The sequence below is a fragment of the Nerophis ophidion genome, linkage group LG21, assembly GCF_033978795.1.
Source record: "Nerophis ophidion isolate RoL-2023_Sa linkage group LG21, RoL_Noph_v1.0, whole genome shotgun sequence".
Classification (NCBI taxonomy): domain Eukaryota; kingdom Metazoa; phylum Chordata; class Actinopteri; order Syngnathiformes; family Syngnathidae; genus Nerophis; species Nerophis ophidion.
In genome coordinates this window covers 15,395,653-15,459,812 of record NC_084631.1, presented here as the reverse complement: position 1 = coordinate 15,459,812, position 64,160 = coordinate 15,395,653, and the positions used below count along the sequence as shown (strand labels likewise).

Below are 64,160 nucleotides of genomic sequence, written 5' to 3'. Positions count from 1 at the left end.
CAGGGGAGGGAGCCCGTCAGCACAGCCAGGGAGGAGGGGCTCCATCCCCCCCAGAAGCAGACGACGACTCGCCTTCTTCTAGTCTCGCTTTCTGGCAACCGGAGGAGCCCAGCGGCACAGCCAGGGGAAAGGGGCTCAGTCCCCCCCTCAGAAGTAGACGACAGCAGTGTGCCACCAATGGCGGTGGGCTGGACACGGTGGGGCCCCAAAGGAGGGGGCTCCTGCCTCGTTGCTGTCTCTGTCCAGGGGGTGCCTACCGTGGGCCTGGTGAACACAGGGTAATCAGTAACGCTGGTAAGACCAGATGTTCTGCCCAGCAGTACACCACTTGGGCCTACAGCAGTACAGCTCCGCACAGTCACTGGCCAGCTTACTCCTATGGTGGGGAAGGGGTTCCTGTGGTTGTGCGTGGGGGAAAAAGTCCGCCATCTAGTTTGGGTGGCAGACGTGCAAGACTGCTGCATCTTAGGGCTGGACTTCCTCCAAGTCACTGGGTGCCTGCTAGACATGGGGAGGGGTACACTTAACTTCCCGTTGGGCCCAACAGTTGCCATGGGTCCCCTAGTTCCCAGGCCCCTTCCCGTTTCACCGCATGCCTCTGCATTCTGGTTGCCTCACACCGCACCAAGTTACTACTCCTGTCCTCACCCTGTCTCCCTTCAGCCAATGAGGGGGGAGACAGAGCTGTTTACTAACTGGGGATGCCATCCCCGGGCAGCACCAACCACATCCCCTCGCCCACAGCCGGACCCCCCGGTCATAGGGGAAGGGGTGTGGAGAGAGGAGTACGGAGACCTGGAAAAACAGCAACAGGAACAGCTGAAACAGCTGCTGATGGAATTTCAGGGCAGCTTTGCAACGAATGAGAGTGAAGTGGGAAGAACCCACTTGGCAGAGCATGTAATAGACACTGGCTTGGCGCGGCCCATCAAGTGTCACGCGCGCCGCATCCCCCTCGCTCGACAGCAGGTATGCGACAAGGCCGTGGATGACCTGCTGCGGGCCGACTTTATTGAGCCGTCTGAGAGCCCCTGGGCGGCGCCTGTGGTCATGGTCGCGAAGAAGAAGGCTGATGATTGGCGATTCTGTGTGGATTACAGACGGCTGAACGAAGTGACCACAAAGGACTCTTACCCCCTTCCCCGTATTGATGAGTCCCTGGACCTAGTTTCCGGCTCTTCGTGGTTCACCACTCTGGAACTTAAGAGCGGATATTACCAAGTACCCTTTCTCCCGAATCTCGCCCTAAATCCATGCACCTGCCACTTTTGCCCGGGTTATTGACAAAGTGCTGGCTGGTATTCCACGCCAAGAGTGCCTGGTAAACCTGGACGACATCCTGGTACACGGGCGCTCTTTCGAAGCAGCTCTGGGGTCCCTGAGGAGAGTCCTGGAGAGGATTCGAGCAGCGGGCCTTAAACTGCACCCTGAGAAATGCAGTTTCATGCAACGAGAAGTAACCTTCTTGGGACATGAGCTGGGTGCCGATGGCATTGGCACCATGGGCAAGAAAGTGCGGGCCGTGAGAGACTGGCCCGCCCCTCGAGACCAAGGACAGCTGAAGAGTTTCATTGGGCTTGCCTCTTACTATTGGAGGCACGTGCGGGATTTTGCTACAATCGCCGTGCCCCTATACCGTTTGCTGGAAAAAGGCAAAGACTCTGTGTGGTCCGAAGGGTGCCAGGAGGCATTCTGGGGGTTGAAACGGGCCCTGTGTGAGGCCCCGGTACTCTCCCCACCTGACCTCGCCCTACCCTTCTTACTGGACACTGATGTCAGCGGAGTGGGGGTGGGGGGTGTACTTGCACAGCCGTGGCAGGAAGGGGAGAGGGTTGTGGTATACTTCAGCCAGAAACTCACAAAGTCGGAACGTAATTACTGTGTCACCCGCCGAGAACTGCTGGCCATGGTGCTCTCTATCAGACACTTTAAATACTACCTGTGTGGCCTCCCCTTTGTGATTAGGAATGACCACTCTGCCCTCCAGTGGCTAATGACTTTCCGGGAGCCGGAGGGGCAGGTCGCCAGGTGGTTGGAAGAGCTACAAGGATAAGACTTTAAAATAGAACATCGGCCGGGCGCTCGCCACTCCAACGCGGACGCGCTCTTTCGCCGGCCGTGTGCAGTAGACGGATGTCGTTACTGCGAGCGCAGGGAAGCTCGGGAACAAGAGCGGCGGGCAGAAGGCGCCGAGGGTGTGGCCGTCAGTCAGGCTGATAACGTTGTCTGTAGGGAACTACAGACTGTGACGAACACTGATTGGAGGCACGCACAGGAGGATGACACAGACCTTCATTCTGTCTTGCAGTGGGTAGAGGCTGGGCAGCGCCCGCCTTGGGAGGCGGTGGCACCATTCTCCAAGGCTACCAAGGGACTGTGGGCCATGTTTGACTTACTGCGAGTGTCCCAAGGCGTGCTGCAGCGGGCATTTAAGGCCGCGGCCACGGGTGAAGAACAGTGGCAGGTGGTGGTGCCAAAGGGACTGCAAGGGGCAGTGCTTAAGGCAGTGCATGGGGGAGGTGGGTCTGGACATTTTGGGGTGGCCAAAACACTTAAGCGGCTGTGACAGGGGTTCTATTGGGGTCGGCAAAAGAGAGATGTGGAAGATTTCTGCGGCCGCTGCGACCCCTGCGTTGCCCGCAAAGGCCCCACTGGGTGCTCACAGGCGCCGTTCCAACAGTTCCCAGTGGGGTGCCCCATGGACAGGGTGGGGATTGACATTACGGGGCCGTACCCACGGTCGGACAAGGGGAACCGCTGTGTCCTTTCCGCCATTGACTATTTTACAAAGTGGCCAGAGGCATACGCCTTTCCCAACCAGGAGGCAGAGACCATTGCTGATGCCCTGGTGGGGGGCATGATAAGTCGGTTTGGCGTCATGGCGTCTCAGCACAGTGACCGGGGCACAAACTTTGAGTCCCGGGTGTTTTCCGCCTTGTGCGAGCGCCTGGGTATCCACAAAATCCGCACTACCCCTTTGCACCCTCAGAGTAATGGGTTGGTGGAGCGATTCCACCGCAACCTGGGAGTCCAGCTCGCCATTGTCACCTCCCGCCACCAGCATGACTGGGACGAACACCTACCGCTGGTGCTGATGACGTGTCGCTCTGCTGTCCAGGAATCCACGGAGTACACACCGGCGCTTCTCATGCTAGGGAAAGAGATGCGCACACCAGCAGAGCTGGCCTTTGGCCGCCCTCCTGATGCCCCGGCCTTCGCTGCAGGACCAGAGTACGCCAGGAAATTACAGGACCGGCTGGACTCAGGCCACAGTTTCGCTCGGGAGCAGCTGCAGGAAGCTGGTGTGAAACAAAAGCGCTACTATGACGTGACGACCCGAGGGAGGGACTTCGTGCCAGGCGAGTTGGTCTGGCTTTACAACCCGATTCGGAAGAAGGGCCGCAGTCCCAAGCTGGACAGCAAATGGACAGGGCCCTGTAGGATACTCCAGAAGCTGGTAGATGTTGTGTATCGTGTCCCGGGGAAGGAAAGTGGCCCTCCACAGAGACAGACTAGCCCCCTACCGGGGGGATCCCCCTTCCCCTGCCTCGGATACACAGGTGACCTCTCCCTTGCCCACCCAGCCCTTTCCCAATACCCCGCTTACGCCCCAGGGAGAACCAATTTCCCCACCCCTTGTGTCCCCGCCCCCTCCAGCTCCCTCCCGAGGACTGACAAACCTGACCCAGTTGTCCCATTCCTGGGGACTGGAAGGGAGCGGCCGAGGCGGGAAAAGAGGCCTCCGGACAGCTTGCAAGACTTTGTGGTGTCCTTAGACTAGGGAAAAAGGGGGAGTGGGGGGGGGGGGCTTGTGTTGTAAACCTGTTTTGTGTGATGTAAAGGTTACATTGTCTACATTGTTGTGTTTGCACTAATGTGTTGCTCTGATTTACATGCTGTTATGATGTCACCAAATGTTGCCTTATGGGTCAGTCCTCGAGGGCGAGGACTTTTTGTAAGGGGGGGGGGGGTGATGTAGCGGCTGGCTACGGGGTGTTAGCCAATGACTGTGGCTGGGAACGGGACTTCTGGGAAGTTTTAGGGAAGCGACGTTGTTGATAGCGAGTGAGTGTTCGAGTTGCCCGGGAAGAGCGTTGGAGAAACACATGAGAGCCGTTGTATGGTTGTTTTGCATCTTGTGCAATAAAGATAAGATAAAACGGAGAAGTTGTATGAGCCTGCATTCCTGGGATTATTACAATATATATATATATATATCCATCCATCCATCCATTTTCTACCGCTTATTCCCTTCCGGGGTCGCGGGGGGCGCTGGCGCCTATCTCAGCTACAATCGGGCGGAAGGCGGGGTACACCCTGGACAAGTCGCCACCTCATCGCAGGGCCAACACAGATAGACAGACAAAATTCACACTCACATTCACACACTAGGGCCAATTTAGTGTTGCCAATCAACCTATCCCCAGGTGCATGTCTTTGTAGGTGGGAGGAAGCCGGAGTACCCAGAGGGAACCCACGCATTCACGGGGAGAACATGCAAACTCCACACAGAAAGATCCCGAGCCTGGATTTGAACCCAGGACTGCAGGAACTTCGTATTGTGAGGCAGACGCACTAACCCCTCTGCCACCGTATATATATATATATATATATATATATATATATATATATATATATATATATATATATATATATATATATATATATATATATATCAATCAATCAATGTTTACTTATATATATATATACATATATATACATATATACATACATATATATACATACATACAAATATATACATATATACATACATACATATATATACATACATACATATATACATACATACATATATACATACATACATACATACATACATACATACATACATATATATATACATACATATATATATATACATACATATATATATATATACATACATATATATACATACATATATATATATATACATATATATATATATACATATATATATATATACATACATATATATATATATATATATATACATATATATATATATACATACATATATATATATATATATATACATATATATATATATACATACATATATATATATATATACATATATATATATATGTATATATACATATATATATATGTATATATATATATATATATATATATATATATATATATATATATGTATATATATATATATATATATATGTATATATGTATATATACATATATATATATATATATATATATATATATATATATATATATATATATATATATATACACATATAGGGGGAGACCGAAAGCAATTGACGTCGAGTGGGTCTACATAGTATTGTGAAAGTCCAGTCCATAGCGGATCTAACATAATAGTGAGAGTCCAGTCCATAGTGGGGCCAGCAGGAGACCATCCCAAGCGGAGACGGGTCAGCAGCACAGAGATGTCCCCAACCGATGCACAGGCGAGCGGTCCACCCCGTGTCCCGACTCTGGACAGCCAGCACTTCATCCATGGCCACCGGACCTGTACCCCCCCAACACTAACGCACACACACACAAGGGAGAGGGGGGCAGAGGAGAAAAGAAAAGAAACGGCAGATCAACTAGTCTAAAAAAGGGGTCTATTTAAAGGCTCGAGTGTACAAATGAGTTTTAGGATGAGACTTAAATACTTCGACTGAGGTAGCATCTCTAGGGTTCCATCCATCCATCCATTTTCTACAGCTTATCCCTATCGGGGTGCAAGGGGGTGCTGGAGCCTATCTCAGCTGCACTCGGGCGGTGGGTGGGGACAAGTCGCCATCTAATCGCAGGGGTCTGGGGTTTAATTCCTGAAAAAGCTCAAATTAAACATTTGTGTTAATAAAAGTGCGGTTACATATTGTCTCACCAAATGAAATACCAACTTTTTTGAAAATTTGGTTATGCACAACTCTGGGCTACTTAGTCTAGTAGTATGATTCTCGCTTTGGGTGCGAGAGGTCTCGTAATCCATTCCAGGACAATCCTTCAATAGTGATTTCAAACTCTAAGCTCAATTTTCCAAACTGCATACTGGACTCTGAATCCAGTGATCCAAGTTCAAATCTTCGTGCGACCTCCATTTGACTTCCTTTTTGCAAGCCCTGGAGTTTGTAATTATTCTATTCAATCACGACTTTTTACCTGACTGTTTTAAAGTCATTCCATTTGTAACGTGAGACTTGGTCTTAACGTTTACCTCAATTTTCCAAACAATAGACACCCAAGGGATCAATGAAAATGTATAAAATCAGGTACAGTTGTACCTATACTCTAATTGTTTTAGGACAGAGCTTGTAACCCTTATGTAACCTATACGTGCTACAAAGCAATGCACTAAATATATTTATGGGATGTTATGGGCTAGGAACAGAAGACTAGTTTCAACTCGTAGAGAGAGGCAGAGCTTGAATTGTGGTTTGGTTGACACCGTGTATTAGAGAATTAGTGATGGACAGCAGATATATACACACACAATGAGTTGAATGGCCATTCAACATGAAAGTAATTTAAAGAGAAAAACACAAGTACTATATACATATATACAATTCCATTTAACTATTCAGTGTCTCTGGATCTTGTTTAAATCTCAGTTCAGATAGTTGCTCTTGGGGGAAAAAGGATGGCAGTACAGTCCATGTGCTGCAGGTAAAGTGACAATTGTAAAGGGTCGGCTCGAGAGCCTCCTACCAGCCCAGACAGAGCAGGTGGTGAGGTTCCTGGCTGGAATCTTCCAAACTTGATCCTTGGACTAGGTGATTATTTTCCTTAGCTCAACATCAAAAAGAGAAGCCTGGCCAATTCATCTTCTACAGTTAAACACAGCTTAATGACAGAGAATCTTGCGCTGGAAGTCGGCTCTCGAGCAGAAATGTAATCGAACTCATGTCCTGTCTCCTGGCTACTTCCTGCTACCGGCTTATAAACACCACCAATTGGACCGCGGCGGTCACGTGACAAGGGAGGAGTGCGCCGAGTTGCCAAAGATTAAGTACAGCAAGAGCATACCAGTTACTTCCGGCTACCGGTATATGCCTAAAGCTGATTGGACTGTGGCGGTCACGTGACTAGGAAGTGCACAAAGAGTAATAGCAAGACAAGAGCTTAATAGTCTCCGCAAATGTATTTGACACCTGCGTTACACTTAGTTCTTTTTTGCAAGAAAACAGCCATACTTTTAAATTAGTGGTATAAGTAAATTATACTAACCTAGTTTTAGATTGTGTTCCCTGTTAAAATCTCATAGTTAATGAGCATTTATGTTTTAAACGCAATTTTTGGGGCTTGTTGGTCTACTCATAAGATTCTCATTTTGGGTGAGAGACTCCCTGGTTCAATTCTCGAGTATACCTTTTTGTTTATCATGCATGAATTTTTCCATTTGTCAACAGTAAAAAAAAAATTTCATTAATGACTTTTGATTTAATTTTAAACTTTAACCTGTATTTTTCTTACGGCACACACTTAATGAATCAAATAAAATATCAGATGTTTTTCACACATATATGCAGGTTCCATGGTGTAATGGTTAACACACTGGACTCTGAATCCAGTGATCCAAGATCAAATCTTGGTGGAACCTCCTTATGAGACCTGTTTGACTTACTTTTTGCAAGCTTTGGTGTTTGTAATTCGTTTATTCAATCATGACTTTTTACCTCACACAGACAGTTGTAAAGTTGTTTCATTTGTGACGTGAGACTTGATCTTAAAGTTTACTTAAATGTTCCAAAATGCACACACTCAAGGGATCAATGAAAATCCATAAAGTCAAGTAGAGTGGTACCTCAATTTACGAGCTCTATTTGTTTTAGGACAGAGCTTGTAACCCTTAGTTCCGTTTTGCATGAAAATAGCGATACCTTTAAATTAGTGGTAAAAGTGCTATTTACTAACCCAGTTTGAGATTGTGTTCCCTGTTGAAACCTCACAATTCATGAGATTGTTTGTTGAAACATAATTATTTGGGGCTTGGTGGTCTGGTCGTATGATTCTCGCTTAGGTTGCAAGACAAGCTCTAAACAGTGACTTTAACTCTTAGCTCAATTTTCCAAACTACACACACTCAAGGGATTAATGAAAATGTATAAAATCAAGTACAGTGGTCCCTATACTCTAATTGTTTTAGGACAAAGCTTATAACTCTTAGTTCTTTTTTTTGCATTAAAATAGCCGTACCTTTAAATTACTGGTAAAAGTAAAATATACTAACCCAGTTTAAGAAAGTGTTCCCTGTTGAAATCTCACAATGGACCTGTTCGAGGAATCAGTGGTCTTGTTCTCGCCAGACTCTCATTGGACGAGTCAAAGGTCATCAGGTATAAACACACTGAGAAAATGGTTTCCTTATTATCGAGTGGTGTTGATTTGGAAGCTAATGTCTACTTTTAATGTTTTTTGCGATGGAGTGTTGACTCCTTGAAAGCCCATTTGCATCGTTGTGGATTCAATGCATCCCGAAATAAAAAAGATCTTGCTGCGTGGGAAATAGGAGTCCAAGAGGTGAAGGAGGAAAAGCTGAGGACTACCAAAAAGTAAAAGATACTGGTAACGTTTTGCCTGACCCTCTCTTTATTTCTGACGGTTGGGTATAAGAAAATGATGGCATGAAGCTCTGGCCGCCTCACATGTACTTTGATATAGGCATGTACCTTGGTGTTACACACATAGAATAGAATAGAATAGAATAAAATATAGTTTTATTGTCATTATTGCAGTGAACAGGTTCAAAGAACAACAAAATTGTAACAGATACCCTAAGGCAGTGGTCCCCAACCTTTTTGTATCCGCGGACCGGTCAACGCTTAATAATTTGTCCCGCGGCCCGGGGGGGTGTCCTTTTTTTTTCTTTTTTTTTCTTTTCTTCTTTGTCATGAAAAAGGGAGTATTTTGTGGTTGGTGCACTATTTGTAAGTGTGTATTGTGTTTTTATGTTGATTTAATTAAAAAAATATATATATATATTTTTTTTAATAAAAAATTCTTCTGCGGCCCGGAACCAATCGGGCCACGGCCCGGTGGTTGGGGACCACTGCCCTAAGGTGCATATACAATATGGTAATATAAATAGTAAAAAAAAAGATAGAAATAAGATATATATATGTATATATATATATATATATATATATATATATATATATATATATATATATATATATATATATATATATATACACACACACACACACACATACATGTAACATTATTGCACGTTATAGTCCGAAAAAAAAATAAAAATGAAAAGACATGACACATGAGGACATGATGGACATATTGTGCTCACTCAGTGCCTGTTTAATGCACTATGGCTCTTGGGTAAAAGCTGTTTTTTAGTCTATTTGTGCCAGCTTTTAGCACCCTATAGCGTCTGCCCGAGGGTAGCAGTTCTAGGTGGCAGTGCCCGGGGTGGAATGGGTCTTTCAGGATGCTCTGTGCTTTCCTGAGACAGCGTGAGCTGTACAGGTCAGCCAGGGAGGGGAGGGGGCATCCAATGATCTTCATGGCGGTCTTTATGACCCTCTGGGGCGCCGTTCTCTCTGCGGCCGTGCAGCTGCCGAACCACACGCAGATTCAGTAGGTCAGGATGGTCTCAATGGAGCACCAGTAGAAGGACACCAGCAGTTCCTGAGAGAGGTGGTTGTTCCTGCATATTCTCTGGAAGTGCAGTCTCTGGTGTGCCTTCTTGATGGTATCCATGGTGTTGGTGCTCCAGGATAGGTCGTCGGCCAGGTGGACTCCCAGGAAGCGGAAGTTGGAGACCCTCTCCACGCAGTCACCGCTGATGATCAGGGGCAGGATGTCCGTTTTATTCCTCCTGAAGTCTATGATCAGCTCATTGGTCTTGGAGGTGTTCAGGGCCAGGTTGTTGACTGCACCAATCCGACAGCTTCTCCACCTCGTCCCGATATGCAGCCTCATCTCCCTCCGAGATGAGCCCCACTACGGTGGTGTCATCCGCAAATTTGATGATGGAGTTGCTGGAGTGGGCAGGTGTGCAGTCATTTGTGTAGATGGAGTAGAGAAGGGGGCTCAGCACGCAGCCTTGTGGAGAGTCGGTGCTGAGGTACAGGCTCAATGACATGCGGCGACCCAACTGCACCCTCTTGGGGCAGTTGAATAAGAAGTCCTTAATCCACATGCAGATGGAGTTCGATAGACCCAGGTCTGACAGTTTGGACACCAGTCTCTCAGGTACAATGGTGTTAAATGCCGAACTATAATTCACAAAAAGCAGCCGCACGTAGCTCACCCCCGTTTCCAGGTGACCCAGGGAGGAGTGTAGGGCTGTGGCGATGGCGTCCTCTGTGGACCTGTTGGCTCTGTAGGCAAACTGGTGTGGGTCAAGCTCGGGAGGGAGGACTGAGGTAATATGGGTCCGTACCAGCTTCTCGAAGCACTTCATAGCTATAGGTGTCAGTGCAACTGGACGGTAGTCATTCAGGCAGCTGACTGAGTTCTTCTTTGGCACTGGGATTATTGTGGAGGTCTTCAGGCATGATGTGATGACGGCCTGAGAAAGGGACTGGGTGAAGATCTTAGTAAATACTCCGGCCAGCTGGTCTACACAGTCCCTCAGTACCTGTCCCGGGACCCCATCTGGGGCTGTAGCCTTCTTTGGGTTCACTGCCCTCAGCGTGCGTCTCACCTCATGCTCTTCCAGTATAAGGGTGCAGCTGCTATGGGTTTTAGGTGGGGGTGTTGTGACGGCTGCAGGTGTTTTTCTCTCGAATCGGGCGAAGAAGCTGTTTAACTCCCCCGCTTGAGAGGCGTCGCTGTCAGCCGACGGGTTACTGTGTCTGAAGTTGGTCATGTGTTTTACTTTGGCCTAAATTAAATATTTTTAATCATAAAAATGGCTAAATGACAACTACAAATATCAACACTGCAGTAGGATTGGTAACTAAAAGGAAACCAAACTAGTCAGAACGCACTGTAAGGCTCAGCCTTACAGTGTAAATGTGACTAGAGCGTGTTCATTTATGTCTTGAAGGGTCTCAAATGTTCAAAAATATATTTAGAAGATCATAGAAGAGCTTTTTATGCTTGAGCTATGAACATATTTGATCTATAATGAATGATTCTTATTTCCCACTTCACCAAAATTTAATTATTTCTGTAACCTTTTTATTGTGTATGAAATTCCGACTGTAACATTGCATTTGTGCTCAAATATTGTTTTGTTTTTTTAAGTTTATTTATATTGAGCAAGCGAGTAAATAAAATCAATGAATACGTATGCCTATGTATGTATATATATATATATATATATATATATATATATATATATATATATATATATATACATATATATATAAATATATAGTATATAGTGCTGTCTAATTATTATGATTTTTTTAAATCAGAATAATCACATTTTACATTGTGTATTTATCATAATCAAGCACATAATACTCACTTCTATTATATATACAAACCTAAAAAAATATCCCAATTTATGAGCACAAAAGCCATTTTATAGTCAGAAAATCATACAGGAAAATGTTTGAATTGCACTTCATTTATTTGTTTTAGACTTTTATCCAAATGACTGTCTGGGTTTATTTTGAACACATTTTTAACCAGTGAAGACACGAGTTAGAATCCCTCACTCATCTTTTCTCTGACATATGCATTGACCGTACACAAAAATTCACATTGTAGGAATTTTAAATAATTTATTTGTAAATGATGGTGGAAAATAAGTATTTGGTCAACCATTCAAAGCTCTCACTGATGGAAGGAGGTTTTGGCTCAAAATCTCACGATAAATGGCCCCATTCATTCTTTCCTTAACACGGATCAGTTGTCCTGTGCCCCTTAGCAGAAAAACAGCCCTAAAGCATGATGACCACAGTAGGTATGGTGCTCTTGGGATGCAACTCAGTATTCTTCTTCCTTCAAACAAGACAAGTTGAGTTTGTACCAAAAAATTCCATTTTTGTTTCATCTGACCACATGACATTCTCCCAATCCTCTGCTGTATCATCAATGTGTCCATTTTGATATAAACTCAACTAGTCGTGTTTGGAGTAAGAAGAATACTGAGTTGCATCCCAAGAACACCATACCTTCTGTGAAGTATGGGGGTGGAAACATCATGCTTTGGGGCTGTTTTTCTGCTAAGGGGACAGGACGATTGATCCGAGTTAAGGAAAGAATGAATGGGGCCATGTATCGTGAGATTTTGAGCCAAAACCTCCTTCCATCAGTGAGAGCTTTGAATGGTTGACCAAATACTTATTTTCCACCATAATTTACAAATAAATTGTTTAAAATTTATACAATGTGAATTCTTGTCTCACTTGAAGTGTACCTATGATGAAAATTACAGACCTCTGCCATCATTTTAAGTGGGAGAATTTGCACAATCGGTGGCTGACTAAATACGTTTTTGCCCCACTGTGTGTATATATATATATATATATATATATATTTATATATATATATATATATATATATATATATATACATATATACCTGTATATATATATATATATATATATATATATATATATATATATATATATATATATATATATATATATATATATATATATACATATATACCTGTGTATATATACATATATATATATATATATACATATATATGTATACATATATATGTATATATATATATATACATATATATATATGTATACAAACCCATTTCCATATGAGTTGGGAAATTGTGTTAGATGTAAAAATAAATGGAATACAATGATTTCAATATCATTTTCAATCCATTTTCAGTTGAATATGCTACAAAGACAACATATGTGATGTTTAAACTGATAAACATTTTTTTTTTGCAAATAATCATTTACTTTAGTATTTGATGCCACCAACACGTGAAAAAGAAGTTGGGAAAGGTGGCAATAAATACTGATAAAGTTGAGGAATGCTCATCAAACACTTATTTGGAAAATCCCAAAGGTGTGCAGGCTAATTGGGAACAGGTGGGTGCCATAATTGGGTATAAAAGCGGCTTCCATGAAATGCTAAGTAATTCACAAACAAGGATGGGGCGAGGGTCACCAATTTGTAAGCAAATTGTCTAACAATTTCAGAACAACATTTCTCAACGAGCTATTGTAAGGAATTTAGGGATTTTACCATCTACGGTCCGTAAAATCATCAAACGGTTCAGAGAATCTGGAGAAATCACTGCACGTAAGCGATGATATTACGGACTTGTGACCCTCAGGCGGTACTGCATCATACACTGACATTTACATGTGTAAGGGATATCACCACATGGGCTCAGGAACACTTTATAAACCACTGTCAGTAACTACAGTTGGTCGCTACATCTGTAAGTGCAAGTTAAAACTCTGCTATGCAAAGCAAAACCCATTTATCAACAACACAGCGGAACGCCGCCGGCTTCACTTGGCAAGAGCTCATCTAAGATGGACTGATGCAAAGTGGAAAAGTGTTCTGTGGTCTGACGAGTCCACATTTCAAATTATATTTGGAAACTGTGGACATGGTGTCCTCCGGAACAAAGAGGAACATATCAATCCCGATTGTTATAGGCGCAAAGTTCAAAAGCCAGCATTTGTGATGGTATGGGGGTGTATTAGTGCCCAAGGCATGGATAACTTACAGATTTGTGACGGCACCATTAGTGCTGAATGGTCCATACAGGTTTTGGAGCAACATATGTTGTCATCCAAACAACGTTATCATGGACGCCCCTGCTTATTTCAGCAAAACAATGCCAAGCCACGTGGTACAACAGCGTGGCTTGGTAGTAAAAGAGTCCGGGTACTTTCCTGGCCAGCCTCCAGTCCAGACCTGTCTCCCATGGAAAATGTGTGGCGCATTATGAAGCGTAAAATACGACAAGACCGCAGACTGTTGAACAACTTAAGCTGTACATCAAGCAAGCACGATAAAGAATTCCACTTTCAAAGCTTCAACAATTAGTTTCCTCAGTTCCCAAATGTTTATTGGGTGTTGTTAAAAGAAAAGGTGATGTAACAAAGTGGTGAACACGCCCTTTCCCAACTACTTTGGCGCGTGTTGCAGCCATGAAATTCTAAGTCAATTATTATTTGCAAAAAAAAATAAAAGTTTATTGAGTTTGAACATCAAATATCTTGTCTTTGTAGTGCATTCAATTGAATATGGGTTGAAAAGGATTTGTAAATCATTGTATTCCGTTTATATTTACATCCAACACAATTTCCCAACTCATATGGAAACGGGGTTTGCCATCCATCATCCATCATCTTCCGCTTATCCGAGGTCGGGTCGCGGGGGCAACAGCCTAAGCAGGGAAACCCAGACTTCCCTCTCCCCAGCCACTTCGTCTAGCTCTTCCCGGGGGATCCCGAGGCGTTCCCAGGCCAGCCGGGAGACATAGTCTTCCCAACGTGTCCTGGGTCTTCCCCGTGGCCTCCTACCGGTTGGACGTGCCCTAAACACCTCCCTAGGGAGGCGTTCGGGTGGCATCCTGACCAGATGCCCGAACCACCTCATCTGGCTCCTCTCGATGTGAAGGAGCAGCGGCTTTACTTTGAGTTCCTCCCGGATGGCAGAGCTTCTCACCCTATCTCTAAGGGAGAGCCCCGCCACACGGCGGAGGAAACTCATTTCGGCCGCTTGTACCCGTGATCTTATCCTTTCGGTCATGACCCAAAGCTCATGACCATAGGTGAGGATGGGAACGTAGATCGACCGGTAAATTGAGAGCTTTGCCTTCCGGCTCAGCTCCTTCTTCACCACAACGGACCGGTACAACGTCCGCATTACTGAAGACGCCGCACCGATCCGCCTGTCGATCTCCCGATCCACTCTTCCCTCACTCGTGAACAAGACTCCTAGGTACTTGAACTCCTCCACTTGGGGCAGGGTCTCCTCCCCAACCCGGAGATGGCACTCCACCCTTTTCCGGGCGAGAACCATGGACTCGGACTTGGAGGTGCTGATTCTCATTCCGGTCGCTTCACACTCGGCTGCGAACCGATCCAGCGAGAGCTGAAGATCCCGGTCAGATGAAGCCATCAGGACCACATCATCTGCAAAAAGCAGAGACCTAATCCTGCGGTTACCAAACCGGAACCCCTCAACGCCTTGACTGCGCCTAGAAATTCTGTCCATAAAAGTTATGAACAGAATCGTTGACAAAGGACAGCCTTGGCGGAGTCCAACCCTCACTGGAAATGTGTTCGACTTACTGCCGGCAATGCGGACCAAGCTCTGGCACTGATCGTACAGGGAACGGACCGCCACAATAAGACAGTCCGATACCCCATACTCTCTGAGCACTCCCCACAGGACTTCCCGAGGGACACGGTCGAATGCCTTCTCCAAGTCCACAAAGCACATGTAGACTGGTTGGGCAAACTCCCATGCACCCTCAAGAACCCTGCCGAGAGTATAGAGCTGGTCCACAGTTCCACGACCAGGACGAAAACCACACTGTTCCTCCTGAATCCGAGGTTCGACTATCCGACGTAGCCTCCTCTCCAGTACACCTGAATAAACCTTACCGGGAAGGCTGAGGAGGTTTGTATATATAAAAATATCTATTGGTACCGTTCTTTCATCTGACTGCCACTGTACGGCTGTGACTACAGAGCCGAGGCCAGGGGCGTTGCCAGACATATTTCAGTGGGGCACGTGCCCCACTGTTGATCTGCAGTGCCCCAGTAAAAATTTCACCAATAAAAAGAAAAACGCTTCAGAGTTTTAAGTCTACATAACATAGACAACAGCGCACATACTACTTAGTATGGTAATTGATTGCTACTGTATTCACTCCACTAACAATGAGCACACGGCTAATTAATATGGTAATTTATTCACGTGTGGATCGAGACTTCGGTTGAGAGAGAGAGAGAGAGGGATAGAGAGAGAGAAAGAGATAGAGAGAGAGAGAGAGAGAGAGAGAGAGAGAGAGAGAGAGAGAGAGAGAGAGAGAGAGAAAGAGGGGCTCGGAATCACTGCGTGAGGTAGGTGACGTTAGCCAACAACAATTTGTTAATTATATTATTTTGATTTTGATTTGACTCAAACTGTAACTCCTAGATGGATATCAGAAAGTTATTCGCCCGCAGCAGGGAAGAAGCGAGGAATGAGAGATGTAAGTGAAGTCCTAGCTAGCTAGGCAACATCATTGTCTTAAGTTGATGCTAAGTTAGCTAACGTTCTTCTTTGTATCAAGACATTCATTTGCTGTACGAGCTGTCGGGGGAATTTCCAATGAACATGAAACATAATGTTGGTTATTGTCTGCTGGTTCTGCATCAACGATGATTTGGAGTAAGCATGTGTGAGTTGAGTGCTTCTCAAATGGTTTATCTTCAGGAAGAAAAACATTTTTCCATATCATCAAGTCGTGAGCCAATTTTTAAATCATTCAAGTTTATTTCACAGAAAAATAGCACAGTAGACTTGTCTTGTTAATCGGTGCGACTTTGACTAAAATAATCTTGTTTTGTCACCAGAAAAATGGCTACAGCTAAAGCATCTGGTTCTGTTTCCAGAAAAAATAGTAACATTTCTGTATTTGTTTTCAGAAAGATGGCTGAACATATCGGGTTTTGTTGTCCCATTTAGATTTTTTAAAAATATATTTCCATGTCTGTCCTGAGTCCTCCTCCAACTTGTTAGTCGGTTTGCCTTTTGCTAAAATACTCACTAATAGTCACTAAAAAATGGCAAAAAATATCTGGGTTTGTTGCCACAATTTGCTTTTTTTCTCCCTAAGCTTTTTTTTTTCATGCACACATCTGACTGCGACTCACTGAAAATGACACACAATCCACTTTTATGTCACGACCCAGCAGTTGGGAACCACTGGTCAACTGCATAACAGTTACTGTAATATTTCCATGTCTGTCCAGAGTGATTGACCACTTTGCAAAAATGAAAAGGAGACGTTACAGTTTACTTCTCAGAAAATGATTCCCTGAACAGACACACAACAGTTGTTCATTTATTCTACTACTGTGGCTTTATTGTTTTGTGTATATTTTATAGTTTTGTGTATCTGAAATAGGATTAGCCACGTTGCCATAAATGGAAATTAAATAATATAAAAGAACCCAGAGATGTAGGGGTGCTTTATTTTTTTTTTTCTTTTGTAGATGTTAAATTTGCAGATGATTACTGCAATATATATTTCAAAAAGATTCATTGCTCTTCCTTTTTGCTTTTACCAGTAGCAGTTTAGAAGTCTGGAGTAAAAAAGTGCACAAGAAGGTCAAATGCATTAATTAATTTCAGGTGGTTAATCAAAGATCCATACAACATAGTCTGATATGATTTCCTAGTTTAAAGCACTATTTATGTATTTTTTATGATAAATAAGTGCTAAAAATGTTTTTGCTTGCGCGCTTTGCACGCTCACATGAATTATTTGTGCCCCAGGTGTACCCCAGTTCAGTATTAGGTCTAGTGACGCCCCTGGCCGAGGCGCGTGATGTTCAGTGTGTCAGAACGCACACACAAAGTGCATACAAGCAATAACATCTTGGAGAGGAGGCATGGCTAAAAATGACAATGTGGTGAAGTACAATATGGAGGTATTTGGGTTCAAAACTAACAATAAAGGTGACACTTTAAACAAGGAGGCTGCAATTTCCACTTTAAAACACACCTTGCCAAATGTGGCGATTAGTATTACCACCGTTGCTTACCACTTAGGTAAACATTTACATAATAAGCATTGTGATCTCCACAAGGAGTTATAAAGAGTGACAGGTAATAATGTTGTTACACCTGTCCTGCTGTTCAGCTCCGGTGCAGACCGTAGTCGAGGAGCACAGAGCAGACGTTCCTTATCGGGTTGATGTTTTTACCCTTCACTTCACCCGGCAATTGGTCTGCTAAGCTCCACTTTCGGGTCAGAGTGACAAGGCCGCCGATTCGTGACAATCTGGTTGCTTGATTAATAGTTTTGCAGGACACAACTGGACCTGTTCATCACTGTCCTGCACAATGCACACGCTACCTCTCTCTTTTTTTACTCGCCCACTCACTCACTGACGCCATTCAGCCATCACGATGACATTCTCGCAAACTGTACGCTACTCTCATAAGTAAACTAGCTCCTTCTTGTGGACATGTAGATACATAACATGTATGTACATAATATGTAGATACATAACATGTATGTACATAACATGTATGTACATAACATGTAGATACATAATATGTAGATACATAACATGTAGATTTGTAGACACGCACACAGCTGCTTGGCTTGATGCCAAATATTAGCGGAGTCAAAATGACTGAATTTTGTAACAAATTCCAACAATTTGTGTTTTGTCTTTAGCAAATGTGTGTTTTACCTGCTACTTGGCTTATCTGTGTACATTTATCCATAGTTTTTTTTTCACTTACTGACGAGTTCATACTATTTATTTTTTTTAAAAGCACTGACTAGAAGTGGCAACTATGAATCCTGATGTCAATAAAGCTTATTATAGTCTAATCTAATCCTTTTTTATTTTTTTCCCTTGAGTAAGTGCAGTTTGGAAAATTGACAAAAGAGTTTAAAATCAGGTCAAAAGTTTAAAAAAATGACAAGACTTACGACTGTAGGTACGGGGGAAACTAATGACTTAAAACAGGAATTATAAACACAAGTGCTCGTCCATGGCACACACCCTGAAACAGTATTGTTCCACAAATCTCATAAAAGGTGAGATGTAAATAGGATAAACAATCTAAAATTTAATTTTAGTTTTAACCTAAACATGCATAAATGAAACATGGTTCATTTATGAGCTTAGGCCAAAACAACTTGGTAAATTTATTGACCACCGTATTTGGTTTTATCTGATGGATCATCGTTGATCCCTTGAGAGTCTGCTGTTTAGAAGATTGAGGTAAACGTTAAGATGAAGTCTCACGTCACAAATGAAACAATTTTACAACTGTCTGTGTGAGGTAAGAGGTCATCATTGAATAAAGGAATTACAAACACCTGGGCTTGCAAAAAGGAAATCAAATAAGTCATAGGTTTCACAAGGAGGTTCCACTAAGATTTTAACTTGGATCACTGGATTCAGAGTCCAGTGTGCCAACCATTACACCACGGAACCTGCATGAACATGTGTAAAGCTAAGGGATCCAACAGTAAACAAGGTTGGATTTGATTTGATATATATTTTTATGGATCCATAGAGTGTGTGCCGTGAAAAAAATAAAGGTTAAAGTTTAAAATTAACTCGAAGGTCATAGATAAAGAGAAATCTCTGGTCAAATGGAAAACTTCTGCCTGACAAACACAAGGGCTTGTCTGGGAATTGAACCCAGGACATCTTGCATCTTTGCAGAGAATCTTATGACTAAAGCAACAACCCCTGAAATAGTTTACACTGTAAGGACAAAATCGTGGCTACAAGCGACCAAAATGAGTTTCCACTGCCGGGTGACGGGGCTCTAACTTAGAGATAAGATGAGAAGCTCTGTCATCCGGGAAGAGCTCCAGGCAAAGCCGCTGCTCCTTCACATTGAGAGGAGCCTGATGAGGTGGTTCGGCATCTGGTCAGGATGCCACCCGAATGCTTCCCTCAGAAGGTGTTAAGGGCACAGTCCACTAGTAGGAAGATCCAGGGCATGTTTAAAATCACTGTTAAGGGCTTGTCTGGGAATTGAACCCCTGAGTTACCCCAGTAACTAAGGGGGAGGCTGGACTGAACAGTCCAATATTAAAAGTAGGTTCTAATTACAAGCTTGCAAAATGTGAATGAAATGGAGGACCTAGCTTTCACAAGGAGGACCCACCAAGATTAGAGCATGGATCACTACAGTTGGAGTCCAGCATGTGAACCATTTCACCATTGAACCTGCAAATGTTATTGCAAAACGAAGAGTTCCAACAAAACACAGGGTTTAATTTGATATAATAGATTTTTATTGATCCATTGAATGTGTGTCCTGAGAAAAATAGAGGTTTTAGTTTAAAATTAAGTCAAAAATCATACATGGAAATAATTTCGACTGTGGACAATTGAAAAACTGATGCCTGACAAATACAGAGGTTTGTCCGGGAATTGAACCCAGGACCTCTCGCACCCGAAGCGAGAATCATACGACTAGACCAACAAACCACGTAAAAGCATAACTCAACTAAAAATCTTACGAATTGTGAGATTTTAACAGGAAAATCATTCTGAAACTTTGTTAGTAAATTACAATGTTGCTACTAATTTAAAGTTATGGCTATTTTCATGCAAAAAAGAACTAAGGGTTACTAGGTCTGTTCTAAAACAATTAGAGCCAAAATCGTACAACTAGATTAACAAGCTCTGAGCTGTGATTTTGAAAGAATCTCAACAAATGTGATATTTTGATAGGGGACACAATCTGAAACTGGGCTTTAAAGATGGGGGATTGACGTCGATCTCTCGGAGTGAAGTCACTGAGTAGTTAGATAACTCCACGGTGGCAAAGCTCTGGGGGTTGACAAAATTTGTCCAGAAATGCTGAAGGCTCTGGGTGTTGAGGGGCTTTCTTGGTTGACACACCTTTTCAACATTGCCTGGAAGTCTGGGACAGCACGGAGGGAGTGGCAGACTCGGAAGTTGGGTCCCCTATTCAAAAATGGGGACCAGAGGGTGTGTGCTAAGATCAGCCGATCAGCTGCTACTGACGGTCCCTGACACAAGGCTGAAGCTTAGAGGTGACAGAGCTTTTGCTGCTGCTGATCCCAAGCTCTGGAACGACCTCCCTCTGTGTGCTAGACAAGCCTCCTCTCTTCCTGTTTTTAAATCTCTCTAAAAACATACTTTTATTCCTTGGCTTTTAACACTAAGTGATATCCATCCTGCAATGGCACCCCATTATACACCTGCTGTGAACCTGTTTTTATGTTTTATTTATGTTTTATGTTTGTGTTGTGTTGTTTGCTCGGTCCTCGTATTATCTTTTAACCTGCCCCTTGTACAGCACTTCGGCTACCCCTGTGGTAAATTTTAAATGTGCTTTATAAATAAAGTTGATTTGATTTGATTTGATTTACAGTAGTATCACAACACGACTCAGCCTCTATAGGAAAGTTTACGCCAAGCTACTGGAAAGGATGGTCCGTCCGAAAGTTGAACCTCGGATTTAAGAGGAGCAATGTGGATTCCGTCCTGGTCGTGGAACATCTGACCAGCTCTTTATTCTTTCAAAAATCCTGGAGAAGGCCTGGGAGTATGTCTATCCAGTAGTTTGCGTACCAGGAAGGCGTTGGTGTGGAGGATGCTATCTTTTACCTGCTGCATCGAGCCCACTCACACCTGGATAAGGGAAATGGCACTGTGAGGATCCTGTTCCTGGACTTCTCGAGTGCCTTTAATACCATCCAGCCCCGCCTCCTTCAGGACAAGCTCTACAAAATGCAAGTGGACCCCTGCCTGGTTGCCTGGATTTCGAACTACCTCACCGACAGGCCACAGTACGTCAGACTGAAGGACATCACGTCTGACACTGTGATCAGCCCCTCTTCTCTTCACCCTGTACACCGCTGACTTCTGCTACAACTCAGAGCTGTGTCACATCCAGAAGTACGGGGATGACACAGCCATCGTCGGGTGCATCAGGGACGGCACAGAGGAGGAGTTTCGGAACCTGGTGAGGGACTTTGTTGTCTGGTGCCACACGAACGTCTTGCAGCTCAATCCGTCAAAGACCAAGGAGCTGGTCATTGACTTTGGGAGGTCGAGTCCACGGTCACAACCTATTGTGATCGAGGGAGTTGAGGTACAGACCGTGGACTCATTCAAGTACCTCGGGGTTTGGGTGGACAATAAGCTGGACTGGACCGTTAACACGGACCACCAGTACAAGAAAGGACAGAGCAGGCTGTACTTCCTCAGGAGACTGCACTCCTTCAACATTTGTAGAAAACTCCTGTGGATGTACTACCAGTCTGTGGTTGCCAGTGTTCTGTTCTACATACTAGTGTGCTGGGGGGGCAGTACATCTAAGAAGAACAGCTCCAGACTTGAGAAACTGATAAGGCGGGCCGGTTCTACAATCGGAATGAAACTGGACTCACTGGTGAAGGTGGCAGAGAAGAGGACTGTGGAAAAACTAGTGAGGATCCTGGATGATGCCAGTCACCCTCTGCATAGCGTTATCAGTAGCCAGAGGAGCCTGTTCAGTGCTAGACTGCTTCATCCCAAGTGCAGGACTAATAGACTCAAAAACTCCTTTGTCCCACACGCCATTAGACTGTACAACTCCTCTCTGGGACGGGGGACGGGGGGTATTAGGATGACAAGGGATTCAAAACATTAACAGTGCAATACGTTTTCATAACATGGTCACTACTGCCTACTTTGTCTTGTTATATTCTTATTTTACTGTTATATTGTTATTCCTATTGTTTTTATTCTTTTTGTAATATCTCTCTATTTTGTTTCCTTTTAAACCCCCATTATTTACTTTTTACTTTTATTTTTTTTTTTTTAATTTATCTCAACTCTGTACACTGCTGCTGGAATTTTAATTTTCCTGAAGGAACTCTCCTGAAGGTATTAATAAAGTACTATCTATCTATCTATCTATCTATCTATCTATCTATTTATCTATCTATCTATCTATCTATCTATCTATCTATCTATCTATCTATCTATCTATCTATCTATCTATCTATCTATCTATCTATCTATCTATCTATCTATCTATCTATCTATCTATCTATCTACGTGTGCTTTGTGGATTTGGAGGGCAGCGCTCTGTCACCTATCCTGTTAGTTATTTTTATGGACAAGATTTCTAAGCAGAGTTGTGACCATGGCGGAGAGGGTACTCGTCTCGGGGGGTAAAGGTTGCGTCACTGCTGTTTGCAGATGATGTGGTCCTGTGAGCACCATCGGTTCGTGACCTTCAGCTTTCACTGGATTGATTCAGAGCCGGGTGTTCAGCGGCTGGAAAGAGGATCAGCATCTTCAAATCTGAGGCCATGGTTCTCAGAAGGAAGCTGATTGTTTGTACAGTCCAGGTAGAGAACGTATCTTGTGGTCTTGTTCACGAGGCGAGGGAAAGATGGAGTTGGAAATCCACCGGACAATCGGAACAGCTGAGGCATTATTGCAGTCTCTATGCCGCACTGTTGTGATGAAACGAACGCTGAGCCAGAAGACAAAGCCCTTGGTCTACCGAGCTACAGTATCCACACACCTTTGGTCATGAAGTGTGGTTCATGACCGAAAGAATAAGATCGCGGATACAAGCGGCTGAAATGACTTTCCTCAGAAGGGTGGCTGGCATCTCCCTTAGAGATAGGGTGAGAAGTTCAGTCACCCGAGAAAGACTCGGAGTCGAGCCGCTGCTCCTTCGCCTGGAAAGGAGCCAGTTTAGGTGGTTCGGCCATCTTGTGCGGATGCCTCACGAGGGTCTCCTAGGGAGGTACTCGTAACTAAGGACCAGACGGGGGGATTACATCTCATCTTTGGCCTGGGAACTCTTCGGGTTCCCCCAGGAGGAAGTTGCTAATGTTGCTCTGGAGAGGGAAGTCTGGATAGACCAACAAGCCCCGGAAAATCACATTCTAAAAAAAAATCTCATGAATTGTGAAATGTTAACAGGGAACATAATCTAGGTTAGTATAGTGCACTTTTACCACTAGTTTAAAGGTATGGCTATTTTCATGCAGAAAAGAACTAAGGGTTACAAGCTCTGTCCTAAAACATTTAGAGCTCTTAAACTGAGGTAACACTGTATTTGATTTTATAAATGTTCATTGATCCCTTGAGTGTGCGCAGTTTGATCCAGGAGGCTTAAAATTACTGTTAAGGGTTTGTCTGAGAATTGAACTCAGGACCTCTCGCACCCAAAGCGAGAATCATACCACTAGACCAACAAGCCCTATACAATTCCTTTTACCAACTTTCCAAAAAGTTCATATTTTATTTGCGGAGACACTGTAACTCCACTTTCATTAGCTCACATTTTGATTCACTACAAATTTCATGCATAAATGAACAAGAGCTTTTTCAGGATTTGAACCCCAGACCCGAGGCAAAAATCATACGACTAGAACGGGGGTCAGCAAACCGCGGCTCTCGAACCGCATGCTGCTCTTTAGTGCTCTTTACTCCCTGGAGCATTTATAAAAAAAGGACTGAAAAGGGAATAGGATGGGAGGGGGAAATCATTATTTTGTTTTAGTATGTTTTTTGTTTGAGGACAAACATGACACAAACCTTCCCAGTTGTTAGAAAACCCACTGTTTAATACACTATATTGCCAAAAGCATTTGGCCACCCATCCAAATGATCAGAATCAGGTGTCCTAATCACTTGGACCGGCTACAGGTGTATAAAATGAAGCACTTAGGCATGGAGACAGTTTCTACATACATTTGTGAAAGAAATGATTTCCAGTGATTTCCAGCGTGGAACTGTCACAGGATGCCACCTAAGCTACAAATCCAGTCGTGAAATTTCCTTGCTCCTAAATATTCCAAAGACAACTATCGGCTTTTTTATAAGAAAATTACAGAGTTTGGAAACAACAGCAACTCAGCCACAAAATGTTAGGCTACGTAATCCGACAGCGGATGCTGAAGCACATAGTGCAAAGAGGTCGCCAACTTTCTGCACAGTCAGTTGCTACAAAGCACCAAACTTCATGTGACCTTCCAATTAGTGTTACGGCGCATGCGCAGTCTGCTTATCCCTCCTGCATCTGAGTGTCACAATTTGTCATCTGACTGCTCGCCCGGACACGCTCACGCTGAGCTCAGCATGCCCACGCAGCGACAAGCCTGCACTCAATTGCTAATCTGCACACCTGGTATTGATGAGGGCGAGCTGGATAAAAGACCAGTGGACCCAAGGATCGGCGCGGGAACTTAATAGTTTTCATGGTGTACTTACCCTCCCGTCTCACTTTTCCCCGGATCTCCTTCTGTCCTCTGACTGCCTCCCTCGTTCCTCGACTCCTCGCTTGCCCCTGGACTCCCACGCCTCTCTCTCGCCCCTGATCATCTGCCATGGACTGCCTCGTTCCTTCGCTCTCGTCAACACTTGGTAACACACACTTCAGTTAATCTACACACATAGTAACACACATTCGCACTTACGTTTAACAGACTCCATTTCCTTAGTTTATTTAGTGGTGTTTTTTGGTATTATTATATATACATTGACTTTATATATAATAAATTGTACTTTACTGTCCTCTGGTGTCAGTCTGCCGTCATCTTCCCTAGTCAAAACATAACAATTAACCTACGTACAGTACGCAGAGAGCTTTATGGAATGGTTTTCCTTGGCCGAGCAGCCGCATCTAAGCCATACATCCAAGTCCAATGCAAAGCGTTGGATGCAGTGGTGTAACGCACGTCGCCACCGGACTCTAGAGCAGTGGAAATGCGTTGTCCGGAGTGATGAATCACGCGTTTCCATCTGGCAATCTGATGGACGAGTCTGGGTTTGGAGGTTGCCTGGAGAATGGTGTGAAATTTGGTGGAGGAGAAATTATGGTATGGGGTTGTTTTTCAGGAGTTGGGCTTGTGAAAGGAACTTTGAAAACTCTAGGATACCAAAACATTTTGGACAATTCCATGCTCCCGAGTCCCAACCTTGTGGGAACAGATTGGAGCCACATCACCAACATGGACGAGGTGCAGCTCACTTTTGACATCCCTGTGAACCACAATGTCAAGAAGAAGCTCCCCACAGCCAAAAAGTGACGTTGAAGTTTGCGCGTCTCCCTCGTCGAAAAAGACCTCGAAGGCGGAGTGGGCGGATGATGGTTGCTTAGAAACGGTCACAAAGGCGGCAGAAGGCTGCAGCAAAGATGGGCCCCCAATTGTCTTGGTCTCCATGCCATTGAAACCCTGGCCTTCTATTTGCCAAGGACAGTGTGGTGGCTGTCTGTGCACCAGTCTCCCCACTTTAAAATATTCCACGAACACGCAGGCGTTCTCCTGAAGGCAATCCCACCAACAGGAGGACAATCATACTCGTTTCAAGTGATTGCCAACGACTTTAACTTTATATAAGACTTTTAAACTCTTTTTGATAGGAGCCTATTAAAACTAATACAGACACTTATGTAATGCATTGTCTTCATTATAACACTTATATAAGACATTTAAAGTCATTTTGATAGTAGGCTATTATAGCTAATAACGATACTTACAACATGTGTTGCCTTCATTATAAGACTTATTTACGTCTTTTCATTTTGTGTGGCTCCAGGCAGATTAGTTTTTTGTATTTTTGGTCCAATATGGCTCTTTCACTGTTTTGGGTTGCCGACTCCTGGACTAGACCAACAAGCTTTGAGTTGTGATTTTGCAAGAATGTCAATAAATGTGATTAGTTAATTGGGGACACCATCTAAATCTGGGCTTCCATATTGCACTTTTAACACAAATCGGATTTACTGCAATTTTTTTGTAAGCCCTAAGGCTTTTGAGCTCAGTCCTGAAACAAAATGAGGTCGTAGATGTAAGAACCACTGTTTTAGATTTTATACATTTTCATTGATCCCTTGAGTGTGTGCGGTTTGGAAAATTGAGCAAAGCGCTTAAAATCACTATTTGAGGTTTATCCGGGAATTGAACCCAGGACTTCTCACACCCTAGGCGAGAATCATACGACTAGCCCAACAAACCATGCAATATCATATTCCAACAAAAAATCTCATGAATTATGAGATTTTAACAGGGACTACAATTTAAAACTGGGTTAATATATTGCACTTATACCACTAATTTAAAGGTATGGCTATTTTCATGCAAAAATAAACTAAGGGTTACAAGCTCTGTCCTAAATCAATTAGATCTCATAAATTGAGGTACCACTCTACTTCATTTTATACATTTTCATTGATCCCTTGAGTGTGTGCAGTTTGGAAAAGTGAGCTCAGAGTTTGAAATGACCGTTCATGGCTTGTCCTGGAATTGAAACATGGACCTCTCACACCCAGAGTGAGAATCATACTCCTAGACCAAATTTTCAAAAAAAGTCGCCATTTCATTTGGGGAGACAATCTGTAACTGCACTTTTATTAACACACATTTTGATTCACTACAATGTTCATGCATAAATGAACAAGAGCTTTTTCAGGATTTGAACCCCGACCCAAAACAAAAATTATACGTTTCGACCAAAAAGCTTTGAGTTGTGATTTTGCAAGAATCTCAATAAATGTGATATTTTGATAGATGACACAATCTGGAACTGGGCTTCCATATTGCACTTTTACCACAAATTTAATTTACTTCGATTTTTTTATTTTTTTGCTTTTGAGCTCAGTCCTAGAACAAACTGTGGTCGTAGACTTAAGTACCACTTTATTTGTGTTTCAACAAAACATCTCTCAGGGAACACATTCTGAAACTGGATTAGTATATTACACTTGTACCACAAATTTAAAGGTATGGCTATATTCATGCAAAAAAAAGAACTAAGGGTTAAAATCTCTGTCCTAAAATAATTAGAGCTCGTAAATTGAGGTAACAGTGTATTTTATTATAGGGATTTTTATTGATCTATTGAGTCAAAAGTCCTGCGTGATTGGGAATTTGACTGTGGACTAATGAAAAACTCCTGATAAACACAAGGGCTTGGCCGGGAATTAAACTCAGGTCTTCTCACAGCCTATGCGAGGATCGTACGACTAGACCAACTAGCCCCGAATAATATAACAGAAAATCTTATGAATTATGAGATTCTAACAGCAAAATCATTCTGAAACTGGGTTAGTATATTGCACTTTTACCACTAATTTAAAGGTATAGCTATTTTCATGCAAGAACCAAGGATTACAAGCCCTGTCCTAAAATAATTAGAGCTCGTAAATTGAGGTACCACTGTACTTCATTTTATACATTATCATTGACCCCTTGAGTGTGTGCAGTTTGGACAATTGAGCTTGGAGTTTAAAACCACTGTTAAGGGCTTGTCCGGGAATTGAACCCAGGACCTCTCGCACCCTAAGCGAGAATCATACCACTAGACCAACAAGCCCTGCAAACTCTAGTTTCAACAAAGAATCGTGAGATTTTAACGAGGAACACATTCTGAAAGTGGGTAAGTGTGTAGCATATTTACCACTAATTTAAAGGTATGGCTATTTTCATGCAAAAAAGAACTAAGGTTTACAAGCTCTGTCCTAAAACATATACAGCTTGTAAATTGAGGTACCACTGTACTTGATTTTATGGATTTTCTTTGATCCCTTGAGTGTGTGCAGTTTGGAAAAGTGAGCTAAGAGTTTAAAATCACCGTCAGGGGCTTGTCTGAGAATTGAACCCAGGACCTTTCACACCCAAAGCGAGAATCATACTACTAGACCAAAAAGCCCGTAGTTTTCCACCAAAAAATTGCATTTTATTAGGGGAGATCATTTGTAACTGCACTTTTATTAACACACATTTTGATTCACTACAATTTTCATGCATAAATGAACAAGAGCGTTTTCAGGATCTGAACCCCAGATCCGATCATACGACTAGATAAACAACTTATGAGTTGTGATTTTGCAAGAATGTCAATAAATGTGATATTTTGATACCAAAATGAACTAAGGTTTATGAACTCATTTAGCTATGAGTTTAAAATCACTGTTTAGGGCTTATCCGGGAATTGAACCCAAGACCTCTCGCACCCGAAGCGAGAATCATACCACTAGACCAACAAGCCCTGAAAACTTGTTTAGTGCTCGTCCATGGCACACACCCTGAAACAGTATTGTTCCACAAATCTCATGAAAGGTGAGATGTAAATAGGGGACGCAATCTAAAATTGTATTACACTTTTAAACTAAATTTAAATTAAAAGCCATTTTCATGTTTAAGTTAACTTTGGTTCATTTATGGGCTCAGGCAAAAATAAACTTGTAGTGATAAATTTGTTCAATTTCATTTTATTTTATAGATCTTTACTGATCCATTGAGTGTGTGCCGTGAGTAGAGGTTAAAGTTTAAAATTAAGTCAAAAGTCATAAAGAAATTCAACTGTGGACAAATTAAAAACTCATGCCTCATGAACACAAGGGATTGTCAGGGAATTGAACCCAGGACCTCTCACACCCTAAGCGAGAATCATATGGCTAGACCATATCACCCAAAGAGCTATTTCGACCCGTTTCACAAAATAAAGAAAACAATGGGAGCCACAAAACTCTTTTGAAATTTAAAATGAAATAACACTGCATACGGAGTTGTTTTTTTTGCTTCCTGCTGTGTATTAACCTTAATATGAAAATGTTATGTTAGTGCGGCCCGCGAGATTTAAATTAATGCCGTTTGACAGCATCACACTTGCCGACCTTCCGGGACACTCCTGGAATCCAGAGCAACTATTCACGCGAATGTCTGCTAAATGTCGCCCTTCAACATTAATACGGGCGTTCCATGAAGGCGCTGCCTTTACCACTCTCTACAACATGTACAAATATCTAGCACAGCCCAGCCACAAGTCACATGTGACTTCCTTGAACACACTCAGACGACTGCAACGCATACTTGTTCAACAGCCATACAGGTTACACTGAGAGTTGTGATATAATCAATCAATCAACTGATCAATGTTTATTTATATAGCCCTAAATCACAAATGTTTCAAAGGACTGAACAGACCATTACGACTACGACATCCTCGGAAGAACCCACAAAAGGGCAAGGAAAACTCACACCCAGTGGGCAGGGAGAATTCACATCCCCCCTCTCCGTGCGTCGGTTGAGGTGGGCGGGGTTTGGTGCAAGCGGGGGTGTATAATGTAGCCCGGAAGAGTTAGGGATGCATGGGATTCTGGGTATTTGTTCTATTGTGTTTATGTTGTGTTACAGTGAGGATGTTCTCCAGAAATGTGTTTGTCATTCTTGTTTGGTGTGGTTTCACAGTGTGGCGCATATTAGTAAGAGTGTTAAAGTTGTTTATATCACAACTCTCAGTGTAACCTGTATAGCTGTTGGCCAAGTATGTCTTGCAGTCACTTTCGTTTGACACCAGGGGCTGTGTTCTACATGTGACCAGCTGGCACGCAGATAGCAGTGTGTAAAAGCGGGCGCGACGACGAGTGTTAGAGGGTTGTAAAGGCATTTCCATCAGGGTATGCCGTCAATATTATCGACTAGGTGGAAATCGGAGAATGTTGGCCCCGGGTGATTGCTGAGAGAAGCATTAAACTCCGGAAATCTCTCGGGATAATCGGGGGTGTTGGCAAGTATGCAGCTGAGCCACATGCGGCTCCGGAGCCGCAGGTTGCCGACCCCTGGACTAGATCAACAAATTATGAGTTGTGATTTTGCAAGAATGTCAATAAATTTGATATTTTGGTAGGGGACACAATTTGAAACTGGGCTTCCATAATACACTTTTAACCCATATTGGATTTACTGAATTTTTTTTTCCTACCAAAATGAACTAAGGCTTATGAACTCATTCCTATGACAAAATGTGGTCGTAGATTTAAGTACAACTGTATTTGATTTTATCAAAATGTTGTCGATCCCTTGATTGTGTGCAGTTTGGAAAACTGAGCAAAGAGTTTAAAAGCACTTATAAGGGCTTGTCCGGGAATTGAACCCGGGACCTCTCGCACCCTAAGCGAGAATCATACGACTAGACCAACAAGCCCTGAAGAACCACATTTCACCAGAGAATTATGACATTTTAACAAGGAACACATTCTGAAACTGGGTTAGTGTGTTGCATATTTACCACTAATTTAAAGGTATGGCTATTTTCATGCAAAAAAGAACTAAGGGTTACAAGCTCTGTCGTAAAACAATTACAGCTTGTAAATTAGGTACCACTGTACTTCATTTTATACATTTTCTTTGATCCCTTGAGTGTGTGCAGTTCGGAAAATTCAGCTAAGAGTTTAAAGTTACTCTTCAGGGTATCCTGGAAATTGAACCCAAAACCTCTTGTAATCTTAGTGAGAATCATACAATTAGACCAACAAGCGCATGTGTACAGGTGGGAAAATAATGACTGAAAACAGATATTGTATACACAAGGGCTCGTCCATGGCACACACCCTGAAACAGTATTGTTCCACAAATCTCATGAAAGGTGAGATGTAAATAGGGTGAACAATCTAAAATTGGGCCCTGCGATGAGATGGCGACTTGTCCAAGGTGTAAGGTGTATCCCGCCTCCCGCCCGAATGCAGCTGAGATAGGAGCCAGCGACCCCCCGCAACTCCAAAAGGGACAAGCCGCAGAAAATGGATGGGTGGTTGGAATCTAAAATTGTATTAGACTTTTAACCTAAATTTAAATTAAAAGCCATTTTCATGCATAAATTAACTTTGGTTCATTTATGGGCTCAGGCAAAAAAAAAATGTATTGTTATAAAAAAATACATATATATTTTATAGATCTTCATTGATCCAATGAGTGTCTGCTGTTTGGAAAATTGAGGTAAATGTTAAGATGAAGTCTCACGTAACAAATGAAATGACTTTACAACTGTCTGTGTGAGGTAAAAAGTCCTGATTGAATAAAGGAATTACAAACAAAGCTTGCAAAAAGTAAGTCAAATGGAATTCATAGGTTTCACAAGGAGGTTCCACCAAGAATTGAACTTGGATTACTAGTTCAGAGGATAGCACACTAGCCATTACACCATGGAACCTGATATGAAGTCTCAAAACTAATAAATCCAACATCACATAGGATTTAATTTGATTTGATAGATTTTTACTGATCCATTGAGTGTGTGCCGCGAAAAAAAGAAGTTAAAGTTTAAAATTAAGTCGAAAGTCATACATGAAAAGATATTCAATTGTGGACTAATGAAGAACTCAGGCCTCATGTACACAAGGGTTTGTCCAGGAATTGGATCCGGGACCTTTCGCACCCTAAGCGAGAATCATACCACTAGACCAACAAGCACTACAAAGTAATGTTTCATCAAAGATTTGTGAGATTTTAACAAGGAACACATTCTGAAACTGGATTAGTGTGTAACATATTTACCACTAATTTAAAGGTATGGCTATTTTCATGCAGAAAAGAATTAAGGGTTACAAGGTCCGTCCTAAAACAATTAGAGATCATGAATTGAGGAACCACTGTACTTCAGTTTTTACATTTTCTTTGATCCCTTGAGTGTGTGCAGTTTGGAAAATTGATGCAAATGTTAAGATGAAGTTTCACATCACAAATGAAACGACTTTACAACTGTCTGTGTGAATGTGAGTGTGAATGTTGTCTGTCTATCTGTGTTGGCCCTGCGATGAGGTGGTGACTTGTCCAGGGTGTACCCGCCTTCCGCCCGATTGTAGCTGAGTTAGGCCCCAGAACCCCCCGCGACCCCAAAGGGAATAAGCGGTAGAAAATGGATGGATGGATGAGTGTGTGGTGTGAGTAAAATAGAGGTTAAAGTTTTAAAAATAAGTCGAAAATCCTACATGAAAATAAATTCAATTGTGGACAAATGAAAAGCTCATGCCTGATAAACACAAGGGCTTTTCCGGGAATTGAACCCCGGACCTCTCGCACTCGAAGCAAGAATGATACGACTAGATCAACAAGCCCCAAAAAACAATGATTCATCAAAAAATCTGATGAATTGTGAGATTTTAACAAGGAACACAATCTAAAACTAGCTTAGTATATTGCACTTTTACCACTAATTTAAAGGTATGACTATTTTCATGCAAAAAAGAACTAAGGGTTACAAGCTCTGTCCTAAAACAATTAAAGCTTGTAAAAATAGGTACCACTGTACTTCATTTTATGGATTTTTATTGATCCCTCGAGTGTGTGCAGTTTTGAAAATTGAGCTAAGAGTTTAATATCACAGGTATGGGATTGTCTCATAAGCCTTAGTTCATTTTGGTATGGAAAAAAAAAAAGGGCAGTAAATCCAATTGGGGTTAAAAGTGTAATATGGAAGCCCAGTTTCAGATTGTGTCCCCTATCAAAATATCACATTTATTGACATTCTTGCAAACCCACAACTCAAAAATTGTTGATTTAGTCGTATGATCGGATCTGGGGTTCAATTTCTGAAAACGCTCTTGTTCATTTATGCATGAAAATTGTAGTGAATCAAAATGTGTGTTATTAAAAGTGCAGTTACCAATGATCTCCCCAAATAGAATGCATTTTTCTGAATAGTTATAAGGGCTTGTTGGTCTAGTAGTATGATTCTCGCTTTGGGTGTGAGAGGTCCTGGGTTCAATTCCCAGACAATCCCATACCTGTGATATTAAACTCTTAGCTCAATTTTCAAAACTGCACACACTCGAGGGATCAATAAAAATCCATAAAATGAAGTACAGTGGTACCTATTTTTACAAGCTTTAATTGTTTTAGGACAGAGCTTGTAACCCTTAGTTCTTTTTTGCATGAAAATAGTCATACCTTTAAATTAGTGGTAAAAGTGCAATATACTAAGTTAGTTTTAGATTGTGTTCCTTATTAAAATCTCACAATTCATCAGATTTTTTTGATGAATCATTGTTTTTTGGGGCTTGTTGATCTACTCGTATGATTCTTGCTTCGGTTGCGAGAGGTCAAGGGTTCAATTTCCGGAAAAGCCCTTGTGTTTATCAGGCATGAGTTTTTCATTTGTCCACAATTGAATTTCTTTTCATGTATGATTTTTGACTTATTTTTAAAACTTTAACCTCTATTTTACTCACGTCACACACTCATCCTTCCATCCATTTCCTACCGCTTATTCCCTTTGGGGTCGCGGGGGTGCTGGTGCCTATCTCAGCTACAATCAGGCGGAAGGCGGGTACACCCTGGACAAGCCGCCACCTCATCGCAGGGCCAACACAGATAGACACACAACATTCACACTCACATTCACACAGACAGTTGTAAAGTCGTTTCATTTGTGATGTGAGACTTCATCTTAACGTTTGCATCAATTTTCCAAACTGCACACACTCAAGGGATCAAAGACAATGTAAAAACTGAAGTACAGTGGTTCCTCAATTCATGATCTCTAATTGTTTTAGGACGGCCCTTGTAACCCTTAATTCTTTTCTGCATGAAAATAGCCATACCTTTAAATTAGTGGTAAAAATGTTACACACTAACCCAGATTCAGAATGTTTTCCTTGTTAAAATCTCACAATTCTTTTTTGAAACATGACTTTTCTGGACTTGTTGGTCTAGTTACTAGACCAACAAGTCCAGAAAAGTCATGTTTCAACAAAAAATCTCGTGAATTTTGAAATTTAAACATTGAACACAATCTAAATCTAGGTTAGTATGTTGCACGTTTACCATTAATTTAATAAAAGTTAATAAAAATTACTCCAAATTCTTCTATTTGGCATCAAGCCAAACAGCTGTGTGCGCGTCAATATATGTACATGTTATGTATCTACATGTTATGTATCTACATGTTATGTATCTACATGTTATGTATCTACATGTTAGGTATCTACATGTTATGTAAGTACATGTTATGTATCTACATGTTATGTATGTACATGTTATGTATCTACATGTTATGTATCTACATGTTATGTATCTACATGTTATGTACGTACATGTTAGGTATCTACATGTGCACAACAGAGGAGCTAGTTTACTTCTAAGAGTAGCGTCCAGTAAGTGTGTTTGCGAGAATGTCATCGTGTTGGCTGTGTGAGTGACATCGGTGAGTGAGTGGGCGAGTAAAGAGAGATAGAAATGTAGCGTGTTCATTGCGCAGAAGAGTGATGAACAGGTCCGGTTGTGTCCTGCAAAACTAATAATCAAGCAAACAGATTGTCACGAATCGGCGGCCTCGTCATTCTGACTCGAAAGCGGAGCTTAGCAGACAAATTCCCAGGTGAAGTGAAGGGTGTTACCCCTGATGAAAACATCCACGCAGGAAGGAACGTCTGCCCTGTGCTCCTCTACTACGGTCTGCACCGGAGCTGAACAGCAGGACAGGTGTAACAACATTATTACCTGTCACTCTTTATAACTGTTTGTGAAGATCTGAATGATTATTGTTTAAACGTTTACCTAAGTCTGAAGCAACGGTGGTAATACTAATCGCCACATTTGGCGAGGCGTGTTTTAAAGAATAAATTGCAGCGCGGCACCTCCTTGTTTAAAGTGTTACTTTTATTGTTAGTTTTGAAGCCCAAATACCCTCGTATTGTACTTCACCACATTGTCATTTTTTGCCATTCCTCCTCTCCATGATGTCATTGCTTGTATGCACTTTGTGTGTGCGTTCTGACACACTCAATATATAGAATATATATACATGCTATATATATATACACATACATATATATCTTTATATACATACAAACCCTGTTTCCATATGAGTTGGGAAATTGTGTTGGATGTATATATAAACAGAATACAATGATTTGCAAATCCTTTTCAACCCGTATTCAGTTGAATGCACTACAAAGACAAGATATTTGATGTTCAAACTCATAAACTTTATTTTTTTTTTGTGCAAATAATAATTAACTTAGAATTTAATGGTTGCAACACGTGCCAAAGTAGTTGGGAAAGGGCATGTTCACCACTGTGTTACATAACCTTTTATTTTACTAACACTTAATACATGTTTGGGAACTGAGGAAACTAATCAATGAAGCTTTGAAAGTGGAATTCTTTCCCATTCTAGTTTTATGTAAAGCTTCAGTCGTTCAACAGTCCGGGGTCACCGCTGTCGTATTTTACACTTCATAATGCGCCACACATTTTCGATGGGAGACAGTAAAGTACCTACATTCTTTTTTAACAAAGCCACGCTGTCGTAACACGTGCTGAATGTGGCTTGGCATTGTCTTGCTGAAATAAGCAGGGGCGTCCATGAAAAAGACGGCGCTTAGATGGCAGCATATGTTGCTCCAAAACCTGTATGTACCTTTCAGCATTAATGGTGCCTTCACAGATGTGTAAGTAACCCATGCCTTGGGCACTAATGCACCCCCATACCATCACAGATGCTGGCTTTTGAACTTTCCGTCAATAACAGTCTGGATGGGTCGCTTCCCCTTTGGTCCGGATGACACGATGTAGAATATTTTCAAAAAAAATTAGAAATGTGGACTCGTCAGACCACAGAACACTTGTCCACTTTGCATCAGTCCATCTTAGATGATCTCCGGCCCAGAGAAGACGGCGCCGTTTCTGGATGTTGTTGATAAATGGCTTTCGCTTTGCATAGTAGAGCTTTAACTTACACTTACAGATGTAGCGACAAACTGTATTTGGTGACAGTGGTTTTCTGAAGTGTTCCTGAGCCCATGTAGTGATATCTTTTAGAGATTGATGTCGGTTTTTGATACAGTGCCATCTGAGGGATCAGAGGTCACGGTCATTCAATGTTGGCTTCCGGCCATGCCGCTTAAGTGGAGTGATTTCTCCAGATTCTCTGAACCTTTTGATGATATTATGAATAGTAGATGTTGAAATCCCTACATTTCTTGCAATTGCACTTTGAGAAACATTGTTTTTAAACTGTTTGACTATTTGCTCACGCATTTGTGGACAAAGGGGTGTACCTCGCCCCATCCTTTCTTGTCATTGACTGAGCATTTTTTGGGAAGCTGTTTTTATACCCAATCATGGCACCCACCTGTTCCCAATTAGCCTGCACACCAGTGGGATGTTCCTAATAAGTGTTTGATGAGCATTCCTCAACTTTATCAGTATGTATTGCCACCTTTCCCAACTTCTTTGTCACGTATTGCTGGCATCAAATTCTAAAGTTAATGATTATTGGCAAAAAAAAAAAAAGTTTATCAGTTTGAAAATCAAATATGTTGTCTTTGTAGAATATTTAACTGAATATGGGTTAAAAATGATTTGCAAATCAATGTATTCCATTTATATTTACATCTAACACAATTCCCAACTCATATGGAAACGGGGTTTGTATTAGCAGCAGCAGCAGCAGCAGCAGCAGCAGCAATTGGGACTTATGTTATCTCTGCCAATTCCAGTCTGATGACCCCTTACAAACACCCAAAAGCAAAGCTAGAAAAGGATCTCAAAGATTTCATTGAAATTGCAAATGCTATACCTTTATGTATAAATGTGGCAATTGATCCATTGAATGATGGTTCAGGTATCGCATCAACACTTGTATTAAATAAGGCCAAACACCACAAATGCTGCAGAAGCTACTGTCTTAGTTCTCCTGTTAAAAGGGCTACAAAGCATGAGTATCATGCTGCCCTCTCCTTATTAAGTCCTAAAAAGCTTCGATCAAGTCATCCCCAAACCAGTGGTATTCATTGTGTGATATGTGAATATTTCATATAAACATTAGAAAGGAATCATGCATGTTGCACCAGGTTTTAGTCATAACAACGCCCAAGTTACGTCCAATGTCTTCAGAATAGCAAAACGCCACTTGGAAATATGCAAATTAGGGGTCGAGACACACCCAAACATAAAAATGAGCATTTTAACACATTTTGAATTATCAAAACACATGAAATAGACACAAAGTTTACATTTGTAGCTCATCTGTTTCAAATGTTACAAGCAGCGGCCATATTTGATTGGCCGCTGTGGCGACCCCAAAGGTCAGCGGCGTGGGCGCCCTAGCTAAATCATTTAAGTATGCCCTGTGCCAAATTTGGCGCTTTTAGACAAAAGTGAATGAAAATCTCCCTAAGGTCCTCCACTAAAATGTACTGTTGTTACTTTACATCAGGGGTGTCCAAAGTACGGCCCGGGGGCCATTTGTGGCCCACAGCTAATCCTTTACCGGCCCGCCACACATTCTGCAAAAATGGCAAAATTAATAGTATTGCAAAAATTAAAAAAACATTTAAAAAAAGTGGAATGAGGTCAAATCTAATGAGAAAAAGTGTCAATGTTGACGCAAAGCTACCATGTAGGCAGTTCTTTTGTTCCTTTTGTCTTATTTTCATTTTTTTCCATTGCTCCAAAAAAAAAAGGACAAAAAAAATATATGTTACAATGAATTATTTCCTAAAAATTATCACTTTAAAATGTTTTATGTGGAAAAAATATTGCTTATGTTGTGTGGTTGTCGTATAAAAACATCAAAGTTTGGACAAAAGAGCATAAAACAAACAAAATAATAGTTCACACTTAAAATCGACAGATATATCGGAAGTTGATCTTGAAATTTAAGTGTTAAAAGTAAAAAAAAACAACTAATAAAAATGTATCACTTTATGAGTGGGGAACCTTTCGGATCTCAAATATATCAAGTAGGATTTTTTTTTACTTTTTACTGTGATTACTCAAAAATATTAAATAACTAAAATCAATGGTGTCCTGCATTATTGATCTTTGAAGGCTTTAATTGCTAAATAAAGAAACTCTCCTGAAGGAATCAATAAAGTACTATATATCTATCTAAATATTGCATACTTCAGTTTTACTATAAAAAAAAAAAAGTTGTCTTTGACAGAAAATGCATAAAACCTTTTTTTTTTTAACTTTATATCAACCTTATGTTGATATAGAGATTTACTGTAAGCATTAGATAAAAAATAATAATAATAATTTGACTTATTTTTAACATTTTAGTGACAGAGACCCTCTATGCTCCCCAGGGGCCCTGAGGATAAAAAAAAAAAAAATCAATTTGTTTTGTTATGGTTTGAAAAGGAACAATATCAAAATGGCCCCCGCATGTGTGGCCCTCTGTGGAAAAAGTTTGGACACCCCTGCTTTACATCAACAGGCCAGGAAGTGATACATGGTCACAATTACTTGGCCTTCAAAGCTGATTCTGGTATTTGTGAGACTAAATACTGTATATTTTTCAATGACTGGTGTTTAAGGTACTCCCTTTGTTGTGCAATGTGTGTGTGTATATCTGGGATAAGCGGTGGGAAAATGGATGGATATTAAAACTGTAACTTTTAGTGGGACACTGCACATTTCCTGTCCCCAGAAAAAAGTTCAACATAGAGCAACTTCTTTCGGACGTCACAGTACTCGGTATCCCCCGTTTCCTTCACTGTTCCCCACTTTGCCCTGGGAGGATTTGTTGAAATTAAATTTAATTCAAAAAGCTCTCATATCCTGGCTATGTAGCGGTCTCATGTCACTCAGTAAGAAAACAGTATTCGAAGCTAGGGTTGCATGGGAAAAAGAATGAAGTGTGGATTTCACTGATGACTGGTGGGCTAAGGCCATCGATAGAATAAAGTCTGCATGGTGCCTTCTGCCTACTCAAGACCGCGAGCAGATGTTATTGCATTCTCATCTCTCCAAGCTCGGAGAAGAATACTTTTTGAATGGAAGTCTCCCAAGTCTCCCCTCTCATCGTTGTTGGCTGAAAGATATTATGCTCGTCATCAAACTTTAAAAATTAAATACAATCTAAGAGGGTCTTTAAACAAGTTCCAATCAAGGTGGCGCCCCTTTATCTCCCACTTCAATAAGCTGAAGCCACTTTCTGATGACTAAGTAGCAACTCTGTCTGTTTGGTAACCAAGTTACTCCTTTCAAGACGTGTAATAATGTGTGTACATTTAGTGTACTTAGCCAGCATTGTCTATAAGAAGCTTGAACACTCATGTAGTTTTTTTCATTCACTTTTTATTTTATTTTATGTGCATTGATTTAATTTGTCCAAGGACTGTTTGGAGTGTGGGGAGTGAGGGGTTTGTTATAAATATTTCTATATGTGCATCAATTTGAATGAATAAAAACTGTTCATGAAAAATAAATAAATAAATGTAAGCATTAAATGGCAAGCATTGCAGCAGAAGGCGGCTTCAGAGGAATCAGACCCAATGTGAACCTTTGTGCTTTGAACTGATCCAGCTCCTCCTGGGTTAGCTCGCTCTCAAGGGAGTAAAGACCGCCTGAGGTTTCCACCGCACGCACCTGTCCTGGCAAATTTCCTGCAGGTGCGCCGGACTTCTCCATCGCTTTGTTGGTCTCGCCTGTGGAGGGGGAACCTGTCCCTGAAGATGGAGACGCAAGTTTTTCGCCGGACGAGCGGGGGGAAGGGTAGCCCGGAGGTGCATCAGAACTTGTAGACTGGGTGGCGTCAGACCCAGAGGGCGGTTGTGTCACAGCTGGGATGGCACTGCTGAAACCTGGAGGAGATGTTGGGGCCACTGGAGAGCCTAATCCACTCGCTGGAGAAGCTAAACTGATATTAGTTGCTTGGGCTGGTGGTTCGGCCTCAAACCCTAAAGAAGAGCAAGATGAGGAATGACATGTTTGTACGTTACACATCTACCGCTAAAAAGCCTCCAAAATCAGAAAAATTTTACATCCACAGACGATGAGCTCACCAAACATCTGACTAAGAGCTGCACCAGGGCCATTTTTTAGCTCGCATTACTGGCCTATAGTTTTAAAATGAATGTAATATATTTTTATTCCGTTTTTCAGGATTTTGCAGGCTTTTTTTTGGTAATTTTTATATGTTCTGCACATTAAAGTGTAACTGAACTTTTTGGGGGGAATTTTGCCTATCGTTCACGAGCATGAAAGATAAGAAGACAAATGTTTTTTTGCATTCTAACGTGTCAAAATCGTCTCGTTCTTGCTGGCTAGAAATTAGTCCGGCAATGATTAAAATGGCCAAAATATGGTAAACACTGTATGTGATAGAGTAGGTTACTCTGGATGTGAAATGCTGGTCTGATATCATCTTAGGACAAGGACTCCGGTCAGAGAGTATGCCACAGAGAAGCTTTCAGGCACTCTTTAATGTTGAAGTTGAACAATTGTGATTTAGGTGTGTATGGGTGTGTGTGTGTGTGATCTAAAAGGAACACATACAAAGAATGATTAGGATACATTTAGGCAATATAATATGCAATAATGTAACAGGACATGTATAATATTATATCTAATATAATATACCCTACAATGTCTTATAAACCGAATATACAAAGAAATTTACATTGAGATGAAGTCCATTAGAGATGAATGCAAAAAATAAGCACTGTTGATTTAGACAGTGCTTTAAATGTGGTCTGCTTCACCATCTAGTAGTAGAATAGAGTAACTACTGTGTAATAAGAAGTATTAACAGGGCGAAAGTTGAGCTGGCGAATTATATCGTCAAGCAGAAACATTGTTGCAAACAAACACTCGGTTAAAGATACATCTGACACATTATGGGCATTTTAGCATTAATAACCGTGCTATATTCGACTTACACTTACATTTTAGTCAGGAACGCACACAATGCTGTTTACACAATCACCCAACAGCCCATACTACGCAGAAACGCTACAAACAGGAAATGACGTCTCAGACTAGATCGCCAAATTAAGAGCACAGGAAATCTTACATCTCAAAACTGCGTCAGAATAAGATAAGACTAAAACACTTTCTGACATTGTACATATTACATACTGTTATGAACGTGTCTGTTACTACATTATCTACATTTACTTGCAGTTTGTTTATTAAAATGTTGGAGTGTTTTGAAGTTGTTTTAGAGGGCTTTGAAGGCTACAACGATGATTCCCATGAGCTATTTTTTATCTTTAATACCCTAAAAAAAAACAACTGTGTTCATGTCCCTCATAATGATTGTGTACGACAGGCAAAATGCACCCCAAAAAAGTGAAGTTCCCCTTTAAGAGCTCTAGTTAACTGTTGGTAGTGATCTATATCCATGGTAATTTTAATTAACTTAATCTGGATGAATAAAGGTTAAATAAATATATTAATACATGTAAACTCGTGGTGTGTTATCCAGAAGGCTTGGTGCTGTAGACGGTGTTTGGAAGTAAGTCTGAGCTAGACACAGGAAGACAAAAACTGTGCTGTTTAAGCAATAAATACTTAATATATTGTTACACGTTTCTGTTGTCTACACAAGAAACAACCAGTTTTGATTAGACAGTTGATGTGCGCCTTTGAGATCAGCGGCAAATTCGATTGCCGAAAATGACGCAGATTGGCCAAAATGTACTGGTAGGCTTTGGGCATTGGACGAAGTTGCGAGGTCCTGCATATTTCCAAGAAAATGCCTGAATTTGCGCGATTATGCAAGGACTGTTTTCTAACATGCAATAATAGATATTACACTCATTTATTGACCTACTTTGGACTGGTTTTAGCATATTTAATGTACTGTCATAATCAAAGTTGATGTTTAGACTTTATATTATTAGTAGTGGTTAACTTTTTTTTTTAACACTTGTATAAACATGAAAGCTCTAAATATCAACCTTGCCTGTTAACTATGTTGTATTACGATAGTATCCAGCCCAAAGTTTAAACTTGTATCAACACATTTCTAAGAATTTGACATATGTTGAAATGTTGACATTAACTGTGGCCAAATTAAGCACTAAAGTAATATTTGATTGATGATAATGCAAGTAACCCTTTTAAATGCAACAAACATTTTTCATACTTTAGTATTTCTTTCTACCAGTCTAATTGGAAGTCCAATAACTCAATTATCTTAAATAAGTAAATAAACAAAACAATAAAATACACTGTTAATTTATGTTATCAAAAATTGCACCTCAATACTGAACATCTTGAAGTGCAGTTTTTCCTCAATTGGTAAAAAACTGGATCGGGTGTTTTTGTTGTCTTTTTTTAATTTCCAATGCCATCACGACATACTTGCTCATTCATCTGTGTTGAAGCAGTTTGAAGATGAAATATTCCCACACACAGATGTTTGCCTTTACAATCATCTTTTTCCCCCTAAATGTTCTGACTTAGCAGTGCTTCTCACTGGCGAGGCAATGTCCGTGTATTCTGTCTGTAAGCTAGCAGCTCTGCCTGCTCACACCGACACAAAGATTGTTGATGACTGACAAAAAGCTTACTCGGTTCACTGAATTCATTCTGCTGTCAAATAAGCACGCTCAGGTGCTGAGAGCGATGTACAAAGTGGGACAGCTAGTATCCATTTTGAAAGACAGAAACGAAGAAAATAACAGACCTCGGAATTTATAGATGCTAAAAAGTTCATTTTATCGTTCAATAAATTTACTTTTTTGGCCTAGGTTTACTTTTTAATGAACCGCAGAAACCCTGAAGAATGCATTCAGAAGATTTCTGAAACTGACCCTTAGAAAAAGTAAACTCTTACCTTTATTGCCAACATCAAGGGAAGAGGACCCCCATCCAGCAGGTGCTGACCCAAAGCCACTTGACGAGGTCCGAGGTGCTGGATATCTTAGTTCTGCAATCTGTGAAATGATCCAACAATTAGGTACTGCATCAAAAATAAATACATGTATTAATTAGGGCTGTCTTCAAATAGTTTAATATTCGAGTGGGAGTAATCTGATTTGACAATTAACCTTGCAGTTGAATCGTCTGCTTTTAAACTAAGTTAATTCCTGCGCGTGCCTCGCAATGCAGCAGGTGTGTTGGGAGGAAACATTGATTGTTTTCATCATGTCTTCTTTAAATATTACAATAATATTATTCTGTGCGGACAAATAGTATTCAGAAAGTAAGAGATAAATCTTAACCTCGGTTTTTACTTGCTTCCTGGTGTGACGTCACGTCTCTAAAATCAGCTGGCCGTGTTTCGGCCACCTTTTATTATATTCAATCTACCGCTTAGCCCCACAGGCTTAACTGTGCTCTTAAAAATGGTAATGATCCTTTTGCAGGTTCACGTATGGAAACTTTTTTAAAACTTTTACATCCTCAAGTTTGATGTCCACTCGGTGCTGCGTCAAAGCCGAGGACTTCACACACTGCAGTTAAGCCTTTTTGTGAGGTGGAAAAAATTGCAAATTAGATCTTTATATTGTTCATTTTCATATAGTACGGTATTCCTTTCACATGTACCTTTTATTAACTTTGAAATATTCACATATATGTGCTAGAAAACATCTATGCGACATTAGTCACACCTAGTGACTAGTCAGTGTACACTATTATATATCTTAGATTTGTTCCCATTAAATAAATGAATAAATAAATAAAAACATCCCACATGACCTTGGACAATGGGCAAAATCTATCAAATCAGATTTGACTATGAAAATGTTGAGAGGAAAACAGCCCTAGTATAAATATTCAATATGAGTGACTGTGTGTGCCTCACCAAAGCTGCACGAGTAGATTGATTCATTCGGTCTCCCCACTGAATGAGCAGCCAGCTGATGCGATCGAGCTAAAGAAGAAGACCAGGACCAAGCATTAAACACTTTTCACACCAATTCAAGATTCCAACTTTCAACGCTACACTTACGTAACTCTCGGTGGAGTAATATTCAAACCTCTGCTCTTCTGGAGATATGTCTGCAAACCCTACAGTGGTGGGGTGAGAGGGGAGAGACATCATGTTGGTCTGCTGATGTAATACGAAAACAAATGTCACGTGTGTTTGATACCGACCAGAAAACGGTGCCTTGGAGCCGCTAGAACATGAAAAGCTTGACTGGCCTGAGCTCTCCCAAACCATCATGTCACTCTGAGTCTGAATGATCTCCCTGAGAAGGACAAGGATGTTAACATTTTTAGGGGACGACATCAGAGGGCAATTTGTGCTTTTACGTCATTGTTGCATGATTCATAGTTAAGGAAAAAGACAACTCACAGTTTTTGCTCTTCATCTTCTTCACCCGGTGCTGGTCCTCTGTCTCCTTCTCCTCCTCTTCCACCCCGTTCATCGTCTCCGCGGTTAATGCCCACTGTCGAAACACTGTTTTGAGAAGAGACGCTAAATTCGGAGCTCTTCAAGCTGTGTCCTCTCCCACCACACTGATTACTCACACAGGAGGACACTTGCTGGCTATGTCCTCCTTTTTGGTGAGAGGGATTCACCGGAACCTTGTTTCTATGCCCTGAAACACACACAGAAGTGACATTGGAGCATTTTTATCAAAACAGTTGAGACAGCCTGGGTTCTGTTTTAGGGAGTTTTCCCTCACCTCCGTCTTGGTCTTGTTCACTCTGCAGGTCAATTCCGAGTTTTTACCCATATGTGACCTGTATCAGGTCTTCAAGCAGACATTGAAGCAAATTATCCCGTAGAACTGCGGGAGCCAAAATACTTCTCTTCTTCCTTATTCTCACATGTGCAATAATTTTGATTCAGAACACGTTGAATTTGATCACAAAAAACCCTTGAAACTGTCACAAATGTGCCAGTACTGAGACCGACTAGAGCTGAAGCCAATTTTACTTCTGTAAACACTGAAGTGCTCGCTACCTCATGTCTGCAAGAGGGTCAGTTTGCATTCACATTAAAAATCACATTTTTTTGTAATATGAACAGCCACTAAAAAGGACTGGATTTGACCCAAAAAAATGTAAATGGGACATTGAACCCGGTGTGAACGCAGCCTAAATGCTTTAGTTGGTTCTTTTTATGTACGAGGAGACGAGTTCTGGACCTGTTGTATGTATAGAGTGCCTTAAGATAACTTATTTTGTTAATTATTAGCCTCTCACATGTTAGTTATTTAAGTCATTGACTATATTTCCGTTAACTGTTAATACCAATTGTTCCATTAAACGCAGAGAGCAGTCTACCAAGTCAAATTGCTTGTGGCCAATAATGCTGATTCTGAAATGGCAGCTATAGAAATACAATTAACTTTACTTAATTAGCATGTCTTTTGGTCATTAAATTTGATATATAAAAATTAAAATAAAAAACAAATAACTAGATTAAAAAAAAAAAAAAAACTTTTAATTTTAGTTGTCATATAACCAATATGAAAATCATCAGAAAAACAACCTGTATGTGTCCTATCACATTGTGTTGTGCATTATAAACTCAAAAGCAATTCAGCTGCTGACGCAGAAGCTAGCTTGCCTCTTGTTAATGCCATAGCAGTGTGAGTGTCTCTGTGAACAATGCGATGTGTTACTATGCCAAAAAAATACCAGTATTCGCTCTTACAATAACAATGGCTATACAGCTTAGTTATTGTACAGGTTACGGAACGTAAATTAAGTGTAGCGCCCATTTAAACGCAGCAGACAGAGTGTTAAACATGGCTTTCATTGGTCATGCAGGACTTTGTTGCTCCTTTCAAAATAAGATATCCTGCATGCCGCCCGCACAAATGCCCTGCTAACACTCTGCTGGGAAGAATAACAATAACAACACTGGATTCATATGTGTATACCTCACCAGCCACCCCGAAAATCCACCAGCCTTCATGCCTCAAAAGTCCATGAAGACGCTTCCACCGGCAAAGAAGCTGCCGGATGAAAAGCCACTGGCCATTCTCATTTCAGCGGCGTCTGAAAAGTGTAAAAAGCCCGTCAGAGACGCCCGTGAGGCCAAGGTGTTTTGCAATTTGCTCATGAGAATAACATGACGGCAGTGGACAGAGCGAGCGAACAGCGAGCCTTGGCGTTCCCCACATTAGCGTGGCAACTGGCCTGCTAGGGTGGGCCTTCATTTGATTTCCACGCTGTGTGTACGTCCCAACAGGTGAAGCTGTCAATGATATCACCCGAGTGAAGCGCAGGTAAAACAATACATGAATCAGTGATACATTTGATCGCTGTGAAGTCAGAGATGCATTGGACCCCCGCCCCCACCATCGCTGAAGACACTGGACCTCTCCCCAGCAGACCTTCTGGACACAATTTTTTTAACCGCCCTATTTTAATATTTTATATTTATTTAAGTACAATTTATGTTTACATTTATGAGTCCATTCAATTTTTTGTCAGTTTATTTCTTTATGATAATGTTATTATTTTCAAAATACAGAACAATGATAAACAATTCTACAGTTTTGACAAATACAAGTTTAAATCCTTTTAACTGGTTAGTCGTTTTAAAACCAAATTGATTGTCAGTGGTAATGTATTTTTGAAACTAAAGAATATATTCAAATACTTTAGAGCAGAGGCATCTTAAGTGTGGCCCAAAAGCCATTTGCGGTCCGCAGCTTACTTTTTTTTACAGCCTGCGACAGATTTGACAACAACGGCAAAAAAAAAATATATATATATAATGAATTATATGAGTTGATTTTGATATTCAAGCACGGAAAGTAATATATATATATATGTGTGACTTAACACTTTCATGAGTGGACTTTTTAGGATACATTTAAACAGACCTTTTTCTAATAAACTGTCAATATTCAAAAAACTATAATGAACCAAAAGCAATGTTGTTATGAATGAATAAGGCGTTAATTACTTCACATCAAACATTCCTCTTTAAACTTTTTTGAGGAAAAATATTGCAAACCCAGTTTATAAAATTTTCTTTGGTCTTAACATGCAGTTGAGACACATTCATTCTATCCATCCATCCATTTTATACCGCTTGTCCCATTCGGGGTCACGGGCGGGGATTGATGGAGGCTATCTCAGCTGCATTCTATCCTGCTAAAAGTATACTTAAACCATCCATCCATCTTCTTCCGCTTATCCGAGGTCGGGTCGCGGGGGAAACAGCCTAAGCAGGGAAACCCAGACTTCCCTTTCCCCAGCCACTTCGTCTAGCTCTTCCCGGGGGATCCCGAGGCGCTCCCAGGCCAGCCGGGAGACAGTCTTCCCAACGTGTCCTGGGTCTTCCCCGTGGCCTCTTACCGGTTGGACGTGCCCTAAACACCTCCCTCGGGAGGCGTTCGGGTGGCATCCTGACCACTTTCTGTCATAATGGTTTTCTACCTAATATTTAGGCAATTAGTAATGTACGATTTGGATGGATAACAACCCGTTATTTTAAAGGAGTAGTTGTCGATTATTTGAGTTTAGTTGATACATTTGCAAAACTTTGTAAAAAGTTAAATCTGTAAAACGGAAGTTGCTGACTTTCAGCGCATGCACAAACGGATAATACGTTTTCTTCCCCCCTATAGGCCAATCAGCTGTCGTGTATTTAAACAGCAACTTCCGGTTCCCGAATTTGAAAAAGACGTCCGTTAATTACGTTATAATAGTTTAGTAACTGATGATTTTTATTTGTGCCATATGAACTATAAAGTGATAATCAATCTGTCTTTGGATCTACTTATTGTTTTTCGACACGAACAAAAAGAAAGCTACGTTGTTCAATTGAACATTTACATATTACAAAATTACATTGAAATAAACAAATTGTTTTTTTGTTCTTAAAAATTCCCATTCATTAAACGAAAATATCAATTACCAAACTATACACTGACCCTAAGAGCGCCCAACTATTTGTTTTAAAATACAACTATATATACATAACATATCTTACCTGTATCTCCTCTGGAGTGCTGTTGAGAGGTAGAGCGGTTATAGCCTCTTCCTCCTCCTCCAACCGGGTGCTCGTTCCAGCATTTAACACCATATTGACAACGTCCTTGCATGAAATACTTACAGACAGTCATGATTTCTCTTTTTATGGCTTTAAACTTAACCGTCAGCTTGTCTTGTCGCTCCTACTTGCTCCACTATCCACCTGTCAACTCTATCAGACCGCGCATGCGCTAAAGTGTCGTCACTTCCGTCGCTGTCAATTTTGACACTGTGTGACGTCATCGATGGCTGAGCTTCTCCTTACCTTCGTTGCCATGTTTTTCCATCCCAACAGTAAATAAACCAACAACCTGTCATCTCCATGATATTTTTCTGAAATTTTTTTTTAAGCCTACATTTCCTTGTCTATGTGTAAAAAGTAGTGTTGCTTCACTTTCGGGACCTGAATATGCGCTCTTACGTTGGTGTAAAAGGGTCTATTGGTTACAATTTGGCAACCCTGCCTGCCACGCCCCTTTCCCGTGTCTTCTTGTAACATGGGAGTGACCTTTGATTGATTGATTGATTGATACTTTTATTAGTAGATTGCACAGTTCAGTACATATTCCGTACAATTGACCACTAAATGGTAACACCCGAATAAGTTTTTCAACTTGTCGGGGTCGGGGTCCACGTTAATCAATTCATGGTACAAATATATACTATCAACATAATACAGTCATCACACAAGTTAATCATCATAGTATGTACATTGAATTATTTACATTATTTACAATCCGGGGGGTGGGATGAGGAGCTGTTATAGGGTTTGTGTTGTCACAACACCCCTTGTGAAATGGTACGTCCCAGCAGCATGACGGAAGTGGGCGTGTGTGATGTTCTGGCGCCAGTTGAATACAGCCTTACTAGAATATGCACTGGTGTCTCGAGTCTTATTATTCATACACACAAACATGGTGTCAGAAGTGACTAGTACCACACAAAGTCTGGTGGAAGAGTACCGTGTTTCAGAGAGGGACCTGTGAAGACGAGGAAGAAAAGAAAAGAGTGGAACGACGTTAGCAACAAGCTCTGCTAACAACATCAACATGGCTACAAACATCCCGCCACCGGAGGAGATGAAGATAAGTGGCGATCTTGCAAGTAACTGGGAAAACTTCAGAGCAGAATTCGAAGACTTTGTACCTGCTACAGGTTTGCAAAACAAAGCAAAAGAGGTACAAGCAGCCACCTTACGACGAGTGATGGGCGGGGAATGTCGTCACATATACAAACACAACTTGGGACTAACACCGGAACAAGGAAAGGACGTGACAGTTATTCTCGATGCCTTGGAGGGATATTTCAAGCCAGCTAGAAACGTCATATTTGAGAGGTACGTTTTTGGCACCTGCAAGCAAGATGAAGGGGAGCCCATTGATGCATTTGTAACAAAGTTGAGGGAGAAGGCTGCTTCCTGTGAGTATGGACAACTCAGAGAGGATCTGATAAGAGACAGACTGGTGCTGGGGGTGAGTGATGAAAGCGTGCGCCGCCGTCTACTCCGACAGAAGGATCTCACACTAGCATCAGCCATAGAAATATGCAGAGCTGCTGAGATGACAGACAAGAGGATAAAAACAATCACACAGGACAGGACACTAGAGACAGTGCATGCAACGGATGGCCGGCGGCCGCGAGTCCCACCCAGGCTGGAACGCTCGGACAGGTTCCAGAATCAGACTCCAGGCACAAGTGAAAACAGCACGTGCAAATTCTGCGGGAACATGCACAGGCGTGGACGCGACATGTGTCCTGCATTTGGAAAAAACTGTCGCCACTGTGGAACAGCAAATCATTTTGCCAAGGTGTGTATGAAGAGGGGCCAAGCTACACGACAGCTACATGCAGCTGACATGGAGGTACATGAGGACATGGACAGGTCTGACACAGACGCTCACATATACACAGCAGAGTGCATAGGGGCGATTCAGGGTCGGGGGAAGAAATGGTTTGCCAACATAAAAATGAATAGAGGGTCTCAGAGGTGTCAGTTAGATTCAGGTGCTACCTGTGATGTTATGAGCATAAAAGACATGAGAAGACTTGCTCCAGAAGCCAAATTACTACCAAGTCAGACCAAATTAGTACTGTATTCGGGCCAATCGATGCACTCAATAGGCATATTCCAAACAAAGTGTCTAGTGAGGGGAAAAGCACACAAGCTACAATTTGAGATAGTAAGAAGCGGGCAGAGACCCCTATTGTCAGGTGAAACAAGTGAGCGTTTAGGTTTAATGCACTTCACCATTCCAGAGGAGCTGCTTATGGTAGGGCATAGCAATTTAGAGCCACTAACCAGGCAGCACCTTGTGCTGACTTATCATGATGTTTTTAACGAGCCAGTTGAGTCCCTCCCAGGGGATGTTCATTTTGAGCTACATACTGACGTGGCCCCAGTGCAGGCTTCTCCACGTAACGTCCCAGTAGCTCTCAGAGATGCAGTCAAGGCTCAGCTAGACAAATATGAAAAAGAGGGCCATTTAATCTCAGTGACAGAGCCTACTGAATGGATTAGCAACATGGTAATTATAAAACAGCCAGAGAAGTTAAGGATTTGCATAGACCCTAAGTCATTAAATCAAGCCCTAAGGAGGTCTCACTACATAATGCCGACACTTGAAGATGTGTTACACAAGCTTCCCAGGGCTCGCATATTCACACTTGTTGATGCACGAGATGCTTTTTTACAGTGTAAGCTAGACGAGGAAAGCAGTTACACCACCACGTTCTGGACGCCGTGGGGCAGGAAGCGCTGGTTAAAGCTGCCATTTGGGGTGTCTGTGGCCCCAGAAATCTATCAGCGAAAGCAGCATGAGCTACTTGCAGGTTTAAGCGGGGTAGAGCCAATAGCAGATGACATACTGGTGGTTGGTTGTGGGGAGACAGATGAGGAGGCCATACATGACCACGACACAAAACTGTTAGCGCTCATGCAGAGGTGCAGGGAGGTTAAGCTGAGGTTGAGTTTAAAAAAACTGCAATTCAGGGTCAGAGAGGTCAAGTTTCACGGACACATTCTCTCGGCAGAGGGGCTCGGAGTGGACCCTGAGAAAAGTAGGGCGGTCCGGGACATGCCTCACCCCGAAGATGCCAAGGCCGTACAACGGTTCATCGGGTTTGTGACATACCTTGCAAGGTTCATGCCACGCCTCTCTGAGGTATGCGAGCCACTACGGAGGTTGTTGGACAAAGAGGTCCCATGGCACTGGCTGCCCAAACACGACGCTGCAGTCGAGGAGGTCAAGCGACTGGTCACAACGGCCCCGATTCTGAGATACTACGACGTGACAAAGCCAGTCGTCATCCAGAGCGATGCGAGTCAGAAAGGACTGGGCTGCTGCCTGATGCAGGAGGGTCAGCCTGTGGGGTACGCGTCGCGGGCGCTAACCCAAACTGAACAGAATTATGCACAAATAGAGAAAGAGTGTCTGAGTATCGTGTTTTCGTGCCAGCGTTTTCATTACTATTTGTATGGGCGAGCAGAGATAATAGCAGAAACCGACCACAAGCCGCTCATTTCAATTTTCACAAAACCCCTCCTAACAGCACCCAAAAGGCTTCAGAGCATGCTGCTCACTCTTCAGGCCTACAATCTCAAGGTAGTGTACAGGCCAGGACCTGATATGCATATTAGTGACACACTGAGCAGGGCCACTGCTCCAACACAGGGGACTGACGCTAAATATACAAAGCAGTTTATCTGTTGCCTGCAGAGGGAGCAAGAGGCCACTGAGTTAATAAACCAGGCTGATTACCTGAATGTCACCAGCCAGCGGCTAAACCAGATAAGACTGCACACAGAAGGCGATGGGAACCTTCAGTTATTGAAAGAGGTGGTGATCAAGGGATGGCCAGATCGCCGAGAGGATGCTCCTCTGGCGATAAGAGAATACTGGTCAATCCGGGACGAGATCAGTGCACAGGATGGGGTACTATTCAGAAGCCAGAGAGTCATAATACCAAAATCGTTGCGTGCAGAGATGTTGAAACGCATCCATGCCAGCCATGTAGGAGGAGATGCCTGCTACAGACAAGCCAGGGACACGCTGTTCTGGCCCAACATGCACAGTGAAATCAAGGACTATGTAAGCCAGTGCTCAGCGTGCAATGAATATTCACATGAGCAGCAGCGGGAGACAATGATGTCCCATGCACTTCCTACACGACCTTGGCAGATCCTCAGCATGGATCTGTTCAAACAAGCGGGCAAAGACTTTCTGATTATTGTTGACCATTACTCTGATTTCTGGGAAATAGAGCTGCTTCCAGAACTTTCAGCGGAGACCACAGTGCTGAGGTGCAAGGCTCAGTTTTCACGTCATGGACAACCGGATCGCGTGATAACAGATTGTGGGTCTCAGTTTGACTGTGAGACCTTCAGGAGATTCGCAAAAGAGTGGGACTTTGACCATGTCAAGTCCTCCCCCAGGCACCCAAAATCAAATGGAAAGGCCGAATCGGCCGTGAAGATAGTAAAGGCTCTATGCAAGAAGGCAGCCAGCGCAGGTAATGACCCATGGCTGGCCATTTTACAGTGGAGGAACACGCCCACGGAGGGCATGCTCAGCAGCCCCGCACAGAGGCTGATGTCTCGTAGGCTGAGGACTCCACTCCCAGTCGCTGACATGATTTTGGAGCCGCGTGTGGTCACTGGGGTCCCAGACAGGCTGCGGATAAAACACCAGGCAGCCAAACTCTGGTACGACAAATCGGCCAGGGACCTACCTGAGCTGTGTATTGGACAGGACATAAGGATGAAGCCCCTGCCTGGGGACAGGACGGGCAGGTGGCGAAGAGGAGTTTGTCTACAACAGGTGGGCCCCAGATCGTACCTAGTGGATGTTGAGGGGACATTCTATCGGCGTAACCGCGTGGATTTGCGACCAGAGGGTCGTGGCCGAGCGCCACCCTGAGCAAAACTGTGTACAGCATAGCTGCCCACCTGATGGGCAACCCAGCGGTACACCCAGCAGAGTAATGGACACTGACACAGGTGTCCAGGCCGTCAGGCCACTCAGGCAGAGTGACCAGCACCAGCCTATGGCTGGACCACCTCCATCAACATCACCACCACCACTACTTTCGCCAGCCGGGCACAGGACGGCAAGTGGCAGGTTGGTGAAAGTGCCTGACAGACTTAATCTTTAGGCACGTCTGAACTCTTGAATTGTGTTGGTTAAAGTATACCTGGTACTGTTTTGTAAAGATTGTTAACATACACACACACAAGAATAAAAAAAAAAAAAAAGAACAATGGTTTTCACTGTGTTTGCACTAAGGTTTTCAACAATGTAAAAGTTGGCATCTATAAAAGGGGAGATGTTATTGGGTTTGTGTTGTCACAACACCCCTTGTGAAATGGTACGTCCCAGCAGCATGAAGGAAGTGGGCGTGTGTGATGTTCTGGCGCCAGTTGAATACAGCCTTACTAGAATATGCACTGGTGTCTCGAGTCTTATTATTCATACACACAAACAGGAGCTTTGGTTGATATCAGAACTTCAGTCATCAACAATTGCATCAACAGAGAAATGTGGACATTGAAACAGTGTAGGTCTTACTTAGTAGGATATGTACAGCGAACAGAGAACATAGTGAGTTCAGATAACATAAGAACAAGTATATACATTAGAAGTACATTTGAGTTGTTTATAATCCGGGGAGATGGGATGTGAATGGAGGAGGGTATTAGTAAAGTGTTGAAGTTGCCTGGAGGTGTTGTTTTAGAGCGGTTTTGAAGGAATATAGAGATGCACTTACTTTTATACCTGTTGGGAGTGCATTCCACATTAATGTGGCATAGAAAGAGAATGAGTTAAGACCTTTGTTAGATCGGAATCTGGGTTTAACGTGGTTTGTAGAGCTCCCCCTGGTGTTGTGGTTATGGTGGTCATTTACGTTAAGGAAGTAGTTGGACATGTACTTCGGTATCATGGAGGTGTAGCGGATTTTATAGACTAGGCTCAGTGCAAGTTGTTTTACTCTGTCTTCCACCACTGAGCCAGCCCACTTTGGAGAAGTGGGTTGGATTGAGGTGTGATCTGGGGTGGAGGTCTAAAAGTAACCGGACTAGCTTATTCTGGGATGTTTGGAGTCTAGATTTGAGGGTTTTGGAGGTGCTGGGGTACCAGGAGGTGCAAGCGTAATCGAAGAAGGGTTGAATGAGAGTTCCCGCTAGAATCCTCAAGGTGCTTTTGTTGACCAGAGAGGATATTCTGTAGAGGAATCTCGTTCTTTGGTTGACCTTTTTGATCACCTTGGTTGCCATTTTATCACAGGAAAGATTAGCCTCTAGAATGGAACCTAGGTAGGTGATCTCATCCTTCCTGGAGATAACAATGTCACCCACATTTATAGTGAAGTCACTGACCTTCTTAAGTTTGATATGGGACCCAAATAGGATGGATTCCGTTTTACCCAAGTGTATGGATAGCTTGTTGTCAGCGAGCCAGGTGCAAATATTAAGGAGTTCAGCACTGAGGATTTGTTCCACCTGTGACTTGTCCTTGCCGGATACCAGCAGGGCCGAGTCATCCGCAAACAGGAACAATTCATAGTGGCATGCTGATGGCATGTCATTTACGTATATTAGGAACAGGAAATGTCCTAGTATACTGCCTTGGGGGACTCTACAGCTTACAGAGAGGGGAGGGGACATGGTGCCGTTCACCTCTACCACCTGTTTCCTCCCCTCCAAGTAAGATTGCATCCAGCTCGATGAGGTTTCGTCGAATCCGATTGCTCGGAGCTTATCCAACAGTATAGCGTGGTTAACGGTGTCAAAGGCCTTCTGAATGTCCAGCATGACCATGCCGCAGTATTTTCCCGCGTCCACCTCATGTTTGATGTGGTCGGTCAGATAGAGAAGGCATGTGTCAGTGGAGTGGTTAGTTCTGAAGCCGGATTGGAATTTGTACATTAGTTTATTAGTAGCAAGGTATCTATCAACCTGTTCATAAACTATTTCCTCCATTACTTTCGAAATAGAACTGAGAATAGAAACAGGTCCGATTAAACCTCCGATTAAACACATAATTGGTTAAGCACAGCAGCCACTTAAAGCTCTTTTTTTTAAACCTTTATTTTTAATATTCAACATTTACATATACGCAAATAAATAATACAAATCAAAACAAGTACAGAAACAGTTCTAAACAAAACAGTGCCACGGGGTTGTAATCTCCATTAGCAACTAAAGTAGAATGCAATGTATATATATATATATATATATATATAAATATATATATATATATATATATATATAAAAGTGTGTGTGTGTGTGTGTGAAGGTAAAGTCATAGGCTCACACAAGTTCCATAAATAATCCAAATTTGGAACATGGCATCATAGTTTTCACAGCCTTTTGGTTGTTAGAGATAGAAAGCATTTTGAAATCAAGTTTGAACTATTTTTTAAAGGCACAAAAAACAGGTCAGATGTTGAGAAACTTACATTTATGAATATAAAACTTAGCCAATAGGTAAAATTCATTTTATTTTTATGTTTTTTCATACTGTATAAATCCAAATAGCACATCTTTAAAACAAAGCACACATTTTCCATGAATATTGTCCAGGATGAAAAGACAGATTCCTGTCATAGTGATCAAGTGCTTTCCCATGTCCAAAACAGGCAGTAAACAGTCCCTGGATGCATGTTACATAAGGTGCAGGTAACATCAATGTCCTTCTTCAATCTACCCACCACAGTCTTTACAGGGTAACAACCATGAATGATTTAGAAAGAAATCTCTTTGACTTTGTTGGTAAGTAAATACCTGTTAAGAAGAGACCAAGTTTTGACCCAGCAGATGTCATTCACAACTTTACACAATTACATAGGAGACAGACAAACAAACATTTTGGAATAAGGTGCAGATTTTTCTGTTATGTTTCTGATTAAAACAAAGTTTCCCTCCAGGAGTGTAAAGTGGATCATTCACAATTGTAACAGCAGAAAGAGGAAACGAGTAAGCCCTGTACAACATAACAACACCTGATGGAATGGCATCAAAGACCATGGCAAATTGTTTGGGAGTCACAGGGACCTTAAAATGGTTGAGAAATTATTTGTAATTAAAAAGTTTACCTTCCTAATTGAAAAGCTGACTCACTAAAATAATACCATTATTGAACCAATTGTTGAGGAAAACAGATTTCCTCTTGTAACATATGTCTTTATTGTTCCAAATTAAGTATTTCGTATAGTGAGAAATTGTGCTTGTAGAGAAGAGACCATGCCAGAAGGGCTTGTTTGTGGAAGTATGAAAGAGAAACAGATATCCTATCAATTTTCTAGTAACACAATATCAACAATTTTAGGCCTCCAAGATTATAAAATACATGATGAGAAATGAAGTTCCAAATTGAGGTAGGATCTTTCACATAGTGTCTTATCCAATTAATCTCGAAGGTGTTGTTTAGTGTAGTGAAATCCAGAACGTCTAGACCACCTTGAATATAATTGTTCATTTTAACAGATTTCGTAATATAATTAATTTTGTTTTTCCAAATAATGTCAACAAGTATTTTGTCAATAGTCTTATATATTTTTGGGTTTAGATTTAAAGAAGCCTGGAGATATATCGGCTTTGGAGGGTAAATCTCTCTGCAGCCATTGGTTTAATCTTTTATTGTTTTTTTCTACAATTGGAGTAAAGTTCAAGACCGATCTAGAACTCAGATTTGTAGTAACACATATTCCTAGGTAATTAATAGTCTCCTTAATTGGAATTTTACATATAGACAGCATTTCACATATCTTCATAGCCTTTAGTTCACAATTATTCACATTTAGATGGGGAACAGAATTACACAAATCACATCCGAGGCAAGAGGAATTTGAGAAGAGTCCTTCAAAAAGAATATTGTGTCGTCAGCCAGTTGCCTGATACTTTTTTCTCTGTCTAATATAGAGAGCCCCTTTAAATGACTAGTTTTTTATGAACAGATAATTGGGTGACTAACAAAAATAGATCTGGAGAAATAGGACAACCTTTCCGTATCCCACGTTTTTAATTTGAAACTTGGAGATGTACCAGTTTTTAACTTTATTGAGCTATTGCCATTGCAGTACAAAGTCTTTATTGTTTTGCGGAAAAAATTGCCGAAGCCAAATAGGTCAAGAGTCTTGAAGAAAAATCAATGTTCGATCGAGTCAAAAGCTTTGTCGAAGTCCAAGAAAAGAAGGAAGCCTTTATCACTAATGACCTCTGGGTAATCCAGTATGTCAAGTACAAGCCTGATTTTAATTGATATGTGCCTCCGTCTCATAAATCCTGACTGTGTCTCCCCAATTAATAATAATAGCAACAACTACAATCTTATAGTCATTGTTTAGAAGGCTCATTGGACGCCAATTATCAATGACTAGAAAATCTTTGTTTGGTTTAGGTATAAGGGGAATCAGGCCTTGTGTTAAAGTTGGAGGGAGGACACATGTATCAATACTTTCATAAAACACTTCTCGTAAGAAGGGAGCTAGCTCCTCTGGAAATATTTTATAGAATTCAGATATAATACCATCCACTTCAGGAGATTTGTTATTTTTTAAGCTATTGATTGATTCCTCTACTTCCTTGAGACGGATTGGACAGTCACAGAATTCTTGGTCAGCTGTGCTGATTGATTTAGTTTCAGATAAGGCATTCATAAACAAAACAGCACCACTTTCACACACTACTGTATGTTTTTTTGTAAAATTGAGAACAATAATTTGCAATCCGTTTTGCATCATTGCAAACCATATCGTTTATTTTCACTTGATCAATGGCGTTATTTTGATACAAAATAAATACGCGGAATTTTGTTCACCCTCCTCCAACGATTGTTTCCTAGATCTTACAAAGGCTCTTTATACTTACCATTAATATGGTAATTAATATTCTGAGACTGTTAATTGTTTGCTTGTTGATCATTTTTAGTTGTTTATGTATTGTGTAGTTATAATTATATACTTTTACTTGTAATTGTATTGACTTTGTGGACCCCAGGAAGACTTTTGGGTTGTTGTGGCAACCAGCTATTGGGGATCCTTAATACAAATAAAAAATCCAATCATTCTGCTCTCGATTGATACATTTTTGATTCTTTGAACCTGTTCACTGCAATAATGACAATAAAACTCTATTCTATTTTATTATTTTCATTCTGCTGACATATTATCTGGACATATAGAGGATGATGCAGGAATGATGGAAATCAAATTTCCTTACATTGACCCTAATGTAAACATTGCAATGACGCATGACGTCATTGCACCTATTATTGTGCCACAGTACCCTCTAGTGGGCGAAACATCGCTAAGCAGTATCATGCAGTACATTGTACACTCCGTAAAACACGACAAAATATGATTTTACTTCACAAATTATATCACCAACCTTGTTACCTCGTTAAACAAGAGACTGTAAATTTAGTAGTATCTTCATCTTCTTTTAAACTGTGGAGCTCACATTATGTACCTTGGACTTCCTGCCCCAGTACATTTTTTAACAGCTGCTACTCATTTACGACAGGACGGCTTGTGGTGGACATTTCAAAATAAAAGTTCAACTCATATCACTGCAGTAGGATAAAACACATTAGCTTTATTCCAGACGGCGGTAGAAATGGGTGGATTTATGTAACTAAGGTATTGCAATAGCTTGTTTATTTCTGATGCAGCCATTTCTTCAACTTTGTTACATCTGTGGTGTTCCTCAAGGTTCTGTTTTAGGACCGCTCTTTTTCATGGTTTGGGTTATTCAACTGGTGGCCTTGTGATAGACTTACTAAAAATAAGGAAGGGGTGGAAACCAGTTGATCATGCGTCCATGGTGGAAATGTATGTGAAACGAGACTCAATTTTTTTCTATCTTAACAGAAGGCTGAAAAGACTCAGTACAAGGAAATGTTAGTGCGGGAGTGTATTTTCCAGATGGTAACAGATAGCTGTATTTTAGTGCGGGAAAAGCTCCCAATTTGGCGGAAAATAAACACAGTAAATAAATTCACAGCAAATTACTGGATAATATTTGCATTTCTTTCACAGTAACATTTACAGTAATTCACTGTGAAATAATTTTACACAGCAGACTACCGTAATTGCAGAGCTACGATTTAACGATTGATTACAACAAAGTTACAATAAACGCTGTAACTTTACAAATATATTTTTCATTGTTAACATCTGTCTTGGTTTAACATCATACCACCACTTTACAAGATAATGCGACGTAGTCTGCGGAACTTCTTAAGAGAGACATATATATAATTATAATATTTCACTACCATACAAGAGTTAATTCCAATGAAATGTAAGGATATCATAATTCTGCAGTCAATTGTTGTAATGTAAACGTAAATTTGGATTTCAGTAAGCGGTAGAAAATGGATGGATATATAATATATGAATAATAGATATAATATATGAATAATATAAATATATTCTACATATATTCTACATTTAAGTGCAGTGAAGAAGGAACATATGCATTATACAGTCTGATGGCTGTCGGTATGAAGGATCTCCTGTGTCGTTCCGTGTTACCTAACTCTAAGGTCCGAGTGTAGTGGGTGGGAGGTGTTGTCCATAATAGCTAGGAGTTTTGCTAGACTTCTCCTCTCTGACACCACCGCCAGAGTCCAGCTCCACTCCCACCACGTTACTGGCCTTCTCTACCAACTTGTCCAGTCTGTTAGCGTCCCTCACTCTCAGCCCGCTGCCCCAACAAGCCACGGCATACAAAAAAGTGCTCGCCACCACCGACTCGTAGAACATCTTCAACATCTTTGTACAGACGTTGAAGGATCCTAGCCTCCTGAGGAAGTAGAGGCGGCTCTGTCCCTTTTTGTAAAGGGCTTCAGCGTGTTTTGACCCATTCAGCTTGTTGTCGATGTGTACTTGAGGTATTTATAATCCTGAACCATGTCCACATCGACCCCCCTGATGGAAACAAGGGTCGGCGGAGTACTCCTCCTCCTTCCCAGGTCCACAACCAGCTCCTTGGTCTTCGTCACATTAAACTGGAGGTGGTTCTTGCCACACCATGTGACAAAGTCCTCTACCAGTGCCCTGTATTCCTCATCATCACCATCCTCAATACACTCCACTATCGCAGAGTCATCAGAAAACTTTTGAAGGTAGCAGGACTCTGATTGATAGTGGAAATCGGTGGTGTAAATGGTGAAGAGGAAGGGGCAGAGGACTCTGCCCTGCGGGGCCCCGGTGTTGCTGACCAGCCTGTCAGACACACAGTCCTGCAGTCGAATGTACTGTGGTCTGTCAGTCAGGTAATCTACAACCCAGGACACCAAGGGGGCCTCCACCTGCATCTTCTCCAACTTCACCCCCAGTAGCCCAGGCCGTATAGTATTGAAAGCACTGGAGAAGTCAAAAAATATGACCCTCACACTGCTTGCAGGCTTGTCCAGGTGGGTGTGGGCTCGTTTCAGCAGGTAGATGACTGCGTCCTCCACTCCCAGTTGTGGCTGGTAGGCGAATTGGAGTGGGTCCAGGTGGGGCTTGACTGTAGGGCGGAGTTGTTCCAGGACCAACCTCTCCATGGTCTTCATGATACTGGAGGTTAGCGCCACCAGCCTGTAGTCCATTGATGTGCTGGGTGGCGTGCATTTGGGGATGGGGACCACGCATGAGGTTTTCCACAGTGTGGGGACTTTCTGCAGTGTAAGGCTCATGTTGAAGATGTGCTGGAGCACACCACACAGCTGTGGGGCGCAGGCTTTGAGCACCCTGGGGTTGGAGGGAGTCATCATTCTGGGTCAGGTGGTTGGGGGAGGGGGGAGTCAACATTCTGGGGAGGAGGTGTTAAGTGGTGGGAGGTAGTCATTGGTGTCGGGGGGTTGTGAGGCGGGGAGGTGGGGATGGATTGGTTTTCTGAAGTTGCCAGGGGCCCGGCTGGCATGTTTTGGGGGGTGGGAGGTGGGGGGAGGGGGGGGGGGGGCAGGAGCTTGTCGGAGCCACTGTCAAACCTGTTAAAGAACTGGTTTAGCTCATTGACTCATATATACCCCGCTAGCACCAAACCCTGCCGCCCCCCTCCGTGCGTCGGTTGAGGTGGGTGTATAATATAGCCTGGAATACTCATGGATGCATGGGATTCTGGGTAATTGTTATGTTGCGTTTATGTTGTGTTACTGTGAGGATGTTCTCCCGGAATGTGTTTGTCATTCTTGTTTGGTGTGGGTTCACAGTGTGGTGCATATTAGTAAGAGTGTTAAAGTTGTTTATATCACAACCTTCAGTGTAACCTGTATGGCTGATGACCAAGTATACCTTGCAATCTAGTACGTGTGACGATAGAAGCAGGGAAATGCATGTGTCCGGCTGGCACGCAGATATCAATCAATCAATCAATGTTTATTTATATAGCCCTAAATCACAAATGTCTCAAAGGACTGTACAAACCACTACGATTAAGACATCCTCGGAAGAACCCACATAAGGGCAAGGAAAACTCACACCCAGTGGGACGCCAGTGACAATGATGAATATGAGAAACCTTGGAGAGGACCCCTCTAGGGGACCGAAAGCAATGGATGTCGAGCGGGTCTAACATGATACTGTGAAAGTTCAATCCATAGTGGCTCCAACACAGCCGTGATAGTTCAGTTCAAAGCGGATCCAAGACAGCAGCGAGAGTCCCGTCCACAGGAAACCATCCCAAGCAGAGGCGGATCAGCAGCGTAGAGATGTCCCCAACCGATACACAGGCGAGCGGTCCATCCTGGATCCCGACGAGCGGTCCATCCTGGGTGTCGACTCTGGACAGCCAGTACTTCATCCATGGTCATCGGACCGGACCCCCTCCACAAGGGAGGGGGGGACAGAGGAGAAAAAGAAAAGAAGCGGCAGATCAACTGGTTTAACAAGGAGGTCTATTTAAAGGCTAGAGTATACAAATTAGTTTTAAGATGATACTTAAATGCTTCTACTGAGGTAGCATATCGATCTGTTACCGGGAGGGCATTCCAGAGTACTGGAGCCCGAACCGAAAACACTCTATAGCCCGCAGACTTTTTTTGGGCTTTAGGAATCACTAATAAGCCGCAGTCTTTTGAACGAAGATTTCTTGCCGGTACATATGGTACAATGCAATCGGCAAGATAGGCTGGAGCTAGACCGTGTAGTATTTTATACGTAAGTAGTAAAACCTTAAAGTCACATCTTAAGTGCACAGGAAGCCAGTGCAGGTGAGCCAGCATAGGCGTAATATGATCAAACTTTCTTGTTCTTGTCAAAAGATAGCATGGTGTAAAGGCGGGCGCGATGACATGTTGTAGCGGACGTTAAAAGTAAAGCCATCACGGCACTCCCTCAATATTGTAGTCCGAGTGAAAATCGGAGAAAGTTAACACCGAGTGATGTCTGGGAGAGGCAGCAAAATCCGGAAACCCCCCGAAACAAACGCGGGGTGGGCGATTATGCAGCTGAGCCACATCAGAGTGGCCAAAGAGCCGCATGGGGCTCCGGAGCCGCGGGTTGCAGACCCCTGTCCTATATAATTACATTCCCAGCAAAACAGGTACAATATGTGTTATTGATTTTCCCAGACTTCTTCTCAATAGCAAGCCACAGCTTATGGGAGCACAGTGAACATTCATGGAAGGCATATACTCGGCCTTAAGGAAACAAAACTGGCTTTCAGAGCTGATAGGATTGTAGAACAATTCCTTCATCCAACCCGCAAGGAATAGTCATACATTTAGCATAATGGTGTGTAATGTGTTCAACGTCATACGTAGTGGTAAATATCATTCTGCTTAAAGTGAAAAACTTTTCAAATTAATGAATTCAATATTTCACAGACTGTGTTTACCAATAATTATTTTTTAAGCAGAACTATTGCAACTATAACTATGTTTAGCTATGGCACAAAATTAATGACGTACCAAGTATTTTAAATACATGCACAATTGTTTCGGTAACTTATTATACTAAATATTGCTAAACAAAATTAACAAGTATGTGACTGCTGGATATTGGTGATATAAAACGTTCATGTAGCTAAAATATGTTGATCTTTACCATGAATTGATTATCGTGGACCCCGACTTAAACAAGTTGAAACACTTATTTGGGTGTTACCATTTAGTGGTCAATTGTACGGAATATGTACTGTACTGTGGAATATACTAATAAAAGTTTCAATCAATCAATATGGTATCATTAAAATACACACAAAGGAAATCTGACATGTTGTGAAATAATTGTAACCTTTGCCTTCTTTGTAACTCTGAATCATTCTTGTGTCCATGTTTGTAACACCAAGGTACATGCCTATATCAAAGTACATGTTTGTAACACCAAGGTACATGCCTATATCAAAGTACTTGTTTGTAACACCAAGGTACATGCCTATATCAAAGTACATGTTTGTAACATCAAGGTACATGCCTATAATCAAAGTACATGTTTGTAACACCAAGGTACATGCATAAATCAAAGTACATGTACATGTTTGTAGCACCAAGGTACAAGCCTACATCAACGTACATATTTGTAACACCACGATGCCTACATCAAAGTACATGTTTGTAACACCATGATGCCTGTAAAAACGTAGACTTTGGAGCAGTTTACTGCGAGACTCTCGCAGCTCGCTGCGATGAATGTTTTCCCGGGATGGAAATCGACTTGACTGGACAAGGCGTGAAGGTAAAGACATGATTTAACTACTCTATCAAAAGAACAAAAAAAAGGCGCGCACAAGGCGGAGACACAAACTTAGCGTGGGAACAAAAACGTAAACACATAGCCTGAACTATATACATAAAAAAAAAACACTCACTGTGGCATGAAAAAGTCCAAAACAACAGAGCAATGGCATGAGCACTATGGCATGGACCGTGTAATCATTGGAGTATCAGGAGTAATGTCGCCAGGCTGACTACCTGGCAACTACAGGCTTAAATAGTTGTGTTATGATTGACAACAGGTGCGAGTGTCCGAAAACCAGCAGCAGGCGAAAATCATGCCACCATGGCAACCAAAACAAACAAGAGTGCATCAAAAAACAGGAACTAATAGAGTCCAAAAACCAACTGAACATAACCAAACAAAACATGACCACAGAACATGACACATGCCTATATCAAAGTGCATGTTTAAAACACCAAGGTACATGCCAATA

At 41.8% G+C, this 64,160-nt stretch overlaps 1 protein-coding gene and 6 non-coding genes across 7 annotated transcripts; 1 reads left to right on the top strand and 6 right to left on the bottom strand.

The window, feature by feature from the left end:
• Window positions 1-7,501: 7,501 nt before the first annotated feature.
• trnaq-cug (transfer RNA glutamine (anticodon CUG)) lies at window positions 7,502-7,573 on the top strand. The gene has a single exon. It is a non-coding gene; the product is annotated as a tRNA-Gln (tRNA).
• Window positions 7,574-19,991: 12,418 nt separating this feature from the next.
• On the bottom strand, window positions 19,992-20,063 carry trnap-cgg (transfer RNA proline (anticodon CGG)). The gene has a single exon. It is a non-coding gene; the product is annotated as a tRNA-Pro (tRNA).
• A 3,676-nt stretch (window positions 20,064-23,739) lies between these two features.
• Window positions 23,740-23,811, bottom strand: trnap-ugg (transfer RNA proline (anticodon UGG)). The gene has a single exon. It is a non-coding gene; the product is annotated as a tRNA-Pro (tRNA).
• A 4,046-nt stretch (window positions 23,812-27,857) lies between these two features.
• trnap-agg (transfer RNA proline (anticodon AGG)) lies at window positions 27,858-27,929 on the bottom strand. Its single transcript has one exon. It is a non-coding gene; the product is annotated as a tRNA-Pro (tRNA).
• Window positions 27,930-28,532: 603 nt separating this feature from the next.
• trnap-cgg (transfer RNA proline (anticodon CGG)) lies at window positions 28,533-28,604 on the bottom strand. The gene has a single exon. It is a non-coding gene; the product is annotated as a tRNA-Pro (tRNA).
• Window positions 28,605-30,470: 1,866 nt separating this feature from the next.
• On the bottom strand, window positions 30,471-30,542 carry trnap-agg (transfer RNA proline (anticodon AGG)). The gene has a single exon. It is a non-coding gene; the product is annotated as a tRNA-Pro (tRNA).
• Window positions 30,543-39,403: 8,861 nt separating this feature from the next.
• LOC133540254 (nucleoporin NUP42-like) lies at window positions 39,404-48,209 on the bottom strand. Its single transcript, XM_061882846.1, has 9 exons — window positions 47,985-48,209; window positions 46,035-46,235; window positions 44,555-44,597; window positions 44,379-44,483; window positions 44,177-44,271; window positions 44,031-44,089; window positions 43,884-43,952; window positions 42,912-43,011; window positions 39,404-40,026 (listed from the first exon to the last, which is right to left on the bottom strand). Exons 1-9 carry the CDS (start codon window positions 48,115-48,117, stop codon window positions 39,572-39,574), a joined length of 1,260 nt encoding a protein of 419 aa, XP_061738830.1. The 5' UTR covers window positions 48,118-48,209; the 3' UTR covers window positions 39,404-39,571.
• Window positions 48,210-64,160: the final 15,951 nt, after the last annotated feature.

What these genes read in the sequence shown, in the direction of transcription:
- LOC133540254 (XM_061882846.1), bottom strand. Translation starts at nt 48,117, where the DNA reads ATGACTGTCTGTAAGTATTTCATGCAAGGACGTTGTCAATATGGTGTT. An exon ending in GCACTCCAGAGGAGATACAG is followed by an intron (nt 46,236 to 47,984) that starts GTAAGATATGTT and finishes TATCATTGACAG; the next exon opens with CTTCACCTGTTGGGACGTAC. An exon ending in GCCAGCAAGTGTCCTCCTGT is followed by an intron (nt 44,484 to 44,554) that starts GTGAGTAATCAG and finishes TTCTCAAAACAG; the next exon opens with TGTTTCGACAGTGGGCATTA.